The 71,514-nt window shown below is 43.1% G+C and overlaps 3 protein-coding genes, 1 non-coding gene and 1 pseudogene across 5 annotated transcripts in view; all 5 read left to right on the top strand.

Moving 5' to 3' along the window:
* Positions 1-7,433, top strand: part of LOC114685311 (cytochrome P450 2B1-like) — a 19,665-nt gene extending 12,232 nt beyond the window's left edge. For both annotated transcript variants that reach the window (XM_028859899.2, XM_037201228.1), the window contains exons 4-9: positions 338-498; positions 1,231-1,407; positions 1,853-1,994; positions 3,470-3,657; positions 3,828-3,969; positions 6,864-7,433. In XM_028859899.2, the coding sequence (XP_028715732.1) occupies positions 338-498; positions 1,231-1,407; positions 1,853-1,994; positions 3,470-3,657; positions 3,828-3,969; positions 6,864-7,045 (992 nt within the window). In that variant the 3' untranslated portion in view covers positions 7,046-7,433. The remainder of the gene's footprint in view (positions 1-337; positions 499-1,230; positions 1,408-1,852; positions 1,995-3,469; positions 3,658-3,827; positions 3,970-6,863) is intronic.
* A 6,211-nt stretch (positions 7,434-13,644) lies between these two features.
* Positions 13,645-34,652, top strand: LOC114685307 (cytochrome P450 2B1-like). The gene is made up of 9 exons (XM_028859896.2): positions 13,645-13,854; positions 24,267-24,429; positions 24,579-24,728; positions 26,606-26,766; positions 27,465-27,641; positions 28,090-28,231; positions 29,825-30,012; positions 30,183-30,324; positions 33,077-34,652. Exons 1-9 carry the CDS (start codon positions 13,684-13,686, stop codon positions 33,256-33,258), a joined length of 1,476 nt encoding a protein of 491 aa, XP_028715729.1. The 5' UTR covers positions 13,645-13,683; the 3' UTR covers positions 33,259-34,652.
* LOC114685313 lies at positions 20,108-20,214 on the top strand. Its single transcript, XR_003733452.1, has one exon. It is a non-coding gene; the product is annotated as a U6 spliceosomal RNA (small nuclear RNA).
* A 16,124-nt stretch (positions 34,653-50,776) lies between the features above and the next one.
* On the top strand, positions 50,777-66,962 carry LOC114685304 (cytochrome P450 2B2-like). Its single transcript, XM_028859892.2, has 2 exons — positions 50,777-51,043; positions 66,482-66,962. The coding sequence occupies exons 1-2, from the start codon at positions 50,873-50,875 to the stop codon at positions 66,578-66,580; spliced, it is 270 nt and encodes an 89-aa protein (XP_028715725.1). The 5' UTR covers positions 50,777-50,872; the 3' UTR covers positions 66,581-66,962.
* Positions 66,634-70,202, top strand: LOC119089025 (annotated as a pseudogene).
* Positions 70,203-71,514: the final 1,312 nt, after the last annotated feature.

The following is a 71,514-nucleotide window of genomic DNA, read 5'->3' as shown; positions in this document are numbered from 1 at the left end:
GGGCTCAGAGTCAGAATGTTTTCCTGGGAGGAGGTGCACATTGGACTTCTCAGCTCCCTGGGTCTGATCCTGGTCCCAGTCATGAGGAGCTGTGTTACCTTGGTGAAGTTAGCGCCCATCTCTGTGTATACTAATTGCATTACATCTTATGTATAATTTTGGGAGGAAATTAAATAAAATGCAATTGTGAGTGCAGGGCCTAGTGCATCATGTGTACAAATGGGGTAGCAGCAGTTTATATTGAGTAGTGAGTGGTGGGGACTGGTTTACAGAGATGGGGCCAAAGCCCAATGTTCCCTTGATGCCATGTCTCCTGAACTGCATGCACATTCTCCAGGAGCACCCGTGGACCCTACCTTCCTCTTCCAGTGCATCACAGCTAACATCATCTGCTCCATTGTCTTTGGAGAGCGCTTTGACTACAAAGACCGCCAGTTCCTGCGCCTGCTGGACCTGTTCTATAGGTCCTTCTCTCTCTTCAGCTCATTCTCCAGCCAGGTCAGTGGATGGGAAGAGAGGAGCATCCAGGGCAGAGGAAAGAAGAGGTTTCTCTGTGGGTGAAAAAGGGAATGTCTCAGGGCTGGAAGAAAGGCAGAGACAACATGGAGAGACAAGAAGCCTGAAGCCTGGAGGGCGAGGTTGGGGGTCAGATGTTAAGTAGGGTGGAGAAACCCTAATGCAGAAATACCAAGTCACCCAGACATGGGAAAATGATGACATGGGGGCTATGGCTATAGCTAAGAGGGTAGAGGACTTGTCTATCATGTGTGAATCCTGGGTTTCATCCCTAGCACAAATTAAGCCAGCTTTGGCGGTACATATGTGCAATTCCACTACATGGGACATCAGAATTCAAGGCCATCTTTGGATAAATATTGAGTTTGAGGAGAGTCTGAAAGACATGAGACCCCAACTGAAAAAAACAAAAACAAAATGATGGCTTAGGAGAGTGAGAGAGAATACAATACAAGTGCTGGAGAAAGACTTAGAGAAACAGGCTGAGAGCATGCTGTGTGTGTGTGTGTGTGTGTGTGTGTGTGTGTGTGTGTGTGTGTGTGTGTATGAGAGGGGAAATGAAGGAAAGAGAAGATGAGCAAGGGAGTGGGGGAGGGGAGGGGAGAGAATGGAAGGAGAGAGGGCAGATCCTTATGAAATTGGGGGACCTAGGAACACAGCCTATTCCTTGAGGCCTGATAGCTCCAGGTGACCTCCTGACCTTCTTTCCTTCAGGTGTTTGAGCTCTTCTCTGGTTTCCTGAAGTACTTTCCTGGAGCCCACAGACAAATCTCCAGAAACCTGCAGGAAATCCTTGACTTCATTGGCCAGAGTGTGGAGAACCACCGGGCAACCTTGGACCCCAGCAATCCAAGAGACTTCATCGATACCTACCTTCTACGCATGGAGAAGGTAAGTCCTGCATGAATGAGAGAAGTGATGGGTGAGAGTGAAGGCTGAGGATGTGAGCAGAGGAAAAGGGGGGCAGAGGATGTGAAGGAGAGATAGGAAGTGGAGTGGAGGAGATGCAGGAAAATCTAGAAATTAAGACTAGAGAAAGGGAGGAGAAAATGAAACAGGGAGAAAGAAAGCTGTGTAAGAAACACAGGGCAAGGGACAAAAAGCAGAAAAGACCTCAGAGGAAGAAAGCCTGGGAGGAAAATCATGATAAATACGAGAGAGCAAAGTCGAGAGAGAAGAAGACAGAAGAGAGAGCCAATGACAATGTTGAGGATTGAGCCTGGCAATGCGGCCCATACAGTGTGAGACAGAAGGACAGTTCCCAGGATGTGTGAGCATCTCCCTGTAAGGACCCAGTCACCCCTGACCCTCTCTTCTCTCTCCCATCTGGAACCAGGAGAAGTCCAACCAACACACGGAGTTCCATCACCAGAACCTCATTATCTCCGTGCTGTCTCTCTTCTTTGCTGGCACTGAGACCAGCAGCACCACGCTCCGCTATGGCTTCCTGCTCATGCTCAAATACCCCCATGTTGCAGGTGAGCCACAGGCTGCCAGTTGAGGGAGCTTCTAGCTCCTTTTAGCTGTGGAGGTTTGTGTGGACGAGAGAGACAAGGGCCTCTTACATCTGGAGTTCTGAAGGCTTTGGTCTACTTCTAAACTAGGGCAGTGCTGTGGGTAGTGTGTGAATGAACACTCAGCTGGCCCAGTTTCCTTTGAGTTTTCCTTTCACTTTAATGTTTACCAATCTGTCCACCAACCCACCTACCCATCCATCTATCCAACCACCCACCCACCCATCCATCTGTTCATCCATTCATTCACCCATCCATCCATCCTTCTTTCCTTCCTGTCATCTTTCTGTCATTACATCCATTTATTCATTTATCTTTCTATCCATGCACCTCTTCATCCATCTACTCATTCTGTTCATTTACCCACCTTTCTGTCCACCAACCAACTCATGTCATCCACCTTTCTCTTCATTCATTTTTCCATTCAACTAAGCATCTGCCTAACCAAATATCTATTTACTCAACCATTCTTCTATCTACTCACCTGTAAACATTCATACACACACACACACACACACACACACACACACACACACACACACACTTCCCACCCACTCTTCATATATCAATCCACTGTCTAATTTTTAATGATCACCTGACCTGTCCTTTTGTTCATTTATTTTAATTCATCAACTTAGTTTCCCTTTGATCAGTAGAATTGAATAAATTATTTTCATTGATTATGCATAAACTTATCTACCCTTCTATCAAAAGTTTTATTCCTTAATCTTTTCACTAATTGGCCTTTGAGTTTATCTTTCATACATCTATCCATTCTTTCATTTATACTCTAATTGAGTCATCTTTTGACTTATGAGTTGAATAAATAATCCAGTGTTTAGTCTGTTCATTTCATTGTCACAAGTCTGTTCAATTAATTGATTTATCTATTAATTATATTATACATTCATTTGCTAATCTGCCTGCTTCTCTGTTATATTCCTGAGGATACAGCCTCGAGTTCATAATATAAAATTCCATGTAGAGTTATGGCTTGTGGGCAAGTACAAGCATGTGTATGTTATTGTGCACATGTGTCTGTGGGTATTATGTATATATGTATGTGTGTGTGTATATGTGTGTGTAGAGATAGACAATTCATTCCCCTGCGAATGTGAGATTTTTATGCTTTTCTCCCTCACACTCTTACACCAACATGATTGCTCTGAAGTCTTCCTATGCAATATCCCTTTGTTGTATTTTTCTCTTTTTTTAAATCCCTGCTGAAATGAGGTTGAAGCTCGTCAAGGAGAGCTGTGATATAGTTTTAAGCATGGGCACAGTCGCTTAAGAACAGGACAGTTGTTTGTACCCACAAGTGTACTGCGTTTCTCAGGGAGGCTCCGTGATGCCCTCTTTCCTGGGTTGTTGGCTTATAGAATGAAATATCATTGCTGCAAATCATCAAAGTAGATCCAGTGTTCCTCTTTTCTGTGCAGAGAAAGTGCAAAAGGAGATCGATCAGGTAATTGGCTCACACCGACTCCCAACCCTTGACGACCGCACCAAAATGCCTTACACTGAGGCTGTCATCCACGAGATTCAGAGATTTTCAGATCTCATCCCCATTGGTGTCCCGCACAAAGTCACCAAAGACACTTTGTTCCGAGGGTACCTGCTCCCCAAGGTGAGACCAGCTGCCATTCCACATCTCTACTCCATGATCATCCTCCATTTTCCTATTCACCAGCCTCAGCCTTTTTGTGATTTCCTACACTCTGTGTTTCTCAGGGACTGACAGTTTGCAGATGGGAGTCAGGGTATGCTAATATCTTTGTGTCTCATAATGTCTCCTAGAACACTGAAGTGTACCCCATCCTGAGTTCAGCTCTCCATGACCCACAGTACTTTGAACAACCAGACACCTTCAACCCTGACCACTTCCTGGATGCCAATGGGGCTCTGAAGAAAAATGAAGCTTTTATGCCCTTCTCTATAGGTGAGACCCACTTGTGCTTTCTTTCCCAGACACTATAGGGCAGGCTCATCCTCCTGGACACAGCCAGGTCTAGGTCTCTGTTTACTGATTTATTTCAGCTGCTTTGTCTGAACCATTTCATTCACCCTGGCTATAGTGCCATAAGAGGACTCTTGAACTAAAGGAGCATTCTGTTCATCAGTATTTTGGGGAATTATTTAAAGGCCTCTAAATCTGAGAAAATGCATTTTCTTAAGAACCAACAGTAAGAACAAGTGACATCATCTATGCACACTGCTGTGAATTGGGTAGGGTCTTGATGGCCAAGGAGGCATTGACTTTAGCTGTGAGCACTGGGGAGTTGGGGCATGTCTTGACATGCTTGTCTCTGTGTGCAGTAAATGCTCTGGCTTGCTAAAATGTAATAGAAATAAAAATTACTACCATTTATTTGAGCAAAGAAACCATCCATGATGGATAAAATCCTGAACCAGAAAATGTTCAGATTTACAGCATCCATTAGTGTCTGCATGTGCTGTCTATAGACAATAGGGAGCTGGGCATCAACACACAGCTCAATTGTTGCCACTTCTGCTTTTGCCTTACTTGGCCATGCTGGAGTAGTTGGCAGCCTAGGGTAGGTAAACTGCTATGAGAGACCAAGACTTCTTCATTGGAAGAATATAATCTCAAGTAGTTTTGTTGGCTGTTGTGTTTGGTTAATTTGTTAGTGTCTCTGGCCAAATTTAATTCAGTTTTATGGACTCTATGAGATATAAACATGGAAGCTTTATGTTCATGTTTTTATCTTTTGGAGAAAGGGGCATTCTAGAAACGATTCTTTAGCCTTTAGTTGTGCCCTCTCTATCTCATGTTCTCACGATAGGGATGGAATCCAAGGGTAAGTGTTTGTTAAGCAAGTTCTCTCAGAAGAGTCCAAACCTCTAGCCTCTCCTTGGTGCATTCTAGAAGATGCTCTCCTGTTGTTCCTCCTCCTGTTCTCATTAACTCACTGAGGGATTTCAAGCAAGTGTTCTCTTACTTGCCATGTCTCAGCTAAGAATTGTCTAGTGTTGAGTGTCCAAGTGACCAGTGACAAGTGTCCAGTGACCCTGGGCTTAGCCTTGTTCCTGGCTCTGTCCAATATAAGGGCCTCATTTCCTATTTGATCCTCATAGTTGCAGACATGTAGAATGTGAGATAAAAGTGAATTGTCTGTATAACTGTTCCAAGTTTTGAAAGGCAGGTTTTTGTGAAAGGAAATGTAAGAATAAGACATGTAAGAAGGAATTCATGACCAAGTGTGGTTGGCCAGAGAAGTTGGAGGGGTTAGGACGCTGGCGAGGAAGTTTAGAAAAAGCAAGCTGAAGAGAATAGATAATAAGACACATAGTGATGGTTGGTACAGACACAGGATCAGAGGGACTGCTGTGGGATGCAAGCAAGCAAGCAAGCAAGCAAGCAAGCAAGCAAGCAGGCAGGCAGGCAGGCAGGCAAGCAAGCAAGCTAGAGAGTGAGCAAACAAGTCAAAAGGATATTAATGCCAAACGGACATGAATGGTGTCTGAATCGCCAGCTCCAGGTGTGGGGACATAGTGTTGAGAGTGAGATTATCCATTAAAAGGTGCTCTGGAAAAATCTGGGTCATAAAATGAGTTCCAGGAGAACTGTCTCAGAGAGATACTCCATGAATTTCTAAGCTCATGTCACCTAAGTTCTGGAAATGGAATGCCCAAAGGGATAGGGTGCTTTCCCTAGACACCCCTACACAGGCACAATTTCCCAACAACTTGAGGGCACAGGCGTTGCTTGGAAATCCTTCCTGCATCTGGAGGCCTGATGTGGTCATTTGCAGATTAGGAATCTCTAAGGTACAGGGCAGGGGGTGGAGCCCTTGTCTGGTCTTTCAGGCTCCCATTATTCTGTGGTGCTCCATGCCCAACGTGACAAACCTTATATCTCTGATAATACTGTGGATGTCATAGGCTCCTTATCATGTGCCCCTGCCCATTCTCAATTGTGTGAACCATTGTGTTTGGGATCTTGTTGAAGTTCATTGATCACAACATGAAGAAGCAAAGGAGGTAGAGAGGAAGAGAGAAAGGTGGAGGAGAGGATGAGTGACAGAGGGGACAGAGAAAGGGGAGAGACAGAGAGGCCATGCTCTGTAGTCCATCAATTTCCTGCCTCAGTCTCCCAAATGTTGCACTTGCAGACATGTGCCTCCATGTCTGGCTCATATAGGACCCTTAACACCATCCAGTTGTTAATCTAAGAGTCTTTGTAAACAGTATCTTCACCCTCAGTGCAGCCAATGAGAGGGATAACAATCCTTGACTTGAATTAAAATAGAACACTAAAGATGTTACATTAAACATGTATACACATACACACTTCATTCCTAGTCTAGTACCTTCTTACAATTCTGAAACAAAGGACTCTGATAATCCCACAAATGGTAGAAATCTGTCAGAAGTGACCACAAGACACCCACTAACAGTTTGTCTTAATTTTATGATTAATTTATTGTGTATATGTTTGAATGCATATACATGTGTGCTACGGTGTGTGTGTGTGTGTGTGTGTGTGTGTGTGTGTGTGTGTGTGTGTGTGTGTGTGTTTATATCAAAGGACAGAGAGGCATTGGTTCTCTTCTTGCAACATGTGGGTCCAGGAGATTGAACTCATGTCCTCAGGGTTGATAAAAGGCTCCTTTTTGTGCTAAGAAGTCTCACTGGCCATTGCACCAATTCTTTAAGGTTTTGGGAATCTCTTAGTGTTTTCCAAGTGCAGGTTGAAGGTCAAACTCATTCGTATTCTTTGCAATGGGCAGAGTTGTCTGGGTTTAGTAATGGGACAGTCCAGATGTTTTATACTCCCCTGGGGCTCACATGGCTCATCCTCTGTGCCTACAGGAAAGCGCATTTGTCTTGGCGAAGGCATTGCCCGCAACGAATTGTTCCTTTTCTTCACCACCATCCTCCAGAACTTATCCGTGTCCAGTCCCATGGCTCCTAAGGACATTGACCTCAATCCCAAGGAGAGTGGCTTCGGCAAAGTGCCTCCAACATACCAGGTCTGCTTCTTGGCCCGTTGACTGGGCTGTGGTGGCCAGGTCTCCCCATTCCTGTTGAGAATGGCCCCATCTTTCTGCCTCTGAGAGACCTGCTGGAATCCAGGCCCTGGGTCACTGCTGACTTCCTTCCTCATTCCTGCAGCTTCTGCAAAGCTGGAGGTGTGTTCTTCTGCTCTGTGAATGGCACTGGAGAAATCAATCAGGTGCCTTTATTGATGTGTGAACAGAGAGATTTCAGGAGGCCACATCTCATACTGAATCACTCCCAACAGCCACAGTCCCCATGTATCAGCTCCCTGTGATCCATGATCTATGCTGATAGACTCTGTATGTGATCTGAATTCTGTGTCTATAGACTTGCCTAATACGTATAGTTCACAAATAAACAGAATCACATAGTGTGTGATCATTGGTGTCTGGTATCTTTTACTTCACACAACATTATCTAGGCCCTTTGCAGGCCACAGTCAAAAACCTTCCTGGCATTTTCTCATGATCTTTCTCACCCAAAAGCGTAATTACCTTTTTCCCTGTGTTTTACCAGCAGAAGGTGTGGTCCTGATTTAGGCTGGGTCTTCCTGCTTCTAAGAATCTGATAAGAAATCCCTCATAGCTTGCCCAGCAGCTTAGGTTTTAGTTGGTACCAGATGCAGTCAACACTCAAAAGTAGCTATCACAAGGCCCAGTCTCCTGACCTCATGGTTATTTTTACATGTGACATCTTGGTTGTCTGGTAACTAAGGTTGTTTTCAGAGGGCTGCTGGCTGCAAATTTCATCACATCCAGGCCAGGTTTTTGAAAGGACAACCTGTTGCCTAGTTCCCTGCTGCGTTGTGAGAACCTGGAACAGGAGGTGACTGATGCCAGGTGTTAAATATGGTGGGAAAATAATCAATAAGTAAATAAACAACTCAATACTGTGACAAAATGAAGCATTCCTTAAACTTGCCCAATATGCAGCAAGACCTAGTCTGTCTCAAATCTCTGTCACTCCCCTCAGATGACCAGATTAAATCCTCGTCCCCAGACTCTCCTGACTGACCCAGTTCTGTGAGTTATCTGCTCTTGCTGTCTTGTCACCTTCTGACAGAAGTGTCTAGGAGCCACCCTTTGAGCAGTGTCCCCTGAAACTCAGCCTCTGCACACCACACTGCTGGGACAAGCAGGTGCTTGTGGGAAGTGCCATTTATTTAACATCATCACCTATGAAGGTGTCTCTAGGCAGTCTTTGGCCAATCAGCAGGCAGCTCTCAACTCACCTCTGATATACTAAATTTCCACCTTAGTTACCAAGCTCCCTGCAGCCTACGGAGAGTTACCAGGAGCTTTGCCAAAAGTAGATTCCTGGCTCACTCTCTTCCACCAACCACAGCAACAGGACAGTAAACAGATCAGTCTGTCTTCAAGAAAAACAGGAATGTGCATCATGCTGAGGTAGGACCATGGCACTCTGGCTTCTCCTGAATCTTGCTAGTCTGGATCTCCGGTAGCTCCAGCTCAAGAACTGTCTTTATCATGGACAATGGCTTCTGCCTTTGCTGGAGAACATTTTGCAAACGGACTCATGAGCTACTCACATTTTTCCAAGGGGTGAGATGGGGAGGAGTTCAGGGTGAGGAGGCAGGAGGTGGGAGGAAGGAAGTGATGCTCACAGGCAGCAAAGAGTTGCAAGTCCATGGTTCAACAGACATCTCCAGATCAGGCTGGGAGTTTTCCAATTCTTCTTCCAGCCCTGCTGTGGCACTAGAGAAGCTTCTAGAATTCTTATGAGGAGGAACAGTTTGAAGGTAGGTAGGGAGATAGGTGCCGGTAGATGTAATGTGTTCTCCATCCTCGAGAGCTGCATTTGCTTACATAGAGTCCCTGAATCTCATAAAGTCCTAAGTTGGGAAGGTTCTCAGAAAAGCTGGGACCATGGAAGGGTATGAGAGAGATGGTCATGTGAAACCACAGAACTCAAATTTAGGTTCTTCCCTGATGAGACCCAGACAACCTTGGGAGTGTGATCCAGAGAGGAAGGATCCATCACTATGGTCAGCTTGTGAGTTCTGGGCCTTGCCTCTGCAGCTGAGGGTGAAATATGGAGATACTGTCATGCTACAAGCCATAAAAATATATGAGGTAGGATTTCAGCTGATTATGACAAGCTAATACCTGGAAGAAGCCAAGGGCCTTCAAGAGGTCACGCAGAGACTCAAGGAGTCTTGGTGATATTGGCTTTTGATTATTAGCCATTTCCTGCCATGAATTTCTCATGAACTATTGTAGCTTTTCCATTATTCATTGGGTACAACTTCTCCTGCACTAATGGAATGATTTGAGAACCTTCTGCACTGACAGCTATGCACAGCCAGAACCCCAGTTCAAGCCTTCATTAATTATCATCATTGGCAGCATCTGGCCAGGACCATCCCTAGATGGACAAAAGTATCTGATCAGAGATACCTCTGTGCTCCCTAAGAACTTAAGCATCCAGACTATCTGTTTGAACAGGCCTGGCAGATGTGATAATTAAGCTTAACTTTCTCCTTTCTAAAGTCTTATCTCCAGTTTTAGATCAACCTTTAACAATTAACTCAGAACTAAACCGTTCTTACCTACAGGTACATCCAGCTGTTATGGAAGTGGCTTAGCCAAGATGCCAAGTGATCAAGCACACTTCTCTTCACCCTGCCAGAAAATGTGGGAGCAGGGATTGTTTGGAGAGATAAGGGCTAAAGGGATAAAAGACAGTTTTATTTTCAGAGGAAGGACTAGATGGAGAAGAGAAGGAGAATGGAAGAACTAGATGGGTAAGAACTGGAGAGGAACAAACTGAGATGGGGAAGAACATTGAAAAGCTAGAACAGAATACTAGAGGAATGAGATGGAAGATGAGGAAGAGCCAGATGGGGAAGAACAAGATGAGAAAGAAGTTGATGGGAGAGGACTTAAGATAGGAAAGAACTAAATGGATGAGAACCTAGATGGGGCAGAACTAAGATGAGAGAATTAAGATAGAACTTAAAGGGGACAGCAGATAAAAGTAGAGAGAAATCAGGCAAGAAAGTAGCTAGGCATGAGAGCAGAATTGAGGCTATGTAGACAGAATTTTATCCCAGAGGAATAAAGTAGACAGACAAAAGAGCTCGGTGTACTTAGATTCTTTTCCTGAAAATAATTCTTGCCATTTGTAGCCTCTCTTGTGAGCTCCTTGGAAGAAGATTATTAAGGCTGGCCCTTAATAATATTTGAGACTGTCACACTCTACATGGGCTTCAGCCTAGTCTTGTCCTGGGTGGACATGAGGCAATATGGGAGGCCGTAGAGGATCAGGCTGAGGCTTTCTCTGGCCAAAGGCTCATGACCATCGTTGATCCATCTTCCAGGAAGTGATGAGTGGGAGATGGTTTTGAGGTTAGTTGGAGGGAAGATCCCACCTACCCCACTCTTAAATATGCTGGTTTTTATTTTATTTTTTTTGGTCAAAGAATAACTTGGAACTTTCTCTAGTGGTTCTATATGACCACCATGAAGGACTTTGTAGCAGAAAATGGAGCATGCAGGCTGAAGTCAAGGTAGAAGCTTGGGGTCTGCTGGTGTAGCTTTGGAAAACCTGGGTTGAGTCCCAGGGTTATGTGCAGGAGGTCAACACATTGGAGACAAAGAGATGGAGTGTGTGATTGCTAAAGATTCAGAAGAGTGATGAAGAGACAGGTTCTTGGGGTGGGGATGTAGGATGACAAGTTAAAGATCCAAGGATACATTTTGAAATAGAAGTTTCACCGAAAAAAATTAGAACTAAAATATGTGATACTAGAAATAGTTGTCAGAGACACAAAGTCTGGGTGGGAAGTACAGATGGATATGAGACTAACAGGTATGTGGTAATTTGAATGAGAACAACATCCATTGGCTCATATATTTGAATACTTGGTCCCCAGTTGGTAGAAATGTTTAGAAAGTATTAGATGCTGTGGCCTTCTAATTGATGGAGGAGGTGTGTCACTGGGGATGGGCTTTGAGGTTTCCAAACCCCATGCCTTTCCCAGTTAGCTCTCTGCCTGCCTCCTGACATGGATGAGATGCAAGCTCTCAGGTACTGCTTCAGCACCATGACTGTCCACAGCTTCCATGATCCTGACATGATGGCTATAGTCTCACCTCTGAAAATGTCAGCCCCAGTGAATTCTTTTTTTCTCTCAGCTAAGCTGGTCATGGTGTCTTAGCAGAATAATAGAAGAGTAATCAAGACAAAGGGCATAAAAGGAGAACAGACTCTCAGAGAGTCAGAGATGAGACCAGAGAGACACAGGTGCACAAGGAGTCACACCATGACTAGAGAATAATAGATACAGCAACATTTCTGAAGTACAGGCAAACCAGGGGATGGCACCAGCTATGTGAGTGTCAGCTTGAGGGACAATGTAGGGGAATGAGACCAAGACAGAGGGTACAGTACAGGAAGGTGGATACAATGGAACAGAGGACTAAACCAGAACTCTGTGCATGCTAGGCAAGGATTCTACCATCTGAGAGACATCTCCAGCCAATTTTGTCTTATGGTGGCCTCTGTAATTTGAAAGATTGCTGTAGATGCCAGTCTTGTTTATGTGATCCTCTCTGTTCCTCCCCCATCCTCCTTTGCAGATGAGTTAACATGACCTTCTACCTCTTCATTTGTCCTCAATTCTTTTGTGGATATCAGGATAAGCAACAAGTTACCACAGGGAGAAGATGAAATTCTCATTTGAGGTGTAATGATATGTGCAACCTTCCATGATCCTATACATGAACTATACAAGTTTATACCAGTTTATATTTTCCCATGTTAATGACGAATAATAAAGTTCACAAAGTGAATGGTTGTGTCAAAGACTGTCAGCAAAATAAAACTTATTGGTATGGAATGAATGTTGGAAACCCAACAATTTTTTATGAACAGATTTTTTTTTTAATTTTGTGATTCTGGAAGTACTTATTTCCAAGAACACAGCACTGGTATCTGGTGAGGCTCTTGCTGTTACACTCTAACACGACACAGGGGTCAGCAAATGTGACTAAGACTGAGGGAGAAACCTAAAAAGGAAACTGGACATTCTTAGCTAGCCCACCTAGCTGTAATACACAGACTAAGATGGTCTCTGCATCTTTCTGCAGAGTCTATGGAATGGTGGCAGGGGGTAGAGTCACTGTGAGAGAAAGATAGGAAGAGAGAGGGTTGGAGAGCTTCATGACTTATGAAGACAGCCAGGAGGACAAAAGGAACCATTTGTCATTAGTCACAGCAATCAGAGACTATTTAGTTAGGGTTTCTATTTCTGTGACAAAACACTGTGACCAAAAGCAACTTGTGGAGGAAAGGGTATATTTTGCTTGAATTCCCACTTTATAGTTCATCATTCAGGGAAGTCAGGGTGGGAACACAAGGCAGGAACCTGGAGGCAGGAGCTCATGTAGAGGCCAGGCAGGGGTGCTACTTACTGGCTTGTTCCCCATGGCTTGCTCAGGCTACTTTCTTATAGAACCCAGGACCACCAGCCTAGTGATGGCATCACCTAAAGTGGGCTGGGTTCTCTCCATCAATCACTAATAAAGAAAATGCATTACAGGCTTGCCTGCACTGCGATTTTAGGGATGTATTTTCTCAACTGAAGTTCCTTCCTCTCAAATGACCCTAACTTGTATCAAGTTGACATAAAAGCTAGCCAGTCCAGACACCCAGAGGCCCCAACAGTTCCTCTGCCAGGTTTCAGCCTCTCTTTCCTCCTAGCTCCCAAGCCTTCCCAATTCTGAATCTCTTGCCTCTAATTTCTTCTCCTTCTTTTTCTCCCATCTGTGGTTGTCAAGGGCCAGAGAGTACAATAGGGATTCTGGAGAAATTATTTCTGCTGCCCCTCAAGGACTCGGGGTGGGGAATGCATTGACGCACAGAGATGCTCACAGGTCCATGCAACACTGTTCTTGTCACTTAAATGTAATCACATACATATATGAAGCTAAGAACATAGAGAAAAGCTTCAGCAATTTAAGATTATACATGCAAACACACCACAGACATGCAGGATAGACTAGCAAACACGTCTAGTCTCAAACACAGAAACACACATCTGGCACATTCATATTAGAAATGACCAGCTGGGTGGTGGTGGTGCACACCTTTAATCTCTGCACTTCGGAGGCGGAGATGGCAGATCTCTGTGCATTCTAGGCCACCCTGGGCTACAGAGTGAGTTTCAGGACAGTCAGAGCTACACAGAGAAATCCTGTCACAACACGAAAACAAAAACAAAAACAAACAAATGAAAAGAAATGGCCTTTCACTATAAAAAGCATACAGTGCACACACACAGGTCCATGCTTGATTAAATAAACAGACAAAACTGAGCTGACATGTGCATACTCACCCCCAGAAATCGAGACACATTATTCCCTATGCCCTTTTGTCCTGTGTATCTGTTTCATGGTGATCTTGCCAACATCTTAGGGTGGGGCAAGGAGATAGGGAGTGAGCAGGTCACCAGCAGCCCAAGCAGGAAGCAGGGGTGCTCACACTCCTGGACAGTGATGAGATGGGAGGCGGGAACAGCTCAAGTTGCATAACTAGGTGGAGAGGCAGGCTCAGCATAAAAGGTCCTGCTGGAGTGTGCAGTGAAGCTGCCAGTGGCCAGACCGGGACTATGGAGCCCAGTGCTCTGCTCCTCCTCACTCTCCTCGTGGGCTTTGTACTGCTCCTGGTCAGGGGCCACCCAAAAGCCCGTGGCCACCTCCCACCAGGACCACATCCACTGCCCCTCCTGGGAAACCTCCTGCAGATGGACAGAGGAGGCCTCCTCAACTCCTTCATGAAGGTGAGACTTATATGGGGCCTTTGTGTGGGCTTGTCCTTGCTTTTGTGCATGGAGATCCCTCAGAGGGATGAGCAAGTGACTCCTTCCAGGCCATAGGTTCAGTTGGGAAAGCTGCTGAGTGGAAGGTGGGATGCTGATTGGTGATGATGGGCAGGCATGTCCTCACTATGGTGGAATCCTGTGGGGGCAATGTGCTTGGAGTGTGGAAGGTGTAGAGCCATTGAGGTGTAAGTGTGTAGAATTTCACTCCGTGGGGCTTGTCTGTTCCAGAAGAGAAAGAAAAATGTCAGAGGCAGTTGGCAGGTTTTGCTCCTGCCAGCAAAAGAGAGAGCAAAGACTAGCTTGAGGTGTTCAGGGACAAAGGGGAAGAGAGGCAGGGCAGGAGGAGGGGCAGAAGGGAGTGTTTATCAGTTTATTGCAGCAGCTAGCATTGTATTTACCAGTCTCTGCACAGAAGCTTCACATTGGGGATTTCACCACTTTCTTGCTAATAATTCATCAACATCTATGCTCCTACTTTCCATGAGAGAGTTGCAGCAGTGATTGTAAGTCCCACTCCTCTGTCCCTCCCCATGGCTCTGGAGATCTTCCTCTTGACCTTGTATTTGTTACCCCCTGGTTTTTTAAAAGACCCCCCTCCAATAAATGGCAAATTTAACTATTTTACTTAATATTTTGAGACAAGGTCTCCCCGTGCTTTTAAGGTTGGCTTCCAACACATGATTCTCTTGCCTTAGCTTCCTGAATGAAATGAGAAGTATGTATCACCACACCCTGACACACGTGTTTTAAACAAGTACTTCCCACATGTTAGAAAACTCAAGTCAACATCCTATTTATTTTAGTTTTAAAAAATCCTTTGACAGTTTAACATCTGCATATACTGGATCTCGGCCATTTGTGACCTCCCTTTTACCCCTCTCTCCTCCCTCTTTTTCCTACAGAACCTCTTCTTTTTGCCAACAAGACTCTCCAAGCTTTAATATCCACTTGTTCCCCCCAGTAAGTCCAATTAGAGTCATTCAGAGGGGGCTTATGTGGGGCTTGTTGCTTGGAGATCACTTTGCACAAAGAGAAAGGATGCCTTCTAGGCTCTAGGTTCAGGTGGGAAGGTTGGTGAGGAAAAGTCAAGATGCTGACTTCTGCTTGGTGTGGTTGGGGCTCAATTCTTGGACTGTGAACATCTCATGAGTGACTACACCACTACAGAAATTTACCTTCCCCCAGCAGCACTAACTGCCCACAGACCCACAGTGAGGGGTGGTAGCATTCTGTCTCAGTGTGAAATGCTGCATCTTTCCCCTGCAGGGACAGTGATGTTAACGATATGAACACACAGGGTCTAGGAAATGTGCAGACAGCAGGAAATTCCAGCATATACCAGCTCTGATGTGACGGTTGGTTATCTTTGTAACTATATATTTTGAACAATAAAGAGTCCTATGTTCCCCTTCAAGAATGATAGTGGCAGCATTGAGCAGCAGAGCTGCATTCCTGACACCTGGGAGCTGACAGACTAGTTTGAGATGTAGAATAAACATACAAAAGTTAATTAGCTAAGTTGCCTGTTCACGTGCCTGATACAGAACACAGGCAAAGCAAAATGGCTTTCCTCTCAAAGGTTTATTTTTACTCTATGTGTATGAGTGTTGCCTGCATTTATGCATGCATAGCACATGCATGCTTGGTGCTCCAAAGGGTGTAGGATTCCCTGGAAATGAGTTACTGATGGTGTAAGTACCAAGTGAGTTCTGGGAGCTGAACCCAGGTCCTCTGCAAGAACAGCATGTGCTTTTAAACCCTAAGTCATTTTTCCAGTCTAGTAAGGACTAGAAAGCTGCTGATGGAAGTTCTGCAAGTGGCTGCACCAAGGTCAGGGAAGTAAGCACACCAGCTCAATAAGGTGATGATTTTCCTCCCTAGATCAATAAGGGGATGATTATTCCTCCCTAGAGCAATAAGGGGATGACCATTCCTCCCATCTGCTTATCATGGTTTAATGAACCAGTCTTCTCCAGGGCTTGTCTCTTGGCTGAAGTTTGAAGGGCCCAGCTGAATTAACTCTTAAGGGAGGAGTCAATCTTTGGAGTAGGTAAGAATATCCCGTGGCCACTCAGGACCAAAGGGAGGAGGGAGGAAGAAGGAGAGAGGAGAGAGGACAGAGGAGAGAGGAGAGAGGAGGGAAACAGGAGTAGGGAAGCAGGAGGAGGGAGGAGTCTATTCTAAATTACTTTTAAGGCTCCTAAACATTCTTCTCTTAAGAATGGAGAGGCCAAAATAATTGGGAGATGTGCTGAAATTTGATGATGGAACATTTCCAAAGCTGTTCAGTGAGGGTCAGTGTCTGGACTGGTTTCAGTCACATGTAGCCCCAGGCAGAAATGCTCATTTAGGAGAAGACGTAAGAAGGACCTGGGTGGTTGTGGAGGGGTGCTGCCCCACAGTTAGGAGCACTGGCTGCTCCTTCATGGACCCAGTTTTGGTTCCCTGCACCAAAAATAAATCACTCCTACTTGTAACTGCAGTTCCAGTGGATCTGGCTCCCTCTTTGGGCCTTTGAGGGCACTGCATGCGAGTGTTGAACTTTCATACCTGCAGGTGTAACACTCACACAAAGTCCATGATACTCCCTTGGTAGGCTCACAAGAACATGCATCTGTGTCTGCTCACTGGGCTCTTCGTCAGGCTTTTCAGTGTGGCCTCTGAGGCTTGATTCAAGAGTGGTGGACCTGGGATCTATTTTCAAATGCTTTGATAGTTGTTGGGTGTCTAGAGTCACAGCCTGGGTGTGACTGCTAAGGTCCTGGAGTTCGACCACCTGTTTTATCCTCACAGGAACATCTTTAGAGTCCCATCTTATTCTCATCAGAACCTAGGGAAACCCACTGTTATCATGGAAACTGGTGTTAGGAACAGACTCAGGAGGAACGCAAGGGCAATCTTATCAGAATTTGAGATTAAAAACATCAGGGCAGGCAAGTGGCACATCTTGGCAGCTGCTGGAAGAGGAAGGTGGGTGAGAGAAATAGAGGAATCCATGCTGTTTGTAAGCACCCATGTGGTGAAAAATGAGTGGGTGAGCTTCAGAAAAAGAGAGGACAGCTCAGAGTGTAGGGAAAGCACACCCAGCCTTTGGTCGGTATCTGAAGAACAAGAGATAGAAAGGAAGTTTTGGAAGAGTCATGATTTTCTGAAACAGGACTCAGAAGAGGAGGTGGGTCTCATGATACAGGTACTATAGTGCTTCCTTATGGAAGTTCTGCAAGTGACTGCATAGAATTTTGAAAGAAAAGTTATTATTATTATTATTATTATTATTATTATTATTATTATTATTATGTGTCTGTTTGAGTGTATGTTTACTTTGTGTATGGATGCCCACACCTTTACATAGAGGCCAGATGGTGACCTTGGTTGTCCTCTATCATTCTCTGTCTATTCCTTTGAGGTAGGGTCTCTCCCTTAACCTGAGTCTTGCATTGTCTTAGCTAGGCTGGAAACCAGCAAGCCCCACCATCCTCCTGTCCCCACCTCCACTTTGGAGGTGGGGCTATGGGTGTGCTTGGGACACCAGGCTTATAACTGTGGACTGGGGTGCAAATCCCAGTCATCATGTAGCAGCAAGTGTTCCAGACCACTGAGCTACCTCTCCAGCTTCACTTATAATTTAAAATGATTCATTTTTGATTACTTTTTATTTTGTGTGTAAGAATGTTTTTCCTGCACATATGTCTGTGCACCATGTGTGTACCTGGTGCCTGCAGAGGTCAAAAGAGGGCATTACATCCCCTGGAACTGGAGTTAAAGATAGTTGTGAGCTCCCATGAGGGTGCTGGGAACCAAACCTAGATCCTGTGCATGAGATTTTTAACCTCTGAGCCATCTCTCCAACTACTCCAGTTTTAACTTTTGAGCTATGATATTGTTGAAGTTGATCATCAGCCTTTCTAATGCTACGACACTTTAATACAGTTCCTCAGGTTGTGGTGACCACCACCCATGGAATTATTTTTGTTGCTGCTTCATAACTGTATTTATGCTACTGTTATGAATCATAATGTAAAAATTTGTTTTCTGTTGTTCTTAGGTGGCCCTGTGGAAGGATCACTCAATCCCGAGGGGTTGAACCCACAGATTGAAAACCAATGCTCTACAAGAGCACCCCTCAGTGAATTTTCAAATCAAACACATTATTATCATCAATGTGCAGATCAGCTCACATTAAGATTGGTCCCTGTCTTGTACCCTATAGTTACTACCCTTTCACTATTCTGACTCTGGGGGTTGACTTTACCTGTGTTAAAACTTCATTAGGATTACAGCAAATGTAAGCAGAAAGTTGCTTTTATGATAACATTAAGTGTGTGATCATTTCTAACATTGTCCTGATAGGCAGGATTTTATTTTGTTGATGCACAAAATTCTCTGGTGTGGACTCACCACTGTTGCATGTAACATTTTATTAAGAAGGCTTCCTTCTAGGAATAATCTGGTTCATTCAATTGGTGAATATGTGTATACATTTTTGTTGTACAAGTACTTGGAGGTGAAGTTTCTCTGTATGTTTATATTCAGCTTCAAAACTTATAGCTGATTCCCCATAAAGGATGATTCTCTACTCACAGATTCAACTAGCTGTGGATTGAAAATACTTAGTAGAAATGCATTTGTGGCTAAGTGTGGCTCACATCTGCAACCCCAGCCCTTCAGAGACTGAGGCAGGAGAATGACAAATTTGAGACAACTTAAACTACATGGTGTGTCCCAGGTCAGCCTGGTCTATATAGTTTTAAGATCTTGTCTTAAAACATAAACACATGTAAATCACACATGTATAGAGTTTCCTTCTTAGCACTTTTCATAAATAGCATCAGGTCTTGACCATTTTCATAGCCTTTCATTTCTATTAGCTGTATTGCAATCTAGAGTGAAATAAAGGTTGTGAGAGGATGAGGTGGGTTATGTGCAAACACTGCACCATTCTCTTCAAGGGCTTTCAGCACTTGAGGTTTGTGACATTCTTGGGATCAATTTTCTGAAGATGACCAGGTATTTTCCAACAGTGTGTGCTGCAGTCATGACTCACATTCAGGTCCATCGCTAGGTGACTATCACTTTCCCTTCTCATGTAACCCAGTGGGTAGGTCAGGACCATTCTCTAGAACATTGTGAGAAGCCATTAGACAAGTTGTCACTGGGTCACAGGAAGCATGATTCTTGATTGAGATTCCAGAGCTGTCCAGACTGAAGAGTATCAGCAAGGACCTATATCTGTATTTACATATATATAAATATAAACATCCATATCATATCCATATCTGTAGCTGGAGTTTTTCCAGTCCTGCCCAGCCATGTGGTTAGGATGAATCTCTCCTACCTGCATCCTGCAGCCACTTGGTCCCAAGTAAACACACAGAGGCTTATATTACATACAAAATGTAAGGCCTATATGTCAGGCTTCTTGTTAGCTAACTCTTATAACTTAACTCAACCCATTTCTATTAATCTATATTGTAGATGTACGGTCTTGTTAAATAAGAAACACAGAGCCAATACAGAGATGAAAGCCCAAGAGGTCAGAGCTAAAAACCTTACCCTTCACTGCTGCTGTTGTCCTCTTCAGCCAGAGAACTACTTCCTGTCTGTTTGTCTTTTTTATAGACTTTCTATTCTGCCTTCTCATTGGTTGTAAACCCAACCACATGACCTCCTCGTCACTGCCCGTCTGTACAGACCTCCAGGTCTTCTATGGTTGGTATTGAGATTAAAGGCGTGTGTCTCCATGCTGGCTGTATCCTTGAACACACAGAGATCTGCCTAGCTCTGCCTACCAAGAGCTGGGAATAAAGGTGTGCACCACCACAGCCCAGTTTCTGCTTTGGCTTGCTATTAGCTCTGACCCCCAGGCAACTTTACTTATTAACATACAAATCAAATCACATCTCAGTAAAATTAAAATATCACCATACTATATGTTGCCTTTTAGCTGTGGCATTGCTCATCTGAGGGCATCTTGTTGCTCCTTGGGTGGTGGGCTGGCATCTCTCCCATCTCATCTCTCTCTTTCCTGTATCTCTGTTTGGATTTCCTACCTGCCTCTAGGCTGCCTTGACATAGGCCAAAGTAGCTTATTTATTAGCCAACTAGAACAACATATATTCACAGCATACAGAAAGACATCCCATAGAACTTCCCCATTTCTGTCTAACCAAAAGACGGTTTTAACTTTAACATAGTAAAATTACATAGAATAGTGATTGCTTCGTCAGCACATATACTAAAATTGGAATGATACAGAGAAGATTAGCATGGCCCCAGTGCAAGGATGGCGCTCAAATTTGTGAGCATTCCATATTTTTTAAAAAAATACATGTAAATAAGACAGTTATCAAACAAGAATTAGTTATAATATCTAGTCTATTTGTATTTGGCAAAATTAAAGAAACTAGGCTATCAGCTGTCCTATATTTGTGAGTTTAAAGTTTTATATCCAATTTTATCTTTTATCATAGCCAGGGAAAATTATAATTATAACTATCTAGTCTTCAACTCCATCAAAGACCCCAGAAGAATATAATATTACCTGAGTAAACAGGAAGTGAATTGCAAGCAACTTCCATAATTATAGAAATTACTGAGATATCTGGCTGCCTGGACAGTCATCCAAAGTTTTTCAGCACCACTGGGGCATTGATCTTCAGCCTACAGGCCTAGCATCTCTGGCAGACTTTTTAGTGAAGCAAGAAAGTCAAAGGATTATCTCGCCTATTGTCAAAGTTCACCAGTTGCTTCTCCCTGTGTCCTGAAGAATCTCTGGCAGTCTCCTCTGTGAGGTAGGAACCTAAAGAAGGAGCTCACCCTGTTTAGGCAAAGTTTAGTGGTCACTTTCTCATGGGACCTGCATGTCCAGTCTATACCACATATTGTGAAGCAGTCCAGGCAAGAGCAGTTTCTTGCCCAAATGGCAGTTTTGCCAACAAGAAGAAGATAAACTCCATATGGAGTGTCTTTTATGCTCAACTTCCTCTTTAAAGTAAGTGAGACATGTCTCACTGTCCAGAAAAGTCTAAGTTTTAAAACATTTTATATGCCATATTCTGTAATTCTTTGAAGTGTTTGAAGATTACCTACCTAATTGAAAAATACCTATGTATATCTAGAAAACTTAACTAACATGACTACTTATTAATCTGTATTTCTCAACTATACACTACAATTTCAAATGAGCAGCACAAATATAGTACCCAAAACAGGAGTAGAAATACATACAATATAACAAAATTTTTCTTTATTTTGCACCAATAAACAAAACAACTTCAAACTGGCATCAATAAACCAAAATCCATAGCAATGTAAAACATTTAAAATAAGTTGTTGCTCTTTAAGTGCCCTGAATAACCTACCCTTTAATTCTATCATGTCTATACTATGCCATTTTCTTCTTTAGGAAGAGTTTGCATTCATAATCAACCACTTTTAAGTAAAAATAAACATTTATAAACAATATTTTAGAAATTTGGGCATAGCTTTTCATACTACTTCCTGCTGATTGGGGGTGATGGCAATCTTATGGGAATCTTGAGAAAATGAAGAATCATAGTTAAATCTGGGCTGTAGCAGTCTGTGAGGCTGTATCAACCTCTCAGAGGGTCTTGGTTGATCAAACCATGTTAGCCTGGAAGCAGTCCATGGGTTCTCATCTTCTGTGGAAATAAAAGCAGAACATCTTTTCCAAAGTAATATATCCTTAGACATGAATTTTGAAGTCAAGATACCTTTAAAATATACATGCTGGTTTAATTCAGCAGTCTTTACAATCAAATGTCTCTCTCCAATTAAAAATCCCAAAGACAATACAATCGAGGTTCTCTGTATAAATGTTATCTTTATGTGGATTGACTTTTATATTACTTTTACTGTCTCTTTAAATACTTTATTTTTTAAAACTATTTATTTCATTATATAACTGCATATGCTCTTTTATCTCTCTCTTCTAAGCCTATGTACATTTTTACATACATTTTAAACCATTTAGAGTTTTATATCATCTGAATCTGTCTTGTTGTGAATGTATAATCCCTCTTTGACCAGGAGCGATTTTAAGCTGTTAAGCTGCATGGTGACTTTGGCTGTTGCCTCCACTCCCAACCCCCAGCTTCTCAACACGGTGGAGGTATGATTACCACCAGCTCTGGGATCCATGCTCACCATGATTCTGGGAAGCAGTGTGTCTATGCCTCCATCCAGCAGTGTATAACCCAGAATTCCACCCCCAGTGTTTTGTCTGTACTACCAAAAGCTAAATCCACCATGCATCACACTGCATGGCTTAGAGACACCTCTGTGTACCATGACCGGAATCTGCCATGCTGTAGGTCAAGCCCACACAGCTGTGAACCTGACATGCTGTAGCTCAAGCATGCATGTTGTAGCATCTGTATGTCATGACTTGCCTGAGAGACTCAACGAGGAAGCTGCACTTGACTCCATTTTAGAATCCATTTTTATAGTCTTTTCAGGTTTTGGGTAGAAATTCTTGCCCCACATTGGGTGCCAAAATGTAGCCTGAGGTTTCTCCAGTCCTGCCTGGCCCTGAGGTTGGGATGAATCTCTCTCACTCACACCCTTCACCTGCTTGGTCCAAGTAAACACACAGAGGTTTATATTACTTACAAACTGTATGGCCTATGGGTCAGGCTTTATGTTAGCTAGTTCTTACAACTTAACCCATTTCTATTAATCTATATATTGCCAAGTGGCTGTGGCATTAGTGGTCTGCAGGGATCTTGTTGGAGGTGGGCTGGCATTTCTCCAATTCTGCCTTTCTCTTCCCTGTATCTCTGTTTGGATTTCCCACCTGCCTCTAACCTGCCTTGCCATAGGCCAAAGTAGCTTATTTATTAGCCAACTAGAGCAACACATATTCACAGCATACTAGAAGATATCCCACAGCACATATCAGAGTCTATATCCATATCTGTTTTTGAAGCAGCAGGTTAAGCAACCCCCCACCCATGAGAATTTACTTCAAACACTTGAGAAATAAAAATAAAGCTCTTTAATAATGCACATCTGGTTCTGACCAACATCCTAGAGAAACTAGCCTCAAAGAAACATTTTTAACAACTTGTGTAGATCTTGGACACTAACTCCATATGTGTTGTCATCTGCAAATATCTTGGATTCCATCAGACTTTGAGCAGTTACACATATTTCATAGAGATAGGAACTGGAAGCTGGTCTATTTCAGATAAGTGGAGATTTATAGAATAGATATCATCACCATTTTTTTTAAAGTAGACCAGTGTTGTTCCTTTTGAATCACATTGCTTGTGTCTCAGTCATTGTTCTGTTGCTGTGAAGAGAAGCCATGACCAAGGCAGCTCTAATAAGAAAGTATTTAGTTCATTATCATCATGACAGGAACATGACAGCAGGTATGGCAGGTGCTGGAGCAGTAGCTGAGAGCCACATCCTGATCTGTAGGCAGAGAGAAAAACTCTAGGCTTAGCATGGGCTTTTGAAACTTCAAAGCCCATCCTCAGTGACACACTTCCTCCAACCAGGCCACATCTACCAATCCTAATCTTTTCAACCTGGTGACCAAGCATTCAAATACATGAAATTATAGAGGGCCATTCTTATTTAAACCACCACACTGGTGCTCTCCTACCCTCCTGGCAGAATTACACTCTTCCTGATAAGAGAAACAGGACTTAATGATGATTGTTAGCCAGTGCTATCCCCTTTGAACTGCCCAGTAGAGCCATGTTCTTTAATATGGGAATGGAGCCTAATTCACAACTAACTTAACAAACAAATATTAGCAGAAATACATTCTCAGAAGCCTAAACTACAATTATCTTCAAGGTACAATATTTTTCCTACAGTTTCTAACAAGTCTGGCTGTCTTACTACTTATCAACCAGTCATATGAGAGGGAGCACTGCCTTAGCTAAACCCTACCTTGTGCAGCTTAGTATTTCCTAAGCAAGTTTACTGCCGAATCCTCTGTAATGTTAATTCATTACTCTCAGTTTTCCTACATCATATTTTTATATTGTTTATTTTTTCAATACCCGTTCTCATGTAGCCCCAGGCTTGCCTCCACCTCAACAGCAGCAAGAGATGATCTTGAACTCCTGATCCACCTCATTTACTTTCCCAGTGCTGGGCTGATAGCAAGAGCCACCCGCCCACAGCCATACTGTAATGCAGTGCTGCTCAGATCATCTAGCATCCATGCAGACTTCCATGGTGGTGGATTGACCCTGAAATTGCTGGGTCCTCAGAAGGGGAAGGGTGGTCAGGGTAGCGCTTCCTATGTATCACTTTGTATCTAAGTGTTTTCACAGGGTAGCAACAACGTCTGCATTGACTAACAACAATCCTGGTACTTTTATGCTTGGTAGCTTCGAGAAAAATATGGAGATGTGTTCACAGTGCACCTGGGACCGAGGCCCGTGGTCATGCTGTATGGCACAGAGGCCATAAGGGAGGCGCTGGTGGACCAAGCTGAGGCTTTCTCTGGCCGGGGGACAATTGCTGTGGTTAGACCAGTCTTCAAGGACTACGGTAGGAGTCTCAAAGTTTGGCTTGAGGTGGGCTGGAGAAGGGGCCCAGAGAGAGGAGAATCTGATGGAAGGGTGGGCACGGGGTGGGAAAGGACCCAGGTTTCTTTGAACTTCCTCTATAACTCCCCCATGCTCCCCCTACTTTCTTAGGTGTGATCTTTGCCAATGGGGAACGCTGGAAGACCCTTAGGCGATTCTCTCTGGCCACTATGAGAGACTTTGGGATGGGAAAGCGGAGTGTGGAGGAGCGGATTCAGGAGGAGGCCCAATGTCTGGTTGAGGAGCTCCGGAAATCTCAGGGTGAGTCCAGGAGAATGGGCATGAAGGAAGATGGTGATACAGAGACCTGAGTGCACAGTCAGAGAAAGAGAAGAGACACCCATGGGCAGAGAAAGAAATACACACACAGACACACCAAAAAGACATACACAGAGACACACACACAGACATACACACACAGAGAGACATACACAAACATATACACAGACACACACACACACAGACACACACAGACACACACACACACACACACACACACACACACACACACACACACACTGGGGAGAGGATGGAGAATGAGGTAGGGGGAGTGAGAAATACAGAAAGACAGGGAAAGAGATGTGAATTTCACAGTGTCCAAGAATGACTCAGAGACATAGATTGAGAGAATTGCATGCAGGCTACTTACGTTCAGGGAAATTGATGCCTGGGTTAAGAATATGTGTCATCTGGTGTGATGGCACAAGCCTGTCCTCCCAATTCTCAGGGTGCTGAGACAGGAGGATCATAAATTCAAAGCCAGTTTGGCTACATCATGAAATCTTGTCTCAGAGAGAAACCGTGGTCGACACAGTGGGTGCAGGTCAGGCTTGCTGGGCTTGCTTGGCACACACACAGTTCCCAGCCTGATCCCAACACCACAACATTGCCATGGTGCTGCATGCTGGTAATCTTGGTATACCTGAGGTGGAGGCAGGAGCTTAGAGTTTGGAGGTCATCCTTGACTTTATACCAAGTTCAAGGGCGTCTTGATCACGTTAACCAGTCTCAAAACACGGTCTATGTCCAAGGCAGGGGTTAGAAGCAGGGAACTGTGTTCTTTCCTTGTGGATATCCTGATGAGTGGGGTGGTGAGCAAAGATGGGGTGTTTTAGTTTGTGGCAGTCATAGGCACTTCTGGGTACTTATAGAAACTTCACAACAGGGCATCCTGATGACATAGTCTGTTTTTACCACCTCATTCCTTTAAATCTGTGTTTGTCATCTCTTTTAAGATTTCTGAGGAGACTCTGAGAGGTCCATGCAGAGACTGGAAGGGAACAAAAGGAAATCAAGAGATTAGAAAGGAGAAATCAGGGTAACAGAGAATGGGAAGCTGAGATGGAGCTTGAAGGACCAAATAGAAGAGAAAATCTGGGGGAGCAGGTGTGAGGGGAATAGAGTGGGGAGGAAAATAGGTACGGGGAGGGAAAAGAGAAAGACAGAAATGCTGAGAGACCTTTAGACAGGATATAAAGGCTGACAAGCATCAGGGAAAGATCTTCAGAGGAATCAGAGACAGCAGACAGGCCAGACCTAGAGAGAGGGGTAACAATGGCCTAATATTCCTGGGCTGACAACATCCCTCCCACCATGAGGGCCCATGAAGGAACCAGGAACTAAAGGCAGCAGGCACTCGGTGTTGATGGTTCTTGGAACACCACAGAGCCTAGAATAGAAGGAATGGAGGAAGACTCAAAGATGAGACTTCTAAATCCACACAGGCACCCCCACACCGTTCTCTGAACCATTCCTGCTAGTGGGAGTCAGCTGTGGGCTCAGAGTCAGAATGTTTTCCTGGGAGGAGGTGCACAGTGGAGACTACATTACACATGCTCTGCTTCTCAGCTCCCTGGGTCTGATCCTGGTCCCAGTCATGAGGAGCTGTGTTACCTTGGTGAAGTTAGCACCCATCTCTGTGTATGCTAATAGCATTGCATCTTATGTATAATTTTGAGAAGAAATTCAAATAAAATGTTGTATGCAATCCTGAGTGCAGGGCTTGGTTCCGTATGTCCAAATGGGGTAGCAGCAGTTGGTAGTGAGTAGAGAGTAGTGGGGACTGGTTTACAGAGATGGGGCCAAAGCCCAATGTTCCCTTGATGCCATGTCTCCTGAACTGCATGCACATTCTCCAGGAGCCCCCGTGGACCCTACCTTCCTCTTCCAGTGCATCACAGCTAACATCATCTGCTCCATTGTCTTTGGAGAGCGCTTTGACTACAAAGACCGCCAGTTCCTGCGCCTGCTGGACCTGTTCTATAGGTCCTTCTCTCTCATCAGCTCATTCTCCAGCCAGGTCAGTGGATGGCAAGAGAGGAGCATCCAGGGCAGAGGAAAGAAGAGGTTTCTCTGTGGGTGAAGAAGGGAGTGTCTTAGGGCTGGAAGACAAAGGCAGAGACAACATGGAGAGACAAGAAGCCTGAAGCCTGGAGGGCAAGGACGAGGGTCAGATGTTAAGTAGGGTGGAGAAACCCTAATGCAGAAATACCAAGTCATCCAGACATGAGAAAATGATGACATGGGGGCTGTGGCTGTAGCTAAGAGGGTAGAGGACTTGTCTATGGTATGAATCCTGGGGTTCATCCCTAGCACAAATTAAACCAGGTTTGGCGGTACATGTGTGCAATTCCACTACATGGGACATCAGAATTCAAGGCCATCTTTGGATAAATATTGAGTTTGAGGAGAGTCTGAAAGACATGAGACCCCGATTGAAAAAAACAAAAACAAAATGATGGCTTAGGAGAGTGAGAGAGAATACAATACAAGTGCTGGAGAAAGACTCAGAGAAACAGGCTGAGAGCATGCTATGTGTGTGTGTGTGTATGAGAGGGGAAATGAAGGAAAGAGAAGATGAGCAAAGGAGTGGGGGAGGGGAGGGGAGAGAATGGAAGGAGAGAGGGCAGAACCTTGTGAAATATGGGGACCTAGGAACACAGCCTATTCCTTGAGGCCTGATAGCTCCAGGTCACCTCCTGACCTTTTTTCCTGCAGGTGTTTGAGCTCTTCTCTGGTTTCCTGAAGTACTTTCCTGGAGCCCACAGACAAATCTCCAAAAACCTTCAAGAAATCCTTGACTTCGTTGGCCAGAGTGTGGAGAAGCACAGGGCAACCTTGGACCCCAGCAATCCAAGAGACTTCATCGATACCTACCTTCTACGCATGGAGAAGGTAAGTCCTGCATGAATGAGAGAAGTGATGGGCGAGAGTGAAGGCTGGGGATGTGAGCAGAGGAAAAGGGGGGCAGAGGATGGGGAGGAGAGATAGGAAGTGGAGTGGAGGAGATGCAGAAGAATCTAGAAATTGAAGGCTAGAGAAAGGGAGGAGAAAATGAAACAGGGAGAAAGAAAGCTGTGTAAGAAACACAGGGCAAGGGACAAAAAGCAGAAAAGACCTCAGAGGAAGAAAGAGCCTGGGAGACAAAACTTGATAAACTATCAGAGAGCAAAGTTGAGAGAGAGAAGGAGACAGAACAGGGAGTAAGTGACATTGTCGAGGACTGAGAAATGCCTTGTGGTCCATATAGTGTGAGACAGAAGATCAGTTCCCAGGATGTGTGAGCATCTCCCTGTAAGGATCCAGTCATCCTGACCTTCGCTTCTCTCCCATCTGGAACCAGGAGAAGTCCAACCAACAGACGGAGTTCCATCACGAGAACCTCATGATCTCTGTACTGTCTCTGTTCTTTGCTGGCACTGAGACCAGCAGTACCACGCTCCGCTATGGCTTCCTGCTCATGCTCAAATACCCTCAAGTTGCAGGTGCGCCACAGGCGGTCAGTTGGGTGATCTTATAGCTCCCCTTTGGTTGTGGAGATTTGTGTGGATGAGAGATACAGGGGCCTCTTACAACTGGAGCTCTGAAGATTTTGGACTACTTCTAAACTAGGGCAGTACTGTGGTTGTTGTGCAAATTAACACTCAGCTGGCCCATTTTCCATTTATTTCTATCACTTTAAGGTTGATCCATCCATCCACCCATCCACCCATCCATCCATCCATCCATCCATCCATCCATCCATCCATCCATCCATCCACCCTTCCACCCATCCATCCATCTATCTACCCATCCATCTTCCACCCATCCATCCATCCATCCATCCATCCATCCATCCATCCATCCATCCAACTTTCTTTCCTTCCTTCCATTTTTCTATCTTTACATCCATTTATTCATTCATCTTTCTGTCCATGCACCTGTTCATCCATCTACTCATTCTGTTCATTTACCCACCTTTCTGTCCACCAACCAACTCATGTCATCCACCTTTCTATTCATTCATTTTCATATTAATCTAAGCATCTGCCTAGCTAAACATCTATTTACTCAACCATCCTTCTATCTATCTACATATAAACACTTATTCACACACACACACACACACACACACACACACACACACACACACACACAGTACCTACCCATTTAATCATGTATCAGTCCACTGTCTAATTTTTCGTGATTACCCAACTGGCCATTTCATTCATTTATTTCAATTCATCAACTTAGTTTCCCTTTGATAGGTAGAATTGAATGAATTGTCATTGATTATGCATAAACTCATCTATTCTTCCATCAAAAGTTTTATTCCTTAATCCTTTCACTAACTAGTCTTTGAGTTTATCTTTCATCTGTCTATCCGTTATGCTTTTATCCTCTAAATGAGTCATCTGTTGACTTATGAGTTGAATACATAATCCAGTATTCAGTCTAATCATTTCATTAACTCACAAATCTGTTCCTTTATTAATTGATTTATCCTTTAATTTTATTATGTATTCATTTTACATGCATCCATTGATAGATTCATTTGCTAATCTACCTACTTCTCTGTTATATTCCTGAGGATACAGCCTCAAGTTTATAATACAATATCAGTGTAAATTTATGGCATGTGTGTGAGTGGAAGCATGTGTTTGTTAGTACTCGGGTGTATGTGTCTAACATGTGTATGTGTGTGTGTGTGTGTGTGTGTGTGTGTGTGTGTTTGTATAGAGAGACAATTCATTCCCTTGAGAAGGTGAGATTTTTATGCTTTTCTCCCTCACACTCTTACACCAACATGATTGCTCTGAAGTCTCCCTATGCAATAGCCCTTTGCTGAATTTTTCTCTTTTTTTAAATCCCTGCTGAAATGAGGTTGAAGCTCGTCAAGGAGAGCTGTGATGTAGTTTTAAGCATGGGCACAGAGAGACAGCGGCTTAAGAACAGGACAGTTGTTTGTACCCACATGTGCAGTGAGTTTCTCAGGGAGGCTCCATGATGCCCTATTTCCTGGGTTGTTGGCTTATAGAATGAAATATCATTGCTACAAAGCAGGCAAAGTAGATCCAGTGTTCCTCTTTTCTGTGCAGAGAAAGTGCAAAAGGAGATCGATCAGGTAATTGGCTCACACCGACTCCCAACCCTGGAGGATCGCACCAAAATGCCTTACACTGAGGCTGTCATCCACGAGATTCAGAGATTTTCAGATCTAGTCCCGATTGGTGTTCCACACAAAGTCACCAAAGACACTTTGTTCCGAGGGTACCTGCTCCCCAAGGTGAGACCAGCTGCCATTCCACATCTCTACTCCATGATTACTCTACACTCTCTTCATCACCAACCTCAGCCTGTTTGTGATTTCCTACACCCTGTGTTTCTCAGGGACTGACAGTTTGCAGATGGGAGTCAGGGTATGCTAATATCTTTGTGTCTCATAATGTCTCCTAGAACACTGAAGTGTACCCCATCCTGAGTTCAGCTCTCCATGACCCACAGTACTTTGAACAACCAGACACCTTCAGCCCTGACCACTTCCTGGATGCCAATGGGGCTCTGAAGAAAAATGAAGCTTTTATGCCCTTCTCTATAGGTGAGACCCACTTGTGCTTCCTTTCCCAGACACTATAGGGCAGGCTCATCCTCCTGGACACAGATAGGTCTAGGTCCCTGTTTACTGATTTATTTCAGCTGCTTTGTCTGAACCATTTTATTCACCCTGCTACAGTGCCATAAGAGTACTCTTGAATTAAAGGAGCATTCTGTCCATCAGTACTTTGGGGAATTATTTAAAAGCCTCTAAATCTGAGAAAATGCAATTTCTTAAGAACTAGCAGCAAGAACAACTGCCATCATCTATGCACACTGCTGTGAATTGGGTAGGGTCTTGATGGCCAAGGAAGCATTGACTTTAGTTGTGAGCACTGGGGAGTTGGGGCATGTCTTGACATGCTTGTCTCTGTGTGGAGTACATACTCTGGCTTGCTAAAATGTAATAGAAATAAAAATTACTACCATTTATTTGAGCAAAGAAACCATTCATGATGGATAACATCCTGAACCAGAAAACGTTCAGCGTTACAGCACCCCTTATTGTCAGCACATGGTGTCTATAGACAATAGGGAGACTGGCTCACACAGCTCAATTGTTGCCAGTTCTGCTTTTGCCTTACTTGACCTTGCTGGAGTAGTTGGCAGCCTAGGGTAGGTCAACTTCTATGAGAGACTGAGACTTCTTCATTCGAAGAATATAATCTCAAGGTATTGAGTTATGTGTTGGCTGTTGTGTTTGGTAATTTGTTAGTGCTTCCATCCAAATTTAATTCAGTCTTATGGACTCTATGAGATGTAAACATGGAAACTTTTTCTTCATGTTTTTATCTTTTGGAGAAAGGGGATTCTAGAAACAATTCATTAGCCTTTAGTTGTATTCTCATGATAGGGATGGAACCTGAGGGTAAGTTTGTTTGTTTGTTTGTAAAGCAAGTTCTCTCAGAAGAGTCCACACCTCCAGCCTCTCCTTGGTGCATTCTAGAAGATACTCTCCTGTTGTTCTTCCTCCTGTTCTCATTAACTCACTGAGGGATTTCAAGCAAGTGTTCTCTTACTTGCCATGTCTCAGCTAAGAATTGTCTAGTGTTGAGTGTCCAAGTGACTTCAAGACCCTGGGCTTAGCCTTGTTCTGGCTCTGTCCAGTAAAAGGGCTTCCTTTCCTTTTTGATCCTCCTAGTTGTAGACATGTAGGATGTGAGATATAAGTGAATTGTCTGTATGACGGTTCCAAGTTTAGAAATGCAGATTGTTGAGAAAGGGGATGTAAGAAGAAGACATGGAAGAAATGCATGAACAGATGTGGTTGGACAGAGAAGTTGGAGGGTTTAGAATGTTGGCTAGGAAGTTTAGAAAAAGCAAGCAGAAAATAATAGGTAATAAGATAGTAGTAATGGTCAGTAGAGACACAGCTTCAAGGAGACTGCTGTGGAATGCAAGCAAGACAGCAAGGAAGCTAGAGAGTGAGCAAGCAAGCAAGCAAGCCAAAAGGATATTAGAACCAAAGAGATATGAGCGGTGTCTGAATCACCAGCTCCAGGTGTGGGAACATTGTGTTGAGAGTGAGATCATCCATAAAAAGCTGCTCTGGAAAAATCTGGGTCATAAAATGATTTCCAGGAGAACCGTCTCAGAGAGATACTCCATGAATTTCTAAGCTCATGTCACCTAAGTTCTAGAAATGGGACACTCAAGGGCATAGTGTGCTTTCCCTAGACACCCCTATACAGGCACAATTTCCCAACAACTTGAGGGCACAGGCATTGCTGGGAAATCCCTCCTCTACCTGGAGGACTGAGCTGGTCAGGTGCAGAGTAAGAATCTCTGAGGTACAGGGCAGGAGGTGGAGCCTATGCCTGGGCTTTCAGGCTCCCATTGTTCTGTGGTGCTCCATGCCTGAGGTAACAAACCTTATGTCTCTGAGAATACTCTGGATGCCCCTGCCCGTTCTCAATTGTGTGAACCATTGTGTTTGGGAACTCAGTGAAGTTCATTGATCAGAAACTGAAGAAGCAAAGGAGGTAGAGAGAAAGAGAGAAAGGTGGAGGAGAGGATGGGTGACAGAGGGGACAGAGAAAGGGAAGAGACAGAGAGGCCATGCTCTGTAGTCTATCAACTTCCTGCCTCAGTCTCAAAGTGCTGCACTTGCACACATGTGCCTCCATGTCTGGCTCACCATCCAGTTGTTAATCTAAGAGTCTTTGAAAACAGTACCTTCACCCTCAGGGCAGTCCTATGCAATGGGTACCAATCCCTCACATGAGCTAGAAGGGAACACTAAAGATGTTGCATTAAACATGTGTACACATACACACTTGGCTCCTATTCTAGTACCTCTTTACAGTTCTGGAACAAAGGACTCTGATAATCCCACAAATGGTAGGAAGCTGTTGGAAGTGACCATGAGACACACACCAACAAATTGTCCTGAATTTTTGATTAATAATTGTGTATATGTTTGAAAGTATATACATGTGTGCTATGATGGGTGTATATGTCTTTATATCAAAGGACAGAGTGGGCGTTGGTTCTCTCCTTGAAACATGTGGTTCTAGAGGGTGAACTCATGTCTTCAGGGTTGATAAAAGGCTCCTTTCCATGCTAAGAAGTCTCACTGGCCCTTGCACCAAATCTTTAAGGTTTTGGGAATCTCTTACTGTTTTCCAGTTGCAGGTTTAAGGTCAAACTCGCTGTTATTCTTTGCAATCCCCAGAGTTGTCTGGGTTTAGGGATAGGACAGTCCAAAGGTTGTATATTGCCCTGGGGCTCACATGGCTCATTCTCTGTGCCTACAGGAAAGCGCATTTGTCTTGGCGAAGGCATTGCCCACAACGAATTGTTCCTTTTCTTCACCACCATCCTCCAGAACTTCTCCGTGTCCAGTCCCATGGCTCCTAAGGACATTGACCTCAATCCCAAGGAGAGTGGCTTTGGCAAAGTGCCCCCAGCATACCAGATCTGCTTCTTGGCCCGCTGATTAGGCTGTGGTGGCCAGGTGACCCCATTCCTGTTGAGAATGGCCCCATCTTTCTGCCTCTGAGAGACCTGCTGGAAACCAGGCCCTGGGTCACTGCTCACGTCATAAGACCTCACTGCAGCTTCTGCAAAGCTGGAGGTGTGTTCTTCTGCTCTGTGAATGGCACTGGGGAAATCAATCAGGTGCCTTTCTTGATGTGTGGACAGAGATATTTGGAGGCCACATCTCATACTGAATCACTCCCAACAGCCATAGTCCCCATGTGCCAGCTCCTGTAGATACATGATCTATGCCAATGGACTCTGTATATGATCTGAATACTGAATTCTATAGATTCGCCTAATATGTGTGGCTCATGTCAACAGAATCACATAGTGTGAGATCTTTGGTGTCTGGTATCTTTTACTTTACACAATATTATCTAGGTCCCTGTGCATTGCAGGCCACAGTCACAAACCTTCCTAGGCTTTTCTCTTGATCTTTCTCAGCCAAAAGCATAATTACCTTCTTTCCTGTGTCTGCCAGCAGAAGGTGTGGTCCAGATTTAGGCTGGGTCTTTCTGCCTCCAAGAATCTGATAAGAAAACCCTCATAGCTTGCCCAGCAGCTTAGGTTTTAGTTGGTACCAGATGCAGTCGAGTCAACACTCAAAAGTAGCTATCACAAGGCCCAGTCTCCTGACCTCCTGGTTACGTGTGACATCTTGGTTGTCTGGTAACTAAGGTTGTTTTCAGAAGTGCTGCTGGCTGCAAATTTCATCACATCCAGGCCAGGTTTTTGAAAGGACAACCTGTTGCCTAGTTCCCTGCTGCGTTGTGAGAACCTGGAACAGGAGGTGACTGATGCCAGGTGTTAAATATGGTGGGAAAATAATCAATAAGTAAATAAACAACTCAACACTGTGACAAAATGAGTCACTCGTTATACTTGCCCAATATGCAGCCAGACCTAGTCTGTCTCTAATCTCTGTTACTCCCCTCAGATGACCAGATTAAATCCTCGTCCCCAGACTCTCCAGACTGACCCAGTTCTGTGAGTCATCTGCTCTTGCTGACTTGTCACCTTCTGACAGAAGTGTCTGGGAACCACCCTTTGAGCAGTGTCCCCTGAAACTCAGCCTCTGCACACCACACTGCTGGGACAAGCAGGTGCTTGTGGGAAGTGTCATTTATTTAACATCATCACCTAGGAAGGTGTCTCTGGGCAGCCATTGGCCAATCAGCAGGCAGCTCTCAACTCACCTCTGAGATTCTAAATTTCCACCTTAGTCACCAAGCTCCTTGTAGCCTAGGGAGAGTTACTAGGAGCTTTGCCAAGGTAGATTCCTGGCTCACTCTCTTCCACCAACCACAGAAACAGGACAACAAACAGATCAGTCTGTCTTCAAGAAAAACAGGAATGTGCAGCATGGTAATGTAGGACCATGGCACTCTGGCTTCTCCTGAACCTTGGATCTTGGGTGGCTCCAGCTCAAGGACTGTCTGTCTCCTGGACAATGGCTTCTGCCTTTTCTGGAGAACATTTCACAAACAGACCTCATGAGCTACTCACATCTTTCCAAGGGGTGAGATGGGGAGGAGTTCAGGGTGAGGAGGCAGAGGGTGGGAGGAAGGAAGTGATGCTCACAGGCAGCAAAGAGTTGCAAGTCCATGGTTCAACAGACATCTCCAGATCAGGTTGTAAATCCTCTAATTCTTCTTCCATCCCTGCTGTGGCACTAGAGAAGCTTCTAGAATTCTTATGAGGAGTCACAGTTTGAAGGTAGGTAGGGAGACAGGTGCAGGTAGATGCAATGTGGTCTCCATCCTTGAGAGCTGCATTTGCTTACATGGAGTCCCTGAATCTCATAAAGTCCTAAGTTGGGAAGGTTCTCAGAAAAGCTGGGACCATGGAAGGGTATGAGAGAGATGGTTATGTGAAACCACAGAACTCAAATTTAGGTTCTTCCCTGATGAGACCCAGACAACCTTGGGAGTGTGATGCAGAGAGGAAGGACCCATCACTATGGTCAGCTTGTGAGTTCTGGGCCTTGCCTCTGCAGCTGAGGGTGAAATATGGAGATACTGTCACGCTACAAGCCATAAAAATATATGAGGTCGGATTTCAGCTGATTATGACAAGCTAATACCTGGAAGAAGCCAAGGGCCCTCAAGTGTCACACTGAGGCTCAAGGAGTCTTGGTGATATTGGCTTTTGATTATTAGCCATTTCCTGCCATGAATTTCTCATGAACTATTGTAGCTTTTCCATTATTCATTGGGTACAACTTCTCCTGCACTAATGGAATGTTTTGAGAACCTTCTGCACTGACAGCTATGCACAGCCAGAACCCCAGTTCAAGACTTCATTAATTATCATCATTGGCAGCATCTGGCCAGGACCATCCCTGGATGGACAAAAGTATCTGATCAGAGATACCTCTGTGCTCCCTAAGAACTTAAGCATCCAGACTATCTGTTTGAACAGGCCTGGCAGATGTGATAATTAAGCTTAACTTTCTCCTTTCTAAAGTCTTATCTCCAGTTTTAGATCAACCTTTAACAATTAACTCAGAACTAAACCATTCTTACCTACAGGTACATCCAGCTGTTATGGAAGTGGCTTAGCCAAGATGCCAAGTGATCAAGCACACTTCTCTTCACCCTGCCAGAAAATGTGGGAGCAGGGATTGTTTGGAGAGATAAGGGCTAAAGGGATAAAAGACAGTTTTATTTTCAGAGCAAGGACTAGATGGAGAAGAGAAAAGAGAATTGAAGAACTAGATGGGTAAGAACTGGAGAGGAACAAACTGAGATGGGGAAGAACATTGAAAAGCTAGAATAGAATACTAGAGGAATGAAATGGAAGATGAGGAAGAGCCAGATGGGGAAGAACAAGGTGAGAAAGAAGTTGATGGGAGAGGAGTTAAGATAGGAAAGAACTAAATGGATGAGAACCTAGATGGGGGAGAACTAAGATGAGAGAATTAAGATAGAACTTAAAGGGGACAGCAGATAAATATAGAGAGAAATCAGCCAAGAAAGTAGCTAGGCATGAGAGCAGAATTGAGGCTATGTAGACAGAATTTTATCCCAGAGGAATAAAGTAGACAGACAAAAGAGCTCGGTGTACTTAGATTCTTTTCCTGAAAATAATTCTTGCCATTTGTAGCCTCTCTTCTGAGCTCTTTGGAAGAAGATTATTAAGGCTGGCCCTTAATAATTTTTGAGACTGTCACACTCTACATGGGCTTCAGCCTAGTCTTGTCCTGGGTGGACATGAGGCAATATGGGAGGCCGTAGAGGATCAGGCTGAGGCTTTCTCTGGCCAAAGGCTCATGACCATCGTTGATCCATCTTCCAGGAAGTGATGAGTTTTGAGGTTAGTTGGAGGGAAGATCCCACCCACCCCACTCTTAAATATGCTGGTTTTTATTTTATTTTTTTTGGTCAAAGAATAACTTGGAACTTCCTCTAGTGGTTCTGTATGACTACCATGAAGGACTTTGTAGCAGAAAATGGAGCATGCAGGCTGAAGTCAAGGTAGAAGCTTGGGGTCTGCTGGTGTAGCTTTGGAAAACCTGGGTTGAGTCCCAGGGGTGTGTGCAGGAGGTCAAAACATTGGAGATAAAGAGATGGAGAGACAAAGAGATTGCTAAAGTTTCAGAAGAGTGATGAAGAGACAGGTTCTTGGGGTGGGGATGTAGGATGACAAGTTAAAGATCCAAGGATACATTTTGAAATAGAAGTTTCACAGAAAAAATAGAACTAAGGTATGTGATACTAGAAATAATTGTCAGAGACACAAAGTGTCTGGGTGGGAAGGACAGATGGATGTGAGACAAACCAGGATGTGGTAGTTTGAGTGAGAATAACCCCCACTGGCTCATATTTTTGAGGACTTGGTCCCCAGTTGGTAGAAATGTATTATGAGGATTACAAGGTGTGGCCTTGATGGAGGAGGTGTGTCACTGGGGATGGGCTTTGAGGTTTCCAAAGCTCATGCCTTTTCCAGTTAGCTCTCTGTCTGCCTCCTGACATGGATGAGATGTAAACTCTCGGGTACTGCTTCAGCACCATGACTGTCCACCTGCTTTCATTTTCTTAACATGATGGATATGGTCTCACCTCTGAAACTGTCAGCCCCAGTAAATTCTTTTTTTTTCTCTCAGCTGAGCTGGTCATGGTGTCTTAGCAGAATAATAGAAGAGTAATCAAGACAAAGGACATAAAAGGAGAACAGACTCTCAGAGAGTCAGAGATGAGACCAGAGAGACACAGGTGCACAAGGAGTCACACCATGACTAGAGAATAATAGACACAGCAATGTTTCTGAAGTACAGGCAAACCAGGAGATTGTACCAGCTATGTCAGCTAGAGGGACAATGTAGGGGAATGAGACCAAGACAGAGGGTACAGTACAGGAAGGTGGATACAATGGAACAGAGGATTAAACCAGAACTCTGTGCATGCTAGGCAAGGATTCTACCAACTGAGAGACATCTCCAGCCAATTTTGTCCTATGGTGCCTCTGTAATTTGAGAGATTGCTGTAGATTCCAGTGTTGTTTCTATGGTTCTCTCTTTTCCTCCCTCTTCCTCCTTTGCAGATGAGTCAACATGACCTTCCAGCTCTTCATTTGTCCTCAATTCTTTTGTGGATATCAGAATAAGGAACAAGTTATTACAGGGAGAAGATAAAATTCTCATTTGAGGTGTAGACATATGTGCAACCTTCCGTGATCCTATACATGAACTACACAAGTTTATACCAGTTTATATTTTCCCATGTGAATGATGAATAACAAAGTCCACAAAGTGAATGGTTGTGTGAAATATTGTCAGCAAAATAAAGCTTATTGGTATGGAATGAATGTTATTTTGTATGTGAAAAGGTATGAGGGTTGTGTGTGTGTGACTGTGTGTATGTGTGTGTGTGTGTGTGTGTGTGTGTGTGTGTGTGTGTGTGTTGGGGTGAGCAGGGTAGAAGGCTATAGTTTGAATGTCATCTCTAAAACCCATGTTAAATTTAAATGTTATTATAAAAATGTTAAGAAGTGAGATGTTCAAGATGTGATAAGGTCATAAATCTTTTGTCTTGATGTTATAGGTTGATTGTGAATGTTGCCCATATGGTGATATTTTAATTGTACTTAAATGTGATTTTATTCATATGTTAATAAATAAAGTTGCCTGGGGGTCAGAGCTAGTAGCAAGCCATAGCAGAAATAGGGTGGTGGTGGTGCACGCCTTTAATTCCAGCTCTTATGAGGCAGAGCTAGGCGGTCTCTGTGTGTTCAAGGATACAGCCAGCATGGAGACACACGCCTTTAATCTCAATACCAACCATAGAAGACCTGGAGGTCTGTACAGACAGGCAGTGACAAGGAGGTCATGTGGTTGGGTTTACAACCAATGAGAAGGCAGAATAGAAAGTCAATAAAAAGGACAAACACATAGGAAGTAGGTCTCTTGCAGAGAGGTAGGACAGCAGTGGCAGTGAAGGGTAAGGTTTTTAATCTCAGCTCTTAGCTATTGCTCTGACCTCTTGGCTTTCATCTCTGAATCGGCTCTGTGTTTCTTCTTTAAAAAGACAGTTACATCTACATTTGGTGCCCAACGTGGCAAGAATTCATTAAAAACCTCTTGGCTTGGTCGGTCTGCTTTCCTGCCTGGGCTCCCTAGCTCGGGCACAGCTTGGCTTAGGTCTCAGGCCCGACTGATGGACTGACCTTAGCTGCAAGCGGTTACCCACAGCTGTGCTAACTGCTTAAAGCCGGTGCTACAAAAAACTCAGGCCTGCCGGAGCTACTGGTTGGCTGCACTCGACTGCAACTGCTTCTGGCTGAAACGCCAACGCACGTGGTCGGAGCTTAAGGAAGCCAGAGCCCAGGCTCAACTCAGCTCAAGCGGGAACATGTGGCTGGATTTAAGCTTTTAGCCAGAACTTGTGGCTATGCTTTCTCTCTCTCTCTCTCTCTCTCTCTCTCTCTCTCTCTCTCTCTCTCTCTCTCTCTCTCTCTCTCTTCCTCTGGATTCACACCTGGGACACTAGGTGGCTGTTTTGCAATACCCTCGGATTTCTACTGTTCTATGCAGACTTGGTAAGTCAATTAAGATATAAGATATTTTAAAGAAAACTATTTAAAAGAGAAATTTTTTCCACATTAAAAAAAATGGGTTTTATGTGTACATTGGAAGAAAATTGAGCTTTGTTAAAATTTTAGGCAGTCTGACAATGGAACAACTATATGAGAAGATTAATATTGATAGAATTATTCAGTTTATCACTTTTGTTATCCTCATTTTACTATTTAAAAAGATAGTCAATTTACGTGCCAGGATAACAGTCTTAGAAAAAGCTGTTAAACCTGTTAAAATGAATTATAGAGAAATTCAAATTCAGACAGAAGAAATTAACAGTGATGTTGTTTTAAGATTGGATCATAAGGTTACAGAAAGAAAGCCTGTTTTCACACAATCACCCTTAATTTATCCGGTAATCATACAGCAGTTACCTGATCAAGTGAATACACAAAATATTTGGACTCCAGTTGAAATGTTAGATTTATGAAGGTTTAAGGAGGTAAAAGTATCTTAGGGCATGCATTCCCCATATGTAAAGCAAATGTTAAACACCTGGTCAACTTATAATAGGATTATACCAAAGGACTGGCGGGAGCTGGCACATGCTGTTCTGGAACCTGGGCAACAGCTCCAGTGGCAATTGTGGTTCAAGGAGGAGGCTAAAAACATAGAAAAACAATCGAGGGATAAAGGAATACAAGTCTGCCAGGATCAGCTTGTTGGAGAAGGCCAATATGCTTCAGTACAAACACAATATATGATATCCAAACCTTAATTTTATGTCAAATGACAGCCTTGAATGTATGGGACAGAGTTGAGGAGCCAGGAAAGAAAACTGAGTCATTTGCAAAGGTTATACAAGGCCCAAAAGAATCTTTCACAGATTTCTTACAAAGACTGGCTTCAGAAGTAAAGAGAATGGTCCTAAATTCAGAAGCTAGTCAGATAATAATTGAATCTTTGGCTTTTGAGAGCATGAATGCAGCATGCAAGAGAATAATAAGGCCATTAAAGGCACGATCTGCACCCTTGGAAGATTGTATTAGAGATACAGTTAATTTTGAGGCTCATGACCAAGATGATATGTGGGTAGGAGAAGCAATTTCAAGAGGTTTGAGTAATGTTAGATGTTTTGGATGTGGAAAGCAAGGACATTTGAAAAGGTACTATAAACAGGTCATTCCTAGAAACAATGTTTCTTCGAGGAACAATGGCAACAGAATGCCCCTTCCTTCTGGAGTATGCAGAAGGTGCGGTAAGGGAAAACACTGGAGCAACGAATGTAGATCAACAAAGGACAGACAGGGTAATACTTTGCCTCAGTCTTTGGGAAACCCCCAGAGGGGCCTCAGGCAGGCCCCCACAGCAAATCCAGTTCAAACCTTTCCTGCAGTCATAGAGGAAACCTCTACTCAGAACAATTAAATAACCAAATGCCTATTGGAAAAAATCATGTTGCTTGGGATGATGAAATAGAGAGAATAGAAAATTCAGGAGAAAACAAATAATTTTTTTTGGCAAACTTCTATAAACGAACAAAAACCAAAATTAACAATAAAAATAAATGGTGTTGTGTTGTCTGGTCTGGTAGACACAGGTGCGGACGTTACCCTAATTGCACCAGAATTTTGGCATCCAACTTTGCCTCTTCAGGAGGTAAACGTTCAACTGTTAGGAATTGGAACATTATCTCAAGTGAAACAGAGTGCAAGATGACTCAAATGTATAAGTCCAAAAGGACAGAAAGGAAAATTAAAACCATATGTGGCTAACATAGCTATGAACCTGTGGGGTTGAGAACTGTTGCAACAATGGAATACTCAGATTAACATCCCTCCAACCTCAGAAACAAATCATAAACTAGCACATATTTCTGAGAGAAATAGTAGAAGATATGATTCTAATGAGTGGTCAGCAGCCATCCATATAATACAAGAACAGGGCACAACAACTGATGATCTCCCAAAGACACCAATAGCTCTACCTTTAAAATGGTTAACAGACAAGCCTGTATGGGTTCAGCAATGGCCTTTAACAACTGAGAAACTCCAGGCTTTAGAAGAGCTGGTAGAAGAACAGTTAAATGCTCAGCATATTGAAGAATCAACCAGCACTTGGAATTCTCCTGTATTTGTTATTAAAAAGAAATCTGGTAAATGGAGAATGGTAACAGACCTTAGAGCAATTAACAAAGTAATTCAGGCAATGGGCTCTCTACAATCTGGAATTCCTTTGCCTACTCTGTTACCAAGAGGATGGCCTCTCATTATTATTATTATTGATTTAAAAGACTGTTTCTTTTCAATACCCTTACAAGAAAAAGACAGAGAAAGATTTGCCTTCATGGTGCCTACTTACAATAATTCTCAACCGGTTAAAAGATTTCAATGGAGAGTCCTCCCACAGGGAATGTTGAATAGCCCAACTCTGTGCCAATATTTTTTACAACAGCCATTGGAAGTGATACATAAAAAATTCCTAAATCTATAATTTATCATTATATGGATGATATTTTACTAGCTGACTCAAATGCAGATACTTTAGAAAGAATGTTTGAAGAAGTAAAGAAAATTTTGCCTTGCTGGGGATTACAAATCACTCCTGAAAAGATACAAAGAGGAGATTCTATTAATTATTTAGGATATAAAATAGAGTTATAAAAAGTTAGACCCCTAAAGGTGCAAATTAGGAGAAATCGACTACAGACTCTTAATGACTTTCAAAGATTATTTGGAGACATTTCTCATCTACAAACTATTGTTGGAGTAAATAATGATGAACTGAATAATTTGTTCAAAACCTTAGAAGGTGACAAGGACTTCAATAGTCCAAGGGAATTATCACCTGAAGTTTAGAAGGAATTGGCCTTGGTAGAAAAGAAAGTACATGAAGGACATGTGGATCATATTGATCCAAAGCTGGATTGCATTTTCGTTATTTTACCTTCTAGGCATTCTCCTACTGGAATATTAATGCAGAGGGAAGATATTATATTGGAATGGATATTTTTACCAAATAAACCAAATAAAAAATTTAAAACTTATGTGGAAAAAAATCTCTGACTTAATTTGGAAAGGAAAATTGAAACTTCTTCAATTAGCAGGAATAGACCCAGCAGAAATTGTTGTACCTTTACCTAAAGAGGGCATTGAAAAATTATGGAAAGAAACTGAACCTTGGCAAAGAGCTTGCAATAATTTTTTGGGAGAAATTAACAGCAAATATGCCAAAAGTGATAGAATTGATCTTATAAAGAGAGCTGATTGGATCATGCCTCGAATTGTATGGGAAAGCCCTATATCTGGCATTTGTACATTTTATACAGATGTCAACAAACAAGGAAAGACAGGTTAAAATCAGAAAATTTAAGTGGTTCAAAGTCCATATAATTCAGTTCATAAATCAGAATTGTATGCTATTCTGTTGGTTGTAATGGATTTTTCAGAATCTCTCAACATAGTAACTGACTCTCAGTATGCTGAAAGAGTGGTATTACATATTGAGACTGCAGAATTTATCCATGATGATTCAAAATTAACTTCACTATTCATTCAATTACAAGATACAATCAGGAAAAGGAGTCACTCTTTATATATAATTTACATCTGATCCCATACTGGTCTCCCAGGCCCTCTAGCACAAGGCAATGATGAGATTAATAAATTATTGATAGGAAATGTGCTGGAGGCCTCAGAATTTCATAAAAAACATCATGTCAATAGTAAAGGTTTAAAAAAGGATTTTCCATAACCTGGCAACAAGTCAAAGAAATAGTAAAGAAATGTCCTACTTGTTCCTTCTACAATCAAACGCCATTACCAGCAGGATGTAACCCAAAGGGTACTCAGAGGATTGAAATCTGGCAGATAGCTGTGTTTCACTTTGCAGAATTTGGAAAACTGAATTATGTACACCATACCATTGATACTTATTCAGAATTTTAATGGCCAACTTCTTTGAGTTCTGAAAAAGCTGATTCTCTAATAATTCATTTGCTAGAAGTTATGGCCATCATGGGTATACCTGCACAAATCAAAACTGACAATGCTCCATCATATGTCTCTGTTAAAATGAAACAGTTTTTTGCTTATTACAATATAAAGCATATTACAGGTATACCACATAATCCTACAGGCCAAGCAGTTATAGAAAGATCAAACAGAACTCTAAAGGATATGCTAAATAAACAGAAAGGGGTAACAAAACCCCCCAGAAATAGATTGCATAATGCTGTATTAACTTTCAATTTTCTCAATGCTAATGAGAAAGGAATAACAGCTGCAGAGAGATATTGGATAATTGAAAAAAACTACAGAATTAAATCAGCCTATATACTTTAAGGATGTGCTGACCTCAGAATGGAAATCAGGATATGTGTTACATTGGGGACAGGGTTTTGCTTTTGTTTCTACAGGAGAAGATAAGCTGTGGGTACCATCAAAATTGATAAAGGTTTGATTTGAACAAGAGAGACCCCTTAATTACAGGAGGTGATAGTTCATCAACCAGCATGAACATCCAATTTAAACTAACTTATACTAGTAACACATGTATTTTCATTTAATCAGATATTAACTTGCCAAAAAGGAACATCCCCAAAATTAGTCTTGGGGAAAGGTTTTTGTTTTTGTGTTTTAGGAGAATGAAGGTTAAGGAATCTGAAGAACACTGGACAAATGAGACAACTGAAGAAAAAGGACAAATCATCGATCCCAGGAAACAGAGTAAAATGGCCTATTGGTATATCATCTATAAAATTTTATACGTCTTCCTAAATGTTTGTTTCTGCTCTTCTCTAAAGACATTTAACACTATTGGTCTTCTTGTAGTCCCAGTTAAATTAAAATTTAAAGCTGAATTTGGAGTTGGAGAATGGCTCTCTCCTTTAAACTCAAGCATGTTGTTAAAAGGAAAATGCAAACTCCCTGTATCATGCCAGAAGAAAAGAGCCATCTTCTGCTATGGGACAGGAGAAAAACCAAATTAATTAAGGGACTACTCTATTACTAATTTCAACTCTTTGATTCTGTTCTGATCCTTTAAACTTTTTAAAGTATGAATTTTATATCAAAATTTAAAAGATTTATATATACACAGATATATATATATACAGATATATATACACAGATATATATACACAGATATATATATATATACATATATATATATATATATACATTTTAAACTTTGTTAAGATATGAATGGTCATATAGAGTACTAACTAATTCTAGAAAAAAGGCATCAATTAGCTGCCTATACATGTCTTTGTGTTCGAGTCTCGTATCAGTTTTCTGTAGGAAATCACAGCCAGGCCTTACATCAACTGAAATCTCCAGGAAGAAGATGGGGCCCCACAACAATAACAATTCCACGTGGACAATAATAATATCACTAAGCTGACAAATATCATCTACAGATCAGCTTTGAACTATAGTGTTCTCAGAGCAATTTTGAGATGACTAGCTGAGATGATCCAGTCTGAAAGACTACGTCAATAAGGACTTGAGATAAACCCTGAACTTTGGCATTATACACAGACTGGATAATGAAGGATATAGTTACCTTTCCTAGAATTTGACAATTAGCCTAAAATTTTTCTTTCAGGATAAAGATAACTTCGCCTATACCCAGCAGGAAGCAATTTTAAGAATACGACGCCCACATTCCCAAAGAAGAGTGTGGGGAGAATGTTTTTTTGATCTTTTAATGGGTTTTGGATCTTGGATAATTTTCATTGTTTAGTGAGGTTGGTTACAAGTTGTTTTCAAGGGTTAGGAAAAGGGCTAAGCAAAGGAGATTAGATCTAAGGTTCTTGTTTAAAAAAAAAGAAAAGAAAAAGATAATTACTAGTTTTTAACACTTTACATTGGATTGGATTGTTTTATATTACATACAAATTATACATATGAAAATTGATATTGTTAGAAAATGCTATATGTATATTTCTAATTGTACTTATACTGTTCATTTAACAATGTAATGCAATTTTCTGATCCTTGAATGTTATTATTACCAACTATTAGGATATAAAGAAATGAAAGTTAGTAGTTAGACATTATAATAGAACCTGTAGTGATATTAGGTATGCTTTCAAGATTGAACCAATATATTTTAGATAGACAGGTCATCTTCAGACCCTTCAGAGAGCTACAGAATGTGGCATTTGAAATGATTTAATAACTTAGAAAATTTTTCTTTTTGTTATGACTATGAGACATTTCGGCTCCTGGCAGTACCAATCTGCTTCAGAGAGAATATGGGCATTGAAGAAACTGCATATGGAGTTAACTTTCATTGTGGCAAAAGTTAGCCACTGGACAGCAAAGTATCCTCTAATCAACTGCTGACAACAGGACAAAATGAACAGACAAGACATGAACAAAGGACTACTGATTCTTGCCAAAACAAATGTGGTTATGGCTTTATCAAAAGGCATCTTCTGAGGCCAGGACAATATGGCACCATCCCTGAAGTGGCCTTCGCAATCTGGAAAAGGTACAGTGCCCTTTTGTTCGAAGGCAGCTGAACAGGCAGTGGGTCGATGGCTTCTGATGTGCAGTGGGACAGCAGCTGAAACAGTTATTCTTGAAGAGTAGCTAAGCTCAGACCTCTCAATAGTTGACTGACATTTAATAGAAGGATATGGAGAAGAACGGGATGCTAAGATGAAGCCACACACACATAGTCAAGAAGAATGGACAGCTGAATAAAAAAAAAATCAACAATTTCCAGAATTTAAAATCCTGAATCATGACATGACACTAGTGGAATTCAGGTGTTTCTGGTACATGGACTGCTCTCACCCAATGTGAGGTTGAACTGTTGACCTTGTGTACATCCTACTTCACAAATGAGTCTGTCAGATACGCTAAGCCTATAGACTGAAGATGATGCCCCAACACTGTGGAGAAACCTCAGGTGATTGTCCAGGCAGCTGGCTGTTTCTGTCAACTCATATTTTTTTGGAAGCTGCTTGCATGCACTTCCTGTTTTTATTTTTTATTAGGTAATATTATTTCCTTCTTGGGTCTCTGAGGGAGTTGAAGATTAGTTAGTTATAGTTGAAGATTTGTTAGGATAGAAAGTGAATTAGGTACATTTTGGACTTACCAAATTAGAATAGATAATCGAATTATTTTCTCTGAATTTTTTAAATACAAATGGACTAGACATTGTTTAGATATTTATTACTTGTATATATGGTATATAGTTATTGTACTTTTGTATATAGTTTTTCTTATGTTAGTTATAACCTTTTTCCTTTTTATTAAAATAGAAAAGGGGAAATATGGTGATATTTTAATTGTACTGAAATGTGATTTTATTTGTATGTTAATAAATAAAGTTGCCTGGGGGTCAGAGCTAGTAGCGAGCCATAGTAGAAATTGGGCCGTGGTGGTGCACACCTTTAATCCCAGCTCTTGGGAGGCAGAGCTAGGCCGATTTCTGTGTGTTCAAGGATACAGCCAGCATGGAGACACGTGCCTTTAATCTCAATACCAACCATAGAAGACCTGGAGGTCTGTATAGACAGGCAGTGACGAGGAGGTCATGTGGTTGGGTTTACAACCAATGAGAAGGCAGAATAGAAAGTTAATAAAAAGGACAAACACACAGGAAGTAGGTCTCTTGCAGAGAGGTAGGACAGCAGTGGCAGTGAAGGGTAAGGTTTTTAATCTTAGCTCTTAGCTATTGCTCTGACCTCTTGGCTTTTATCTCTGAATCAGCTCTGTGTTTCTTATTTAAAAAGATGGTTACATCTACAGCTCAAAACATATGCTTGAATTATTTTGTTCCACAGCAGGTGGTTCTGTTTTAGGAAATTATGGGATATTTAAGAAGTGAGACGTGGTTGGTGGAAGTAGGTCACTTACAATGGACTTTCGATAGATTATATGATGGCTTGTAACCTGGGCCTGATTCTAGCTTCTCTTTCTCTCTTGTTTCTCATTTGCCATTGTTATGTGACCAGCCATGAGCTCCCATTTCAAACCCGGTGCCCCAGATCACAACAATTCCAGCCTTTGAGTAACAGGGTCATGTTTATCCTAACAACCAAGTTCTGGAACCATTTTTCTGCATTCATTGCTTTTCTTGTCATTGTGGCCAACTTGCTGCTACAAAGCAACTGAGAGGAGAGGATTCATTTTCTCTCAGTATCATGGCAGGTTAGGTGTGACACTTGGGGCTTTGGTCTAAATGAGGGAGCTTGTGGTTGTTCTTGAATATGGCAGATGGAAGAAGAAGGAGGAGGATGAAGAAGAGGAAAAGGACACATACACACACAGGGAAATATATCTATATCTATGTCTATCTCTATCTATCTATCTATCTATCTATCTATCTATCTATCTATCTATCTATCTGGAGAGAAGCATGCAGTGTAGTCATGACCCATCAGGCTACCTCCAACCACCTACTTCTTTCTTGCAAGCTTTACCTCTTAGGGTTTCCTGCCAGCTCCCCAAATAGTGTTATCAGTTAGGTACAAAGTTTGATGTGTGAACTTGTGATAAAGATTTCACATTTAAAACATAACACTCTGTGAATGGATCAAAGTACTCAGTGTGGTAGGCTAGCTAAGAACGGCCAGTTTCCTTTTTAGGTTTCTCCTTCAGTCTTAGGGACATTTGCTGACCCCTGTGTCATGTTATAGAGCACCAGCAAGAGCCTCACCAGATACCAGTGCTGTGTTCTTGGAAATAACTCCTTCCAGAACCACAAAATTTAAAATTAAAAAAAAAATCTGTTCATATAATTGCTGGGTTTCCAATATTCTACTGCTGCAGGATACAGACTAAGATGGTCTCTGCATCTTCCAGCAGAGTCTAGGGGATGGGGGCAGGGGGTAGAGACACTGTGAGAGAAAGATAGGAAGAGAGAGGGTTGGAGAGCTTCATGACCTATGAAGACAGCCAGGAGGACAAAAGGAACCATTTGTCATTAGTCACAGCAATCAGAGACTATTTAGTTAGGGTTTCTATTTCTGTGACAAAACACTGTGACCAAAAGCAACTTCGGGAGAAAAGGGTATATTTTGCTTGAATTCCCACTTTATAGTTCATCATTCAGGGAAGTCAGGGTGGGAACACAAGGCAGGAACCTGGAGGCAGGAGCTGATGCAGAGGCCAGGCAGGAGTGATACTTACTGGCTTGTTCCCCATGGTTTGCTCAGGCTACTTTCTTATAGAACCCAGCACCACCAGCCTAGGGATGGCATCACCTAAAGTGGGCTGGGTTCTCTCCATCAATCACTAATGAAGAAAATGCCTTACAGGCTTGCCTGCACTATGATTTTAGGGATGTATTTTCTCAACTGAAGTTCCTTCCTCTCAAATGACCCTAACTTGTATCAAGTTGACATAAAAGCTAGCCAGTCCAGACACCCAGAGGCCCCAACTGTTCCTCTGCTAGGTTTCAGCCTCTCTCTCCTCCTAGCTCCTGAACCTTCCCACTCCTGAATCTTTTGCCTCTCATTTTATCTCCTTTTTCTCATCTGTGGCTGTCATGGGCCAGAGAGTGCAATAGAGACTCTGGATAAATTATTTCTGCAGCCCCTCAAGGACTCGGGCTAGGGAATGTATAGACACACAGAGATGCTCACAGGTCCATGCAACACTGTTCTTGTCACTTAAATGTAATCACATTCATATATGAAGCTAAGAACATAGAGAAAGGCCTCCACAATTTAAAATTATACATGCAAACACATCCCAGACACACACGAGTAGAGTAGCAAACACCTCTAGACTCAAACACAAAAACACACATCTGCACATTCATATTAGAATGACCTTTCACATATAAAAAGCACACAGTGCACACTCACAGGTCCATGCCTAAATAAATAAACAGACAAAATTGGTCTGATTATGTATATACTCACCCCCAGAAATGGAGACGCATTACTCTCTATGCCTTTTTCCTCTGTGTATCTGTTTCATGGTTATTGAGAGCTGCTGGTAGCAAAAGACCATGGGAGTATACAGCAGGTGACAACTAGAGTTCAGAAGGTCAACCTATCAGAACTAAGGGTTCTGTTAGAGGAAACCATCACGAAAGGCATGATGGAATTACTGCCTTTTGAATAAATTGGCTTTTTCTTGTTGTAAACTTCTTGTGCAATAACAGCTATGATTCTCCCCATTTACTGTGCATTTCCATGTTATGTATACATGTAACCTCATGATTGCATTTCAGTCTTATGGGCACAACTTCCTTTATACACTTGGGCTAATGGATAACTGTCCCCAGCAGTGTTTATTTTTCATTAACATAAATCTGGCCAGACAAAAGTACTTCAGCTAAGATACCTTTTTATCCTAGGACAAAAGCAGATAGATAAACATTAGCTCATCTCACCCACAGATAGAGAAAATAACCATTAGCAATTAGATACTCAACTCCTTACCTTCACACCCGGTTATTTACACAAGATCCCAGCTTAAGAGGTTTACTGTTCACATTGCTAGGATGATGTTTTAGCCACTTGCTAGTTACTGAGTTAAGGTAGTTATTTCCCACTGACCTAAGGAGATTTCTGACTAGACCAGGCAGGCAACAGGTGCCAAGCTTTGCTTCTTGTGCAAATTAAGTTTTAATCCGCCTTAGCAACCAAATGCTACATGCTAAGAAGTAGGTTGCCTAGCAACTGAGCATAAGTCCCCTGCCTTTCCAGAAAGCAGCAGCAACTGGGATGAGCAGGGAAAAAAGCAACACTAAAGACAGTTTCACTTTTCTAGTGACTTATTGATGTTTATAGACCCCCTAACAGTCTACCCAGCCACTTCTAGATTTGAGCACAGAAATTACTTGTTAGAATTCCCTTATTGATCTTAGCCTTTAGTTGGCCCTACCAGAGAACTCCCCTTTAGTCACTCCCCCTTTTGGGGTGTAATTGGAAGTTGACAATTATTGTTTTGTGTGTGGATCCCTATCACCTCTCCCTGCAACCCTGAAACTTCAAGCCTCACATTGCTTTGGCAAAGAATTACTGCTTCCATATATATACCAGTTCCCCTGCAGCATGGGGTTGGGGGTGGTTTGGGGTAGGGGCTGGGGTTGATTTAGAAGAACAAAGATGAGGACAGAGATGAAAACAACCAGATAGAATAATGAGAGAGCAGAAGAAGAACAGTGAGGAGCTAAGTATGAGAACAGTAAAGAAGCTGTGTAGTTAGAATTGAATTTAGGAGAAAAAAGTAAATGGATTAAATAATTCAGTGTGCTTAGATTCATTTAATATTCCTCAGGTTAGATCCTCAGTTGGTGGTTGGAATCTTCCACAGACCCTGGGAGAAAACAATAAAGGGTGGACTTTTATTATTTTCAGTACATGGTGTTCTTGCCAACATCTTAGGGTGGGGCAAGGAGATAGGGAGTGAGCAGGTCATCAGCAGCCCAAGCAGGAAGCAGGAGTGCTCACACTCCTGGACAGTGATGAGATAGGAGTTGGGAACAGCTCAAGTTGCATAACTAGGTGGAGAGGCAGGCTCAGCATAAAAGGTCCTGCTGGAGTGTGCAGTGAGTCCACAGTGGTCAGACCAGGACCATGGAGCCCAGTGTCCTGCTCCTCCTCACTCTCCTCGTGGGCTTTGTACTGCTCCTGGTCAGGGGCCACCCAAAAGCCCGTGGCCACCTCCCACCAGGACCACGTCCACTGCCCCTCCTGGGAAACCTCCTGCAGATGGACAGAGGAGGCCTCCTCAACTCCTTCATGAAGGTGAGACTTATATGGGGCCTTTGTGTGGGCTTGTCCTTGCTTTTGTGCATGGAGATCCCTGAGAGGGATGAGCAAGCGACTCCTTCCAGGCCATAGGTTCAGTTGGGAAAGTTGTTGAGTGGAAGGTGGGATGCTGATTGGTGATGATGGGCAGGCATGTCCTCACTATGGTGGAATCCTGTGAGGGCAATGTGCTCGGAGTGTGGAAGGTGTAGAGCCATTGAGGTGTAAGTGTGTAGAATTTCACTCCGTGGGGCTTGTCTGTTCCAGAAGAGAAAGAAAAATGTCAGAGGCAGATGGCCTCCTGCCATCAAAAGAGAGAGCAAAGATTAGCTTGAGGTGTTCAGGGACAAAGGGGAAGAGAGGCAGGGCAGGGGGAGGGGCAGAAGGGAGTGTTTATCAGATTATTGCAGCAGCTAGCATTGTATTTACCAGTCTCTGCACAGAAGCTTCACACTGGGGATTTCATGTTTAATTACCACTTGCTTGCTAATAATTCATCAGCATCCATGCTCCTACTTTCCATGAGAGAGCTGAAGCAGTGATTGTAAGTCCCACTCCTCTGTCCCTCCCCATGGCTCTGGAGAGCTCCCTCTTTAACCTTATGTTTTTTACCCCCTGGTCTTTAAAAGACCCCCCTCCAATAAATGGCAAATTTAGCTATTTTACTTTATATTTTGAGACAGGGTCTCCCTGTGCTTTTTAGGTTGGTTTCGAACTCATGATTCTCCTGGCCTAGCCTCCTGAATGGACTGAGAAGGGTGTATCAACACACCCTGACACGAGTGTTTAAACCCGTGCTTCCCACATGTTAGAAAACTCAAGTCAACATCCCATTTACTTTAGTTTTAAAAAATCCTTTGACACTTTATCATCTGCATATACTGGATCTCAGTCATTTATGACCCCCCCCTCCTCTCTCTTTCTCCCACAGAACCCCTTCTTTTTGCCAACCAGACCCTCCCTACTCTAATATCCTCTTCCCTCTGCCAAAATTTAATTAGGGTCGTTCAGAGTGGGCTTATGTGTGGCTTGCTGCTTGGAGATCACTTCACATGAAGAAAAAGGATGCCTTCTAGGCTCTAGGTTTAGGTGGGAAGGTTGGTGAGGTATCAAATTCTCCCTAGGTGACTGCCCTGAGGAAATTTCTACCAGGGTCCAGAACAGAAGCTACAAGTGGCTAGGATTCTAATCTGAAGGATATAAAATAAATCTAAGCACACTGTATTCTTTAGTCCATTCACTTTATTCTAAGTCAATTTGATCTACACAGTTTCTTTCCTGCTCTCATATTTAGCTCCTCTCTGTTCTTCTGCTCTCTTATTATTCTACCTAGTTCTTTCCATCTCTGTCCTCATCTTTGTTCTTCTAAATCAATCCCCCAAGTGCTCTGTGGGAACTGGTATATAAACAAGCAGTAATTATTTGGCAAAGTAATGCGAGGCTTGAAGTTTCAGGGTTGCAGGGAGAGGTGATAGGGATCCACACACAAAGCAATAATTGTCAGCTTCCAATTACACCCCAAAAGGGGGAGTGACTAAAGGGGAGTTCTCTGGTAGGGCCAACTAAAGGCTAAGATCAATAAGGGAATTCTAACAAGTAATTTCTGTGCTCAAATCTAGAAGTGGCTGGGTAGACTGTTAGGGGGTCTATAAACATCAATAAGTCACTAGAAAAGTGAAACTGTCTTTAGTGTTGCTTTTTTCCCTGCTCATCCCAGTTGCTGCTGCTTTCTGGAAAGGCAGGGGACTTATGCTCAGTTGCTAGGCAACCTACTTCTTAGCATGTAGCATTTGGTTGCTAAGGCGGATTAAAACTTAATTTGCACAAGAAGCAAAGCTTGGCACCTGTTGCCTGCCTGGTCTAGTCAGAAATCTCCTTAGGTCAGTGGGAAATAACTACCTTAACTCAGTAACTAGCAGGTGGCTAAAACATCATCCTAGCAATGTGAGCAGTAAACCTCTTAAGCTGGGATCTTGTGTAAATAACCGGGTGTGAAGGTAAGGAGTTGAGTATCTAATTGCTAGTGGTTATTTTCTCTATCTGTGGGTGAGATGAGCTAATGTTTATCTATCTGCTTTTGTCCTAGGATAAAAAGGTATCTTAGCTGAAGTACTTTTGTCTGGCCAGATTTATGTTAATGAAAAATAAACACTGCTGGGGACAGTTATCCATTAGCCCAAGTGTATAAAGGAAGTTGTGCCCATAAGACTGAAATGCAATCATGAGGTTACATGTATACATAACATGGAAATGCACAGTAAATGGGGAGAATCATAGCTGTTATTGCACAAGAAGTTTACAACAAGAAAAAGCCAATTCATTCAAAAGGCAGTAATTCCATCATGCCTTTCGTGATGGTTTCCTCTAACAGAACCCTTAGTTCTGATAGGTTGACCTTCTGAACTCTAGTTGTCACCTGCTGTATACTCCCATGGTCTTTTGCTACCAGCGTGTATCTAGAGTGAGGAAAATTCGAGATACTGACTCCTGCTTGGGCGTGGGTGGGGCCCATTTCCTGGACTGTGAACATCTCATGAGTGACTATACCACTACAGAAATTTGGCACCTTCCCCCAGCAGCACTAACTGCCCACAGACCCACAGTGAGGGGTGGTAGCATTCTGTCTCAGTGTGAAATGCTGCATCTTTCCCCTGCAGGGACAGTGATGTTAACGATATGAACACACAGGGTCTAGGAAATGTGCAGACAGCAGGAAATTCCAGCATATACCAGCTCTGATGTGACGGTTGGTTGTCTTTGTAACTATATATTTTGAACAATAAAGAGTCCCATGTTCCCCTGCAAGAATGATAGTGGCAGCATTGAGCAGCAGAGCTGCATTCCTGACACCCCGGAGCTGACAGACTAGTTTGAGATGTAGAATAAACATACAAGGGTGGGTAATGGAGGGCAAGGGATGAAGGATGGGAACATAGGGGAACGGGATGTTCAAGGTGGAACAGGGACAGAGTGGGAGAGCAAGGAAAGAGATACCATAATAAAGGAAGACATCATGAGAATAGGGAGAAACAGGGTGCCAGGGAAGTCCCCAGGAATCCACAAGGATGACCCGCACCCTGGACTACGGGTAATAGTCAAGCAGGTGCCTGAAGTGGCCTACTCCAGTGATCAGATTGGTGAACCCTAACTGTCATCATAGATCCTTCATCCAGTGACTGACGGAAACAGATGCAGAAATCCATGACCAGGCACCAGGCCGAGCTCCAGGAGTCCAGTTGATGAGAAAGAGGAGGGATTCTGTGAGCAAAGGTCATCAAGATCATAGTGGGAAAAAGTACAGAGGTTGCTGGACAAACTAGTGGAAATGCATGAACGGTGGACCAATAGCTGTGGAGCCCCCATGGTACTAGACTAGGCCCTCTGGATAGGCGAGACAGTCATTTAGTTTGAACAGTTTAGGGGGCCCCCAGGCAGTGGGATCAGGATCTGTCCCTGGTGCATGAGTTGGCTTTTTGGAGCCCACTGCCTATGGTGGGACACCTTGCACAGCCTTGGTGCAGGGAGGAGGGGTTTGAACATGCCTCAGCTGAATGTATCAGGCTCTGCTGACTCCTCATGGGAGACCTTGCCTTGAGGAGTTGGGAATGGGGGGTGGTGAGTTAGGGAGGGAAGCCTGGGGGTGCAGGAGGAGGGAGGAGAGGGGGATATGTGGTTGGTAAAATGAATAAAAAATTTTCTTAATAATAATAAAAAAACATACAAAAGTTAATTAGCTAAGTTACCTGTCCACCTGTGTGATACAGAACACAGGCAAAGCAAAATGACGTTCCTCCCAAAGGTTTATTTTAATTTTAAGTGTATGAGTGTCGCCTGCATGTATGCATGTGTACCACGTGCATGCTTGGTGCTCAAAAGGGTGTAGGATCCCCCCTGAAATGAGTTATAGATGATGTAAGTACCACGTTGGTGCTGGGAACTGAACCCAGGCCCTCTTCAAGAACAGCATGCGCTTTTAAACCCTAAGTCCAGTCTCCCCCAAAACTGAGCTTTAAGGTCATCCGAGAGTCCATTAGACCCGGTCTACATAAGAGGTAGGATCTGATCAGACTCCCTAAGACTTTCTGGAGGGAGAATAAATGGGGAAAGAAGCTGTTTCCAACAAGATGGGGGGGGGGACAGGTGAGGAAGAAATAGTCTCAGGTGAATGAGAATGTGGTGTGATGGAGGAGACATAGGACCAGGCTTGACTGAAGGCAAGAATGTTAAGACATAAAATGGTCCACCTAAGGCAGCAAGAAAGAATCTCTGGGTGTCTTTGTCTGTGTTGTGCTGTTGTAACAACAGGCAAGAGGCTCTATCTTTTATAAAGTAATGAAGTTTATGGTCCTGGAATGATGGCTCAGTGGTTAGGAATGCTCCTTGCTTTTCCAAAGGGCCCCAGTTTGGTTCCCTGCACCTGTATCTGACAGCTAAGAACTGCTATAAATCCAGCTCCAGAGGATCTGGTGTCTTTCTCTAACCTCTGGGAGTACCCACACACATGTGTCATGCCAATGGGGAATGCTGGAAGACCCTTAGGCGATTCTCTCTGGCCACTATGAGAGACTTTGGGATGGGAAAGTGGAGTGTGGAGGAGCAGATTCAGGAGGAGGCCCAATGTCTGGTTGAGGAGCTTTGGAAATTTCAGGGTGAGTCTCTGAGAATGGGTATAAAGGAAGATGGTGATGCAGAGACCTAAGTGCATAGCCAAAGAAGGAGAAGAGATACACATGGGCAGAGAAAGATACACACACACACAGACACACAGACACACAGACACACAGACACACACACACACACACACACACACACACACACACAGACACACTCACAGACATACACACAGACACACTCATAGATGTACACACATAGACACACAGACATACAGACACACAGACTCACACATACACATATACACACAGACACACACACACACACACAGACACACAGACACAAACACTCAAAGGAAAATTAAAAGCCAGGCAGTTTATCTAGCTTATAACCATGGACAGACAGTCCAAGATCAAGCACTTGCTTTCTCTAGCTTTTGGTGGGGACCCCTCTCATGTGTCACAACATGGTGGAGAGGAGAAAAGAGAATCTGTCATGTGCAGAAGAGGCTAACCATGTGGAGTGGCCTTGTTTTATAATAACCCATTCTCCGAGAATCCAGCCCTCTCTGTGAGACCAGTATTAACCTATTCTGTGGATCTTCCCCCAAAGGCCCAACACCTCTTGCTAGGCTCCAGCTCCTGAGGGCTCTGCCACCTCTCAACACAACCACACTGGGGACCAAGCTTTCAACATGTGAACCCACAGAGGACACTTAAACCATGTTTAAGGCATAGCACACGGGACAGGCAGGAAGAAAAGGGCAGTTCAGAGCGACAGCTCTGGATTCCAAGTGGTAGTGATGTCCTGGGGAGAACTCCAGGAGCAACCGGCTTGGCTCTCTCAAGCCTGTTGTGGATGAGCCCAGAGCCTGACTCAAATTCACCTGCTAAAGGCTGTGTCAGCTCAGGGAGTTCCATCTCAATTCCAAACTACTTGTTTTGCTTGGGTTTGCTGGCACTCAATCTGGAATGTTCTCTCTGGAAGCGTGTGGCTCAAGAAACAGGTCTACTCTCCCAGGCAGCTGTGTTATTGGAAGTGAGTGTGGACTTTTATCACGTGTATGATGAAATCCTGTTGGCCGGGAGTAGAAAAATAAACCTACACTCTGGTAACGGCCAATGTTTGGACTAAAAATATTCAACTGTCTTTCTAAGTCTTTGATTTTTAATTTTAATTTTTTGAAGCTCAAGGACATTTTTATTAGCGTTTGAGAGAGAAACACCAAGGCAGGCAAGTTGTAAATCTTGGCGACTGTCAGAGGAGGAAGATGAAGGAAGAGGAAGAGTGAAATCCATGCTGTTCATAGGCTGCCACATGGTGAAAGCGGGTTGGGGGTAGGATAACATCAGAAAAAGAGAGAGGAAGAACAGAGCACCAGGGAAAGCTCACCCAGCCTTTGGTAGAGATCCAGAAGAAAAAGAGATTAAAAAGAAGAAAGAAGTGTGGTTCTCCTGCTTCCTCTGGGATCACTGGCTGCTGGTCCATGATGTGGGGAGGGAGCAACAGCTTGAGAGCTCTCTGGGAGACAGTGTGAGTGTTACAGCTCCACATCATTCCAGAAAGAGAGAGGGGATATAGAGGCTGGGGACAGAGGCTGGGGCATCACCTAATTTGCATTAAACAGCACGCTCCTATCACAAGGCTCCTAGCACAATGTCTAATTACCATGTGGGCAGCAGGGGGAGAACTCTAGCAGGGAACTGTGCCAAGGGTTACACTAGGGATAAGTCCAGGCCTAGAGACCTTCTCCAAATAAGGGCAGGTAGAGAGCAGGAAGTCTTGTTGGGGAGGGAGTTGTTCATGTTGCTGAGCTTGGAGAGAGCTGCCAGGCCATGATAGACCACAACCTCTGACCAGCAAGGCCTCCCACAGAAGAGGAATGGTTTTCTGAGTAAGCACTAGGAAGCTGCTGATGAAGTTCTGCAAGTGGCTGCACCAAGGTCAGGGAAGGAGAAGCACACCAGCTCAATAACGGGATGATTATTCCTCCCTAGAGCAATAAGGGGATGATTATTCCTCCCTAGAGCAATAAGTGGATGACCATTCCTCCCTAGAGCAATAAGGGGATGATTATTCCTCCCTAGATCAATAAGGGGATGATTATTCCTCCCTAGAGCAATAAGGGGATGATTATTCCTCCCTAGACCAATAAGGGGATGATTATTCCTTCCTAGATCAATAAGGGGATGATTATTCCTCCCTTGAGCAATAAGGGGATGATTATTCCTCCCTAGAGCAATAAGGGGATGACCATTCTTCCCATCTGCTTATCATGGTTTAATGAACCAGTCTTCTCCAGGGCTTATCTCTTGGCTGGTGATTGATGGGCCCAGCTGAATTAACTCTTAAGGGAGGAGTCAATCTTTGGAGTAGGTAAGAATTTCATGTTTCCACTCAGGACCAAAGGGAGGAGGGAGGAGTCTATTCTAAACTGGTTTTAAGGCTCCTTAGCATTCTCCTCTTAAGGATGAAAATGCCAAAATAATTGGGAGATGGGCTGAAATTTGATGATGGAACATTTCCAAAGCTGTTCAGTGAGGGTCAGTGTCTAGATTGGTTTTCAGTCACATAGCTCATTTACGAGAAGACAAAAGAAGGACCTGGGTGGTAGTGGTGGTGGTGGTGGTGGTGGTGGTGGTGGTGGTGGTGGTGGTGGTGGTGGTCGTCGTGGTGGTGGTGGTGGTCGTGGTGGTGAGCTGGCTCAGCAGTTAAGAGCACTGGATGTTCTGTTGAGGACCCAGTTTCAGTTCTCAGCACCCAAAATAAATGGCTCCCAACCATCTGTAACTGCAGTTCCAGGGGATCTGGCTCCCTCTTCTGGCCTTTGAGGGCACTGCATGCATGTGTTGCACTTTCGTATATGCAGGTTTAACATTCATACAAATTCCATGATGCTCCCTTGGTAGGGTCACAAGAACATGCATCTGTGTCTGCTCACTGGGCTCATCATCAGACTTTTAAGTGTGGCCTCTGAGGCTTGATTCAAGAGTGGTGGACCTGGGATCTATTTTCAAATGCTTTGATAGTTGTTGGGTGTCTAGAGTCACAGCCTGGGTGTGACTGCTAAGGTCCTGGAGTGCGACCACCTGTTTTATCCTCACAGGAACGTCTTTAGAGTCCCATCTTATTCTCATCAGAACCTCAGGGGAACCCACCGTTACCATGGAAACTGGTATTAAGAACAGACTCAGGAGGAACTCAAGGACAATCTTATCAGACTTTGAGATTAAAAACATCAGGTCAGGCAAGTGGCACATCTTGGCAACAGATGGAAGAAGAAGGTGGGTGAGAGAAATAGAGGAATCCATGCCGTTTGTAAGCACCCATGTGGTGAAAAATGAGTGGGCGAGCTTCAGAGAAAGAGAGGAACAGCTCAGAGTGTAGGGAAAGCACACCCAGCCTTTGGTCGGTATCTGAAGAACAAGAGATAGAAAGGAAGTTTTGGAAGAGCCATGGTTTTCTGAGTCAGGACTCAGAAGAGAAGGTGGATCCCATAGTGCAGACACTACAGTGCTTCCTGATGGAAATTCTGCAAGTGGCTGCCTAGAATTTGGAAAGAAATGTAATTTATAATTATGATGATGATGATGTGTCTGTTTGAGTGTATGTTTACTTTGTTTTTGGATGCACACACCTTTACATGGATGCCAGATGGGGGCACTGATTGTCCTCTATCATTCTCTGTCTATTCCTTTGAGGCAGGGTCTCTCCCTTAACCTGGGCCTGGCATTGTCTTAGCTAGGCTGGAAACCAGCACGCCCCACCATTCTCCTGTCTCCACCTCTGCTGTGGGATGTCTTTCTGTATGCTGCAAATATGTGTTGCTCTGATTGGTTAATAAATAAAGCCATTTGGCCTATGGCAAGTCAGGTTATAGCTAGGTGTGAAATTGAAGAGAGAGACGGGAAGAAAGGCAGAGGGGAAAACAGACGCCAGATGCTGCCAAAGGACAAGCAAGATGCTAGCAGACCGGTAAAGCCACAGAATATGTGGCAAAACATAGATTAATAGAAATGGGTTAATTTAAGATAAGATCTAGCTAGCCATGCAATTGGTAATTAATATTCAGCCTCTGAGTGATAATTTTATAAGTGGCTGTGGACCTCGGGGGCCTGGTGGGACAGGAGAAACTTACAGTTACATGCCTCCACTTTGGAGACTGGTTTATGGGTGTGCTTAGGATGCCAGGCTTATAACTGGGACTGGGGTGCAAATCCCAGTCATCATGTAGCAGCAAGTGTTCCAGACCACTGAGCTACCTCTCCAGCTTCAGTTATACCTTAAAAATGATTTCTTTTAGATTTATTTTTATTTTGTGTATAAGAATGTTTTGCCTGAAGCCGGGCGTTGGTGGCGCACGCCTTTAATCCCAGCACTCGGGAGGCAGAGCCAGGCGGATCTTTGTGAGTTCAAGGCCAGCCTGGGCTACCAAGTGAGTTCCAGGAAAGGCGCAAAGCTACACAGAGAAACCCTGTCTCGAAAAACCAAAAAAAAAAAAAAAAAAAAAAAAAAAAAAAAAAAAAAAAAAAAAAAAAAGAATGTTTTGCCTGCACATATGTCTGTGAATCATGTGTGTGCCTAGTGCCTGCAAAGGTCAAAAGAGGGCATTGGATCCCCCAGAACCTGAGTTAAACTTAGCTATGAGCTGCCATGTGGATACTGGAACCAAACCCAGATCCTCTGCATGAGATTTTTAACCTCTGAGCCATCTCTGAAGCCACTCCAGTATTAACTTTTGAGCTATGATATTGTTGAAGTTGATCATCAGCCTTCATAATGCTGTGGCTCTTTAATACATTTCATCATGTTGTGGTGACTCCCAACTATGAAATTACTTTCATTGCTTCCTCATAACTGTAATTTTGCTACTGTTATGAATCATAATATAAATATCTATGTTTTCTATTGTTCTTAGGTAGCCCTGTGAAAGGATTGGTCAATATACCCAGAGGGGTCAAGACTCACAGATTGAGAACCACTGCTCTACAAGAGCATACCTCAGTGAATTTTCAAAGCAAACACATTTTTATCATCAATGTGCAGATCAGCTCATGTTAAGACTGGTTCCTGTCTTGTGTCCTATAGTTACTACCCTCTCACTATTCTGACTCTGGGGATTGACTTTACCTGTGTTCAAATTTCATTAGGATAACAGCAAATGTAAGGAGTTGCTTTTATGACCAAGTTAAGTTGGTGATCATTTCTATCGTTGACTTGATAAGCAGATTGTTATTTTGTCAATGCACAAGTTCCCTGGTATGAGCTCACCACTGTTGCATGTAACATTTTATTAAGAAAGTTTCCTTCTAGGAATAATCTGGTTCATTCAGTTGGTGAATATGTGTATGTATTTTTGGTGTACAAGCACTTGAAGGTGAAGTTTCTCTGTATGTTTATATTCAGCTTCAAAACTTATAGCTGATTTCCCATAAAGGCTGATTCTCTACTCACAGATTTAACTAGCTGTGGATTAATAATACTTAGTAGAAATGCATTTGTGAAAAAAAAAGAAATGTATTTGTGGCTAAGTGTGGCTCACATCTGCAACCCCAGCACTTCAGAGACTGAGGCAGGAGAATGACAAATTTGAGACAACTTAAACTACATAGTGTGTCCCAGGTCATTCTGGCCTATATAGTTTACAGATCTTGTCTTAAAACATAAACACATGTAAATCACAAATGTATAGAGTTTCCTTCTTAGCACTTTTCATAAATAGCATCAGGTCTTGACCATTTTCATAGCCTTTCATTTCTATTAGCTGCATTGTAGTCTAGAGTGAGTTAAAGGTTGTGAGAGGATGAGGTGGGTTATGTGCAAACACTGCACTGTTCTCTTCAAGGGCTTTCAGCATTTGAGGTTTGTGACATTCCTGGGATCAATTCCCTGTAGATGACCAGATGGTTGCATTGTGATGTATTTTTCCAACTGCGTGTACTGTAGTCATGACTCACATTTAGGTCCACCACTAGGTGACTATCACTTTTCCTTCCCATGTAACCCCGTGGGTGGGTCAGGGCCATTCTCTAAAATGTTGTCAGAAGGCATTGGACAGGTTGAAGTTGGGTCACAGAAAACATGATTCTTGATTGACATTCCAGAGCTGTCCAGACTGAAAGGTACGGGCAATGATCTGTCTATTTATCCATATATATCCAGTTCTGCCAGCCCTGCAGTTAGGAAGAATCTCTCCTACCCACATCCTGCAACCACTTGGTCCCAAGTAAACACACAGAGGCTTATATTACTTACAAACTGTATGGCTTATGGGTCAGGCTTCTTGTTAGCTAGCTCTTATAACTTAACTCAACCCATTTCTATTAATCAATATGTTGCCACGTGGCCATGGCATTACTGGTCTGCAGGCATCTTGTTGCTCCTTGGGTGGTGGGCTGGCATCTCTCTCATCTCATCTTTATCTTTCCTATATCTCTGTTTGGATTTCCCACCTGCCTCTAAGCTGCCTTGCCATAGGCCAAAGTAGCTTATTTACTAGGCAACTAAAGTAACACATATTTACAGCATACAGCAAGACATCCCATAGCACTTCCCCTCTTATGTCTAATTAAAAAGGAAGGTTTTAACTTTAATATAGTAAAATTACATGCAATAAAACAGTTATCAAGCAAGAATTACAGTTATAATATCAAGTCTATTTGTATTTGGCAAAATTAAATAAACTAGTGTATCATCTGCCCTATATTTTTTATCATAGCCAAGGAAAATTATAATTATAACTATCTAGTCTTCAACTCCATCAAAGACCCCAGAAGGATATAATATTACCCGAGTAAACAGGAAGTGAATTGCAAGCAACTTCCATAATTCTAGAAATTACTGAGACATCTGGCTGCCTGGACAGGCATCCAAACTTTCTCAGCATCATTGGGGCATTGATCTTTAGTCTGCAGGCCTAGATTCTCTGGCAGACTTTTTTTTTCTTTTATTTTACAATACTATTTAGTTCTACATAACAGCCACAGATTCCCTTGTTCTCCTCCTTCCTGCCCCCATCCCCTTCCCCCCAGCCCACCCCCCATTCCCACCACCTCCAGATCAAGGCCACCCCCGAGGACTGAGATCGACCTGATAGACTCAGTCCAGGCAGGTCCAGTCCCCTCCTCCCAGATTGAGCCAAGCGTCCCTGTATAAGTCCCAGGTTTCAAACACTCTGGAAGACTTTTTAGTGAAGCAAGAAATTCAAAGGATTGTCTTGCCTATTGGCAAAGTTCACCAGTTGCTTCTCCCTGTGTCTTGCAGAATGTTGGGCAGTCTCCTCTATGAGGAGGGAACCTGAAGAAGGAGTTCACCCTGTTTAGGCAAAGTTTAGTGGTCACTTTCCCATGGGTCCTACATGTCCAGTCTATACCACATATTGTCAAGCAGTCCAGGCAAGAGCCAGTTTGCCAAGAAGAACAACATTCCATATAGAATGTCTTCAGTGCCCATCTTCCTCTTTGAAGTAAATTGGTGCTGTCAGGAACAGACATGTCTCACTGTCCAGAAAAGTCCAAGTTTTAAAACATTTTAAATGCCATATTCTGTAATTCTTTGAAGTGTTTGAAGATTACCTACCTAATTGAAAAATACCTATGTATATCTAGAAAACTTAACTAACATGACTACTTATTAATCTGTATTTCTCAACTATACACTACAATTTTAAAAGAGCTGCACAAACATAATATCCCACACAGGAGTAGAAATATTTACAGCACAACAAAATTTTTCTTCAAATTTGCATCAATAAACAAAACAACTTCAAATTTGCATCAATAAACCAAAATCCATAGCAACATAAAACATTTAAAACATGTTGTTGCTCTTTAAGTACATTGAATAATCTACCCTTTCATCCTATCATATCTACAATATTCCCCTTTCTTCTGTAGAAAGAGTTTGCATTTATAATCAACCCTTTTTAAGTAAAAATAAACATTTATAAACAATATTTTGGGAATTCGGTCATAGCTTTTTATACCATTTCCTGCTGGTTGGGGGTGCTGGCAATCTTATGGGAATCCTGTGAAAATTAAGAATTATAGTTAAATCTTGGCTGTAGCAGTCTGTGAGTCTGTATCAACCTCTCAGAGGGTCTTGATTGATCAAACCATATTAGCCTGGAAGCAGTCCATGGGTTCTCATCTGTGGAAACAAAAGCAGAACGTCTTTTCCAGAGCAATGTATCCTTAGACATAAATTTTGAAGTCAAGATACCTTTAAAATATACATATTGGTTTAACTCAGCAGCTTTTACAATCAAATGTCTCTCTCCAATTAAAAATCCCAAAGACAACACAATCCAGGTTCTCTGTGTAAATTTTATCTTTATGTGGATTGACTTTTATATTACTTTTACTGTTTCTTTAAAGATTTTATTTTTTAAAACTATCTACTTTTTATATAACTGCATATATTCCTCTTTCTCTCTCTTCCAAGCCTATGTAAATTTTTAAATGCATTGTAAACCATTTAGAGTTTTATTTCATCTGAATCTGTCTTATTGTGAATCTTTAATCCTTCTCTCTCCAGGAGAGATTTTAAACTGTTAAAGCTGCATGGTGACTTTGGCTGTTGCCTCTGCCCCCTTAGTTTCCCAATGTGGCAGAGGTACATTTACCACAAGCTTTGGGATCCATGCTCACCACTGAGTCTGGGAAGCAGTGGGTCTATTCCTCCATCCAGCAGTGTGTCGCCCAGAATGCCCCCCTTTTTTGGTTTCTGCTAGCAACAGCAAATCCACCATTCAGTAGGCTGCCAAGCTTGTAGTTTCCTCTGTGTACTGTGGCAGGAATCTGCCATGCTGTAGCTCAGGCCCACATGTTACCATGTTTCTGTGTCATGACTTGCATGAGAGACATCTAGAAAGCAATGCTTGGCTTCATTTTAAAACCACTTTTTAAAGCTTTCTCAGATTTTGGGTGGAATTTCTTGCCCTACATTGGGTGCCAAAATGTAGCCAGAGGTTTCTTCAGTCCTGCCAGGCCCCACAGTTGGGTTGAATCTCTCCCAAACATGTCCCACAGCTCCTTGGTCCCAAGTAAACACACAGAAGCTTATATTACTTACAAACTGTATGGCCTATGGGTCAGGCTTCTTGTTAGCTAGCTCTTATAACTTAACTCAACCCATTTCTATTAATCTATATGTTGTAAAGTGGCTGTGGCATTACTGGTCTGCAGGTATCTTATTGCTCCTTGGGCAGAGGGCTGGCATCTCTCACATTCTGTCTTTCTCTTTCCTGTATCTCTGTTAGAATTTCCCACCTGCCTCTAAGCTGCCTTGCCATAGGCCAAAGAAGTTTATTTAACCAACCAGAGCAACACAAATTCACAGTGTACAGAAAGATATCCCACAGCACATATCAGTGTCTATATCCATATCCGTATCAGATGCAACACGTTAAGTACCCCCAACACCTGTGAAAATTTACTCAAAAAACTCAAGAAATAAGAACAAATCTCTTTAATAATGCACATCTGGTTCTGGCCAACATCCTAGAGAAACTATCCTCAAAGAGACATTTTTAACAGCTTGTGTAGGTCTTGGACACTAGCAATCCATATGAGTTGTCATCTGTAAATATCTTGTAGATTCCATCAGATTTTGAGCAGTTACACATATTTCACAGGGATAGGAACTGCAAAGCCTGTCTATTTCAGATAAGTGGAGATTTATAGCAAAGATATCGTCACCACTAATTTTAAAGTAGACCAATGTTGTTCCTTTTGAATCACATTGCTTGTGTCTCAGGCATTGTTCTGTTGCTGTGAAGAGACTCCATGACCAAGGCAGCTCTAATAAGAAAGTATTTAGTTCATTATCATCATGGCAAAACATGACAGCAGGTATGGCAGGTGCTGGAGCAGTAGCTGAGAGCCACATCCTGATCTGTAGGCAGAGAGAAAAACTCTAGGCTTAGCATGGGCTTTTGAAACTTCAAAGCCCATCCTCAGTGACACACTTCCTCCAACCAGGCCACACCTCCCAATCCTAATCTTTTCAACCTGGTGACTAAGCATTCAAATATAGGAACTTATAGAGGGCTATTCTTATTCAAACTACCTCACTGGTACTCTCCTACCCTCCTGGAAGAATTACACTCTTCTTGTAAGAGAAATGGGACTTAATGATGATTGTTAGCCAGTGTTATCCCTTTTGAACTGCCCATTAGAGCCATGTTCTTTAATATGGGAATGGAGCCTAATTCACAACTAGCTTAACAAACAAATATTAGCAGAAATATATTCTCAGAAGCCTAAACTACAATTATGTTCAGGGTACAACTATTTTCCTACAGTTTCTAACAAGTCTTCCTAGTTTACTACTTATCAACCAGTCATATGAGAGGTAGCACTGTCTTAGCTAAAGCCTACCTTGTGCAGCTTAGTATTTCCTAAGCAAGTTTACTGCTGAATCCTTTGTAGCATTAACTCATCACTCTCAGTTTTCCTACATCATATTTTTATATTGTTTATTTTTTGATACTAGGTCTCATGTAGCCCCAGGCTGGCCTCCACCTCAATAGCAGCAAGAGATGATCTTGAACTCCTGATCCACCTCATTTACCTCCCCAGTGCTGAGCTGATAGTAAGAGCCATCCACCCACAGCCATACTATAATGCAGTACTGATCAGATCATCCAGCATCCATGCAGACTTCCATAGTGGTGGATTGACCCTGAAATTGCTAGGTCCTCAGAAGGGGAAAGGTGGCCAGGGGAGGTCTTCCTCTGTATCACTCTGTGTCTAAGTGTTTTCACAGGGTAGCAACAATATCTGCACTGACTAACAACAATCCTGGTGCCCTTATGCTTGGCAGCTTCGAGAAAAATATGGAGATGTGTTCATAGTGCACCTGGGACCGAGGCCCGTGGTCATGCACGGAGGCCATAAGGGAGGCTCTGGTGGACCAAGCTGAGGCTTTCTCTGCCTGGGGGACAATTGCTGTGGTTAGACCAGTCTTCAAGGACTATGGTAGGAGTCTCAAAGTTTGGGTTGAGGTGGGCTGGAGAATGGGCCCAGAGATGCCTTACACTGAGGCTGTCATCCACAAGATTCAGAGATTTTTCAGATCTAGTCCCGATTGGTGTGCCACACAGGGTTACCAAAGACACTTTGTTCCGAGGGTACCTGCTCCCCAAGGTAAGATCAGCTGCGATTCCACATCTCTACTCTATGATCACCCTCCACTCACCTCATCACCAACCTCAGCCTGTTTGTGGTTTCCTACATTCTGTCTTTCTCAGGGACTGACAGTTTGCAGATGGGAGTCAGGGTATGCTAATATCTTTGTGTCTCATAATGTCTCCTAGAACATTGAAGTGTACCCCATTCTGAGTGCAGCTCTCCATGACACAACTCCATTACACAGCCAGACACCTTCAACCCTGACCACTTCCTGGATGCCAATGGGGCTCTGAAGAAAAATGAAGCTTTCATGCCCTTTTCTATAGGTGAGACTCACTTGTGCTTCTTTTCCAAGACACTAGAGAGTAGACTTATCCTCCAGGACACAGATAGGACTAGGTCCATATTTACTGAGTCTGTTCCAGCTGCTTTGCCTGAGCCATCCCATTCAACCTGGCTATAGTTCAATAAGAGGACTCTTGAACTAAAGGAGCATTCTGGCCATTAGGACTTTGGGAAATTATTTAATAGCCTCTAAACCTGAGCAAATGCATTTTCTTAAGAAACGTCAGCAAGAACAACTGACATCATCTATGAACACTTCTGTGAACAGGGCAGGGATATCCTAGAAGGCATAGACTTTAGCTGAGCACTGGGGAGATGGAGCTTGTCTTGACATGCTTGTTTCTGTGTGCAGTAAATACTCTGGCTTGGTAAAATGTAAGAGGAATAAAAGTTACTAGCATTTATTTGAGCAAAGAAACCATCCATGATGGATAATCTTTTGAACCAGAGAAATTTCAGAGCTACAGCACCCATCAGTGCCAGCACCCGGTGTCTACAGACAATAGGGAGCTGGGCATGGACACACAGCTCAGTTGTTGCCACTTCTGCTTTTGCCTTACTTGGCCATGCTGGAGTAGTTGGCAGCCTTGGGTAGGTAAACTGCTATGAAAGACTGAAAGTTGTTCTTCATTGCAAGATATACTCTCAAGTTATTGAGTAGTTGTGTTGGCTGTTGTGTTTGGTTAATTTGTTAGTACCTCCAGCCAAATTTAATTGAGTTTAATAGACTCTTTGGGGTTTAAACATCAAATATTTGTGTTCATGTTTTTATCTTTTGGAGAAAGGGGCCTTCTAGAAACAATCCCTTAGCCTTTAGTTGACCCCACACTCCATGTCCTCATGATAGGGAACTCAGGGCTGAGTGTGTGTTATGTAATTTCTCTTCAAAAGAGCCACAACTCCAGCCTCTCCTTGGTACATTCTAGATGATGTTCTCCTGCTGAGCGTCTCTTTTCTTATCCCATCACTGAGGGATTTTAGGCAAGTTTTCTCCTACTGAGCCATGTCTAAGCTAAGAATTGTCTAGTGTTGAGTGTACAAGTGACTTCAGTGACCCTGGGTTCAGTCTTGCTCTTGGCTCTGTCCAGTATAACAGCTTCCTTTCATTTTGATCTTCAGAGTTGTAAACATGTAGGGTGTGAGATAAAAGTGAATTATTTGTATAAGAGTCCCAAGTTTAGAAAGGCAGGTTGTGGGGAAAGAAGATGTAAGAAGAAGACATGGAAGGAATGCATGACCAGATGTGATTGGACAGAGAAGTTGGAGGGTTTAGAATGTTGGCTAGGAAGTTTAGAAAAAGCAAGCAGAAAAGAATAGATAATAAGACACGTAGTGATGGTCGGTACAGACACAACTTCGAGGAGACTGCTGTGGAATGCAAGCAAGCCAGTAAGCAAGCTAGAGAGTGAGCAAGCAAGCAAGCAAGCCAAAAGGATATTAGAACCAAAGAGATATGAGCGGTGTCTGAATCACCAGCTCCAGGCATGGGGACATTGTGTTGAGAGTGAGATCAGCCATTAAAAGCTGCTCTGGAAAATTTTGGGTCATAAAATGAGTTCTAGGAGAACTGTCTCAGAGAGATACTCCATGAATTTCTAAGCTCATGTCACCTAAGTTCTGGAAATGGAATGCCCAAGGGGATAGGGTACTTTCCCTAGACACCCCTACACAGGCACGATTTCCCAACAACTGGAGGGCACAGGCGTTGCTGGGAAATCCCTCCTCCACCTGGATGCCTGTGGTGGTTTGTTGCAGATTAAGAATCCCTTAGGTACAGGGCAGGTGGTGGAGCCTCTGCCTGGTCTTTCAGGCTCCTATTGTTCTGTGGTGCTCCATGCCTGAGGTGAAAAACCTTATGTCTCTGAGAATCCAGTGGGTGCCATAGAATCCTTATCATGTGCTCCTGCCCATTCTCAATTTTATGAACAATTGTGTTTGCGAACTTGTTGAATTTCTTTGATCTCAAGCTGAAAAAGCAAAGGGAGCAGAGAGAAAGAAATAAATGTGGGGGTGGAGGATGAGAGAGAGAGGACACAGAAAGAGGAGAGACAGAGGTTTTCCTCTGTAGCCCATCATCTTCTTGCCTCAGTTTCCCAAATGCTGCACTTGCACACATGTGCCTCCATGTCTGGCTCATACAGGACCCTTAACATCCAGTTGTTAACCCCAGATTCTTTGTAAACAGTACCTTCACCCTCAGGGAAGCCAATGAGATGGGTTCAAATACCTCACATGAGCTAGGAGGGAGCACTAAAGATATCGCATTATACGTTTGTACACAGACACACTTTGTTATTATTCCAAGTGAGTTCTTATAGTTCAGTAATGAAGGACTTTCGTAATCTAACAAAAGAGAAATCTGTCAGAAGTGACCATGAGACACCCACCAAAAATTTGTACCTGATTTATGTTTGATTTATTGTATATATGTTTGCATGCATATACATGTGTGCTATGGTGGGTGTGTATGTCTTTATATCACAGGACAGACTTTGGGGGTTGGTTCTCTCCTAACAACATGTGGATTCAGAGGATTTAACTGATGTCTTCAGAACTGATGGCAGGCCCCTTTCCATGCTAAGATATCTCACTGTCCCTTGTCCCAGTTCTTTAAGGTTTTGGGAACCTCTTTAACGTTTTTTGAATTGCAGGTGAGGGTCAAACTCACTTTTATTCTTTGCAATGGGCCGAGTTGTCTGGGTGTAGGGATGGGAAACTCTGGAAGTTGTATACTGCCCTGGGGCTCACATGGTTCATCCTCTGTGCCCAAAGGAAAGCGCATTTGTCTTGGTGAAGGCATTGCCCGCAATGAATTGTTCCTTTTCTTCACCACCATTCTCCAGAACTTCTCTGTGTCCAGTCCCATGGCTCCACAGGACATTGACCTCAATCCCAAGGAGATTGGCTTTGGCAAAGTGCCCCCAAAATACCAGATCTGCTTCTTAGCCCACTGACTGGGCTGTGGTGTACAGGTCTCCCCGCTCCTGTTGAGAAAGGCCCCATCTTTCTGCCTCTGAGAGACCTGCCCTGGGTCCAGGCCCTGGGTCACTGCTGACTTCCTTCCTTATTCCTGCAGCTTCTGCAAAGCTGGAGGTGTGTTCTTCTGCTCTGTGAATGGCACTGGAGAAATCAATCAAGTGTCTTTCTTGATGTGTGAGCAGAGAGATTTCTGGAGTCCACATCTCATACTGAATCACTCCCAAGCCACAGTCTCCATGTGTCAGCTCCTGGTGATCCATGATCTATGCTGATGGACTCTGTATGTGATCTGAATTCTGTGTCTATAGACTTGCCTAATATGTATAGTTCACATAAACAGAATCACATAGTGTGTGATCTTTGGTGTCTGGTGTCTTTTACTTCACACAATATTATCTAGGTCCCTGTGCTTTGCAGGCCATAGTCGCGAACCTTCGTGGGCCTTTCTCATGATCTTTCTCACCCAAAAGCATAATTACCTTCTTTCCTGTGTTCTGCCAGCAGAAGGTGGGGTACTGATTTAGGCTGGGTCTTCCTGCTTCTAAGAATCTGATAAGAAATCCCTTGCTGGGGGTGGTGGTGGTGGTGGTGGTGCACGCCTTTAATCTCAGCACGCGGGAGGCAGAGCCAGGTGGATCTATGTGAGTTCAAGCCAGCCTGTGCTACCAACTGAGTTGCAGGAAAGGTGCAAAGCTACACAGAGAAACCCTGTCTCAAAATCCAAAAAAAAAAAAAAAATCCCTCACAGCATGCCCAGCAGCTTAGGTTTTAGTTGGTGCCAGATGCAGTCAAGTCAATACTCAAGAGTAGCCATCACAAGGCCCAGTCTCCTGACCTCCTGGTTACTTTTACATGCGACCTCTTGGTTGTCTGGTAACTAAGGTTCTTCTCAGAAGGGCTTCTGACTGCAAACTTGATCACATCCAGGCCAGGCTGGTGAAGGGACCACCTGTTTCCTTGTTCCGTGCCACGTTGTGAGAACCTGGAACAGCAGGTGGCTGATGCCAGGTGTTAAATATGGTGGGAAAATGGTGGGAAAATAATCAATAAGTAAATAAACAACTCAATACTGTGACAAAATGAAACATTCCTTAAACTTGTTCAATGTGCAGCTGGACCTAGTCTCTCTAATCTCTGTCACTCCCTTCAGATGACCAGAGTAAATCCTCGTCCCCAAACTCTCCGGACTGACCCAGTTCGGTGAGTCATCTGCTCTTGCTGTCTTGTCACCTTCTGACAGAAGTGTCTGGGAGCCACCCTTTGAGCAATGTTCCCTGAAACTCAGCCTCTGCACACCACACTGCTGGGACAAGCAGGTGCTTGTGGGAAGTGTCATTTATTTAACATCATCACCTAGGAAGGTGTCTCTAGGCAGCCATTGGCCAATCAGCAGGCAGCTCT

Source organism: Peromyscus leucopus, chromosome 1 (assembly GCF_004664715.2).
Source record: "Peromyscus leucopus breed LL Stock chromosome 1, UCI_PerLeu_2.1, whole genome shotgun sequence".
NCBI classification, from domain to species: Eukaryota; Metazoa; Chordata; class Mammalia; order Rodentia; family Cricetidae; genus Peromyscus; species Peromyscus leucopus.
This window is presented reverse-complemented; position numbering and strand designations above follow the sequence as displayed.

Bases quoted from the DNA above. Each gene is read 5' to 3' on its own strand.
- LOC114685304 (XM_028859892.2), top strand. From the start codon at position 50,873: ATGGAGCCCAGTGTCCTGCTCCTCCTCACTCTCCTCGTGGGCTTTGTA. The intron at 51,044-66,481 runs GTGAGACTTATA...TATGCTTGGCAG, and splicing joins TCCTCAACTCCTTCATGAAG to CTTCGAGAAAAATATGGAGA.
- LOC114685307 (XM_028859896.2), top strand. From the start codon at position 13,684: ATGGAGCCCAGTGCTCTGCTCCTCCTCACTCTCCTCGTGGGCTTTGTA. The intron at 13,855-24,266 runs GTGAGACTTATA...TATGCTTGGTAG, and splicing joins TCCTCAACTCCTTCATGAAG to CTTCGAGAAAAATATGGAGA. The intron at 27,642-28,089 runs GTAAGTCCTGCA...ATCTGGAACCAG, and splicing joins ACCTTCTACGCATGGAGAAG to GAGAAGTCCAACCAACAGAC.